At 53.7% G+C, this 69,718-nt stretch overlaps 2 protein-coding genes across 4 annotated transcripts; both read right to left on the reverse strand.

Annotated features, from left to right (window-relative positions):
• Nucleotides 1-15,475: 15,475 nt before the first annotated feature.
• LOC132833871 (ICOS ligand-like) lies at nt 15,476-47,885 on the reverse strand. Of its 3 annotated transcripts, none has more exons than XM_060852514.1 (8): nt 47,727-47,885; nt 35,149-35,204; nt 29,952-30,302; nt 28,338-28,637; nt 27,176-27,307; nt 23,975-24,031; nt 19,552-19,608; nt 15,476-16,181 (listed from the first exon to the last, which is right to left on the reverse strand). In XM_060852514.1, exons 2-8 carry the CDS (start codon nt 35,201-35,203, stop codon nt 16,144-16,146), a joined length of 990 nt encoding a protein of 329 aa, XP_060708497.1. In that variant the 5' UTR covers nt 35,204; nt 47,727-47,885; the 3' UTR covers nt 15,476-16,143. The 3 variants fall into 3 exon arrangements, with proteins under 3 accessions (XP_060708497.1, XP_060708498.1, XP_060708499.1); XM_060852515.1 differs by lacking the exon at nt 47,727-47,885 and adding an exon at nt 47,546-47,717; XM_060852516.1 differs by lacking the exon at nt 35,149-35,204.
• Nucleotides 47,886-50,158: 2,273 nt separating this feature from the next.
• LOC132833920 (uncharacterized) lies at nt 50,159-62,126 on the reverse strand. Its single transcript, XM_060852581.1, has 5 exons — nt 62,092-62,126; nt 54,752-55,000; nt 53,741-54,241; nt 52,090-52,628; nt 50,159-50,724 (listed from the first exon to the last, which is right to left on the reverse strand). Exons 1-5 carry the CDS (start codon nt 62,124-62,126, stop codon nt 50,159-50,161), a joined length of 1,890 nt encoding a protein of 629 aa, XP_060708564.1.
• Nucleotides 62,127-69,718: the final 7,592 nt, after the last annotated feature.

Below are 69,718 nucleotides of genomic sequence, written 5' to 3' on the forward strand. Positions count from 1 at the left end.
ACCAAATCTGCGGTATAAAGTAGAAAATGACAAAATAAGTTAAAAGTTCAACGTTACAATCCTTAAGTGCTTGACTATGGGCCTGGATTTAGACCCTTCTACCCTGATGCAGAGACCAACACCAGCAAGAAGCAGTTGGCCAACCTTGAGTCGTTTTGCCACACTCTCCATCGCCACCTTGCCTCTACTGACCACGCCACCGCCATGATCGTTGGCTGGACTGGCCTTGGCAATACAGCCGCCACTGAGGCTGCAGAGTTATGCATGGGCCTCCAACTCGCTTTTATTCTCCTCTACCAGCAGGAACATACTCTCGCTTCCCTCCACCAGCCTCCGCTACCGGGGCACTAACGTTCCACTCGCTCCTCCACTACCACCAGGAAAAAGCCTGCATCTGATAGACCAGGCACCTTGAAACCGTGCGAGCTTCAGACAGACCGGGACACCTTGAAACAGTCCGGGCGTCAGACAGACCGGACACCTCGAAACAGTCCGAGCGTCAGACAGAGCGGACACCTTGAAACCGTGCGAGCGTCAGACAGACCGGACACATTGAAACTGTCCGGGTGTCAGACAGACCGGACACCTTGAAACTGTCCGGGTGTCAGACAGACCGGACACCTTGAAACAGTCCGAGCGTCAGACAGACCGGACACCTTGAAACCGTCCGAGCGTCAGACAGAGCGGGACACCTTGAAACCGTCCGAGCGTCAGACAGAGCGGGACACCTTGAAACCGTCCGAGCGTCAGACAGACCGGACACCTTGAAACAGTCCGAGCGTCAGACAGAGCGGGACACCTTGAAACAGTCCGAGCGTCAGACAGAGCGGGACACCTTGAAACAGTCCGAGCGTCAGACAGAGCGGGACACCTTGAAACCGTCCGGGCGTCAGACAGAGCGGGACACCTTGAAACAGTCCGGGCGTCAGACAGAGCGGGACACCTTGAAACTGTCCGGGCCTCAGACAGAGCGGGACACCTTGAAACCGTCTGAGCGTCAGACAGAGCGGGACACCTTGAAACAGTGTGAACATCAGAAAGACCGGACACCTTGAAACAGTCCGGGCGTCAGACAGAGCGGGACGCCTTGAAACTGTCCGAGATTCAGACAGACCGGGACACCTTGAAACAGTGTGAACGTCAGAAAGACCGGACACCTTGAAACAGTCCGGGCGTCAGACAGAGCGGGACGCCTTGAAACCGTCCGAGCGTCAGACAGACCGGGACGCCTTGAAACCGTCCGAACGTCAGACAGACTGGGACACCCTTGAAACCGTCTGAGCGTCAGACAGACCGGGACACCCTTGAAACCGTCCGAGCGTCAGACAGCGCGTCAGACAGATCGGGACACCTTGAAACCGTCCGGGCGTCAGACAGACCGGGACACCTTGAAACCGTCCGGGCGTCAGACAGACCGGGACGCCTTGAAACCGTCCGAACGTCAGACAGACTGGGACACCCTTGAAACCGTCTGAGCGTCAGACAGACCGGGACACCCTTGAAACCGTCCGAGCGTCAGACAGAGCGTCAGACAGATCGGGACACCTTGAAACCGTCCGGGCGTCAGACAGACCGGGACACCTTGAAACCGTCCGGGCGTCAGACAGACCGGGACACCTTGAAACCGTCCGGGCGTCAGACAGACCGGGACACCTTGAAACCGTCCGAGCGTCAGACAGACCGGGACACCCTTGAAACCGTCTGAGCTTCAGACAGACCGGGACACCTTGAAACCGTCCGGGCGTCAGACAGACCGGGACACCTTGAAACCGTCCGAGCGTCAGACAGACCGGGACACCCTTGAAACCGTCTGAGCTTCAGACAGACCGGGACACTCTTGAAACCGTCTGAGCTTCAGACAGACCGGGACACCTTGAAACCGTCCGGGCGTCAGACAGACCGGGACACCTTTAAACCCTCCGAGCGTCAGACAGACCGGGACACCCTTGAAACCGTCTGAGCTTCAGACAGACCGGGACACTCTTGAAACCGTGCGAGCGTCAGACACAGCGGGACACCTTGAAACAGTGTGAACGTCAGACAGACCGGACACCTCGAAACCGTCCGGGCGTCAGACAGACCGGGACACCTCGAAACAGTCCGAGCGTCAGACAGACTGGGACACCCTTGAAACCGTCTGAGCGTCAGACAGACTGGGACACCCTTGAAACAGTCCGAGCGTCAGACAGACCGGGACACCCTTGAAACCGTCCGAGCGTCAGACAGACCGGGACACCCTTGAAACCGTCCGGGCGTCAGACAGACTGGGACACCCTTGAAACCGTCTGAGCTTCAGACAGACCGGGACACTCTTGAAACCGTCTGAGCTTCAGACAGACCGGGACACTCTTGAAACCGTGCGAGCGTCAGACACAGCGGGACACCTTGAAACAGTGTGAACGTCAGACAGACTGGACACCTCGAAACCGTCCGGGCGTCAGACAGACTGGGACACCTCGAAACAGTCCGAGCGTCAGACAGAGCGTCAGACAGACCGGGACACCCTTGAAACCGTCCGAGCGTCAGACAGACCGGGACACCCTTGAAACCGTCCGGGCGTCAGACAGACCGGGACACCCTTGAAACCGTCCGAGCGTCTGACAGACCGGACACCTTGAAACCGTCCAGGCGTCAGACAGACCGGGACAGCCTTGAAACCGTCCAGGCGTCAGACAGACCGGGACAGCCTTGAAACCGTCCAGGCGTCAGACAGACCGGGACACGTCGAAACCGTCCAGGCGTCAGACAGAGCGGGACACCCTTGAAACCGTCCAGGCGTCAGACAGAGCGGGACACCTTGAAACCGTCCGAGCTTCAGACAGACCGGGACACTCTTGAAACCGTCTGAGCTTCAGACAGACCGGGACACTCTTGAAACCGTGCGAGCGTCAGACACAGCGGGACACCTTGAAACAGTGTGAACGTCAGACAGACCGGACACCTCGAAACCGTCCGGGCGTCAGACAGACTGGGACACCTCGAAACCGTCCGGGCGTCAGACAGACCGGGACACCCTTGAAACCGTCCGGGCGTCAGACAGACCGGGACACCCTTGAAACCGTCCGGGCGTCAGACAGACCGGGACACCCTTGAAACCGTCCGGGCGTCAGACAGACCGGGACACCTTGAGACAGTCCGAGCGTCAGACAGACCGGGACACCTTGAAACCGTCTGAGCGTCAGACAGACCGGGACACCTTGAGACAGTCCGAGCGTCAGACAGACCGGGACACCTTGAAACCGTCTGAGCGTCAGACAGACCGGGACACCTTGAAACCGTCTGAGCGTCAGACAGACCGGGACACCCTTGAAACCGTGCGAGCGTCAGACAGAGCGGGACACCTTGAAACCGTGCGAGCGTCAGACAGACCGGGACACCTTGAAACTGTCCGGGCTTCCACAGAAGGTGGAAGGGTAGAAGAGTGAAAGCCGCTGGAGCAGACGGGTTCCGGGCACGTGTTGCCTTTGAACTGAGTGGCTGGCCTTGGCCATATCAGCGCGCGGTTAAGAGTCAGCCACATTGACTGACTGTGGATCTGGATTCGTCGACAGACCCGATCGGGGAACGGTGGCAGATGTCCAGTTTGTCAACGCCATTTAGGAAGGGCCAAGTTTTCCGAACAATCAGTGGGTAGTTTTAGTGGTCACTGTGACTGTGAGACGATTGTGAAATTGCTGATTTGTTCGTCCCAGCAGCCGGAATGGGAGCCTGTCTTCAGTACATGGAGTACTCGTCCAATAACATAATGACGAAGCCACTCTCTTCCCCTTATCGACCTCATCCCATCATCCTCATGAATTCTATTATCCCTCCTCTCATCGCTCTCTCCATGAGCCATTTAAGGCCTCTTCTCTCTGGAATTGAGAGGAATGAGGAGAGATCGAATTGAGGTGTTCAAGATGATAAAAGGTGTGGGTCAAATAGATGTGGAGCGGATGCTTCCTGTTGTGAGGCATCCTGGGACGAGAGGTCATATCTCAGGAGGGGTGGGGGAGCAAATTTAGAACAGAATTGAGGAGACACTACTTCTCCCCAAGGGTTGTCAGTCTGTGGAATTGGCTCCTCCACAGTGCAGTGAATGCTGGGACGGTGAGTACATTTGAGGGGGGAGTTAGGCAGATGTTTAATTGGTAATGGGTTGGAGGGATATGGAGGGAAGGCAGGAAAATGGGGGGAGAGGAGCATATCAGCCATGATCGAATGGCGGAGCAGACTCGATGGGCCGAATGGCCTAATTCTGCTCCTTTATCTGATTAACTTCACACTCCAGCTGTAATAGAATAGAATCCTATATGTGTGGAAACTGGCCATTCAGCCCAACAAGTCCACTCCAACCCTCTGAAGAGTAACCCACCCAGACCCATTCCCTATTACTTCTACATTTACCCCCCTGACTAACGCACCTAACCAACACATACCTGAACACTCTGGACAATTTAGCACAGCCAATTCACCCTAACCTGTGGGAGGGAATCCACGCAGACACGGGGAGAATGTGTGAACGCCACACAGACAGTCGCCCGAGGCTGGAATTGAACCCTAGCACTGTGAGGCGACAGTGCTAACCACTGTTCCGCCTGACTGCCTCTGAATGTCGGCCACACTGTTAAAGCTCCTCAGATATAGGGGTTTCGGTAGCGCAGGGACTGAGCTATGTTGCTCTCAATGATCACGCTAGCTCTCCACCAGAGATCTCCGCTTCTGCTGTCTGACTGAGCTAAACTCCAGCCCACTTTAGTGTCTTCATTGGCACAGTGATGAGTTTATGACCATGTACCCAGTTCACTATTAAAATCACCAGGGCATCATCTTGCTCTGATCTGCTCAGCTTGAACCCAACTGGAAACTTACCCAAGTCTTTTTTTTTAGATTAGATTACTTACAGTGTGGAAACAGGCCCTTCGGCCCAACAAGTCCACACCGACCCACCGAAGTGCAACCCACCCATACCCCTACATATTCCCCATACCTAACACTACGGGCAATTTAGCATGGCCAATTCACCTGACCCGCACATCTTTGGTCTGTGGGAGGAAACCGGAGCACCCGGAGGAAACCCACGCAGACACGCGGAGAACGTGCAAACTCCACACAGTCAGTCGCCTGAGGCGGGAATTGAACCCAGGTCCCTGGCGCTGTGAGGCAGCAGTGCTAACCACTGTGCCACCGTGCCGCCCTCTGCCACCGTGCCGCCCTCAAATGTGTTCCCTCCTCTCTCAGCTTGACACACTGTTGCCCAACCTCCTGTAAACATAAACCCATTCAGTACTCCGCTAGCTATCTCCTAGCATTCACCAAGCCTCGGTTCACTTCTGAGCTCACTAGCCCCACTCAAACTCACCTGAGCAAAGCCTCTGCATAAAAGTTTCATTAGTTTTAAACATCTCCATAACAACCCCCACAACCTGTGTAACCTCCTCCACTCCAACCTCTTGCCTCTGATAACTTGTCGGACGCTCCGTTTCTGGGCTGTCCATTAGCATTCCTGATTCCCAGCCACTGACAGCCCCAGCCTTATCTCTGGAATTTCCACTTGCATCTCCCTGCTCCTCCCCACAGTCGCACCCTCTGCCTTCCAGAGACTTGAATGAGCTTTTGTTTGTTTGTTTGTCCCATTACCCTGGCTGTCAAGTTTTGTTTGATAATTGCTCCCATTGGAGTGCTGCTGTGTTTTATTACATTCACAAGTGTTATATTCACACTCGGTTCATTGTTGTTGTTGTTAGCTCTCTTCCCCGCCCCCCCGGACTGTTTCAGATTCTCCCTCCGCAGAGATTTCTCAACTTCTCTTCAATATATTCTGGGTTCAAGTTTCCACATTGTTTGAGGGTGAAGATTCCTGGCATTCAATGCAATTTGAGCCCCACCCAACCTCTGAATTCTGGCCAGGGGGTCAGCTTGAAAGGAAAAGTTATAAATCACACAGCACCAGGTTATAAGCCAACAGGCTCATTTGGAAGTACTAGCTTTTGGAATGCTGTTCCTTCATCGCGTGAAATCACCTGATGTGTGCTTCCAATTAAACCTGTTGGACTATAACCTGGTGTTGTGTGATTTGTAACTCTGTACACCCCAGTCCAACACCGGCATCTCCAACTCATGAAAGGACAAGGGCAGCAGATATATAGGAACACCACCACCCCCTCGTTCCCCTCTGAGCCCTTTCCCATCCTAACTTGGAAATACATTGCCGTTCCTTCAGTGTGGCTGGGTCAGAATCCTGGAATTCCCTCCCTCAGGGGCATTGTGGGCCTACCCACAGCACATGGACTGCAGCGGGTCAAGGAGGCAGCTCACCCCCACCTTCTCAAGGGGGGGGCAACTAGGGACAGAGGGCGGCAAATATTGGCCCAGCCTTGTCGCATAACTGAATAAAAGAAAATTGGTGGAAGGGTTGATTTGTTCAGATGCTGGGTTCTGAGCACCATGCATGTTAGGTCTGGGCCTGAGGCTAACAATTTGAGTCAGATCTTTCAGAAGAGAAATTAGAATCGTTTCATAGGCTGGGAAAAGACAGAAGTCTCCCCTTCAACTGGCATCTGACGCTGAATCAATCATCACAATTGACGAGATTTGTAGAGTTTTGTTAGCTGAACACGTTAGGGATATGCAGCTCTTCACTGTATTGTTGACAATGGATCATTCAATTCAAAAAAGATCAACCCGAATCCTGAAGCAGACTTGAGGGGCTGAATGGCCTCCTGCTGTTCTTATATTCCTGTTCCCCATGTTTTGTAAATGCTAAGGCTACGTAGCAGGTTGTGGTAACAAGATTCAGCCAACACAGCACCGGGAAGCAGATACTTAATTAGTTCTGAGAGCAAGTTAAATGTTCAGTTTCCATTCCAATTGACTAAAGGAATGAAGGATACCTGGCAGACATGTTGTAACTTAACCAAACAGCAGCAGTGCCCCAGCTTTGATTCCAGCCTCGGGCAACTGGGCGGAGTTTGCACATTCTCCCCGTGTCTGTGTGGGTTTCTTCCAGGTGCTCCGGTTTCCTCCCACAGTCCAAAAATGTGCAGGTTAGGGTGGGTTGGCCATGCTAAATTGTCCCACAATGCCCAGGGATGTGCAGGTCAGGGTGGATTGGCCGTGCTAAATTGTCCCACAATGCCCAGGGATGTGCAGGTTAGGGTGGATTGGCCATGCTAAATTGTCCCACAATGCCCAGGGATGTGCAGGTCAGGGTGGATTGGCCATGCTAAATTGTCCCACAATGCCCAGGGATGTGCAGGTTAGGGTGGATTGGCCATGCTAAATTGTCCCATAGTGCCCAGGGATGTGCAGGTTAGGGTGGATTGGCCATGCTAAATTGTCCCATAGTGCCTAGGGGTGTGCAGGTTAGGGTGGATTGGCCATGCTAAATTGTCCCATAGTGTCCAGGGATGTGCAGGTCAGGGTGGATTGGCCATGCTAAATTGTCCCATAGTGCCCAGGGATGTGCAGGTTAGGGTGGATTGACCATGCTAAGTTGTCCCACAATGCCCAGGGATGTGCAGGTTAGGGTGGATTGACCATGCTAAATTGCCTATAGTGTTAGGTGCATTGCTTAGAGTGAAATGGGTCTGGGTGGGTTACTCTTCGGAGGGTTGGTGTGGACTGATTGGGCTGAAGGGACTATTTCCACTCTGTAGGCAATCTTAAAAAAAAATCTAAACAAAACAGAGAGCTGGAAAATTCAAGAGCTTGCAACTGTTACTGAATGGAAATCTGACAGACATAAATGAAACTTGAGGCTTTAGAAACTGAAAAGGCAGAACTACCGAAACTGAACAGACACTTTCGATGACGGTGAAGCCATGTAGAATCTAAATCAACATTAGTCAGATTACACATGGAGCAATGTGCTGTCTTTTCATCACCCTGAACATAAGGAAGATTATATTTGTAGATGGTCCCACTGCAGAATTTCAGACTGCCTCATCACCCGGTAGTCCAGAACTAGAGGGGCATAGGTTTAGGGTGAGAGGGGAAAGATATAAGAGAGACCTAAGGGGCAACATTTTCACGCAGAGGGTGGTACGTGTATGGAATGAGCTGCCAGTGGTGGAGGCTGGTACAATTACAACATTTAAAAGGCATTTGGATGGGTATATGAATAGGAAGGGTTTGGAGGGATATGGGCCTGGTGCTGGCAGGTGGGACTAGGTTGGGTTGGGATATCTGGTTGGCATGGACGGGTTGGACTGAAGGGTCTGTTTCCATGCTGTACATCTCTATGACTCTGTGACCTGACTACACTAATCCCATATTCCAGAGCACTGGAAGCTAGTGCAATACAAGTGGAATATCTAAGTGCTGCTTTACTATATAGGACAAACAGGCAGACAAGTAGCAACCCTAACCCGCACATCCACGAACACCAACTAGCCACTAAACGCCGTCCATAGTGGCCATACATCCAGATGACAAAGACTACAAATTCGACTGGCAATGATCATAGGACAGGCTAAACAGAAGACAGCCAGAGAATTTCCAGCAACATGGCACTCATCCATGGGCTTCATCAATAAACACACTGACCTAGATTCAATATACCCCACCACTACAACGAACTACCAGAACCGGCAACTGGAAGATACGGCATTGGAACCAAATAAATTCCAGAGGATGCAGCACAGCCTTGCTTCACATGAAGCGCTGAAGGTGCCACCTCGACGGATTGAAACATCTGCAAATCAACTTCCTAGCTAGGCGACTGTACTCACAACTACGGCATGCTGCCTTAACGTTAAGAGGTTATGACACATCTTTTGAGACTCACCACCCTCTGACTGGGGGGGGGTGGGGGGGATAAAAACAATCTCCTCAGCACTCCACTCTGATCTCTTTCATCTCTTTCCTTGAGTGGATGCCCCCACCCCGGTTATAGATCTGTCTGCTCATGGAGAAAGTGCCTCTCACAATCTTATACACATCTGTCAGGTTCCCCTCTCAACCAACACTGCTTGAAGGAGTGCTTTCAGCGGACCGTCCAGCCCAGGCAGCGTCCTGGTAAATCTCTGCATCTCCTTTCCCTAAAAAGATGGTGAGCACGCTGTGTGCAGTACTCCAGACATAACCTCGCCAGTGTTTTATGCAGAATCTCCCTGCTGTTGTATTCTCTGTCTCAACTAATAAAGGCAGGTAACCCATAAGCCTGGTTAACCACTTTATTCACCTGCCCTTCCACCTTCAATAATCCACAGAAAGTTCCCTGTGATTTCCAGTACTTTCCAGGGTTTTGCCATTCATTGCGTCATCTCTTGCCTTGTTAAACTCAAATGCATTCGCTCCCACTTTTCTGGCTTGAATTCCACTTGCCTCTGCCCTGCCCTGCCCAGCAGGTGTATTGAAATCCTCCTACACTTTGAAGTTGACCTTCTTGATATTTGCCACCCACCAGTTTGTGTGTCATCCACGTGCCTCTTAATCATATCCCCCCCCCTACATTTATAGAGTCACAGAGATGCACAGCACGGTATCAGACCCTTCAGCCCAACCCGTCCATGCTGACCAGATCTCCAAACCTAATCTCTTCCCATTTGCCAGCACCCGGCCCATATCCCTCCAAACCCTTCCTATTCATATACCCATCCAGATGCCTTTTAAATGCTGTGATTGTACCAGCCTCCACCACTTCCTCTGGCAGCTCATTCCATACACGCACCACCCTCTGCGTGTCCCTTATGTCCCTTTTATATCTTTCCCCTCTCACCCTAAACCTATGCCCCTCTAGTTCTAGACTCCCCCACTCCAGAGAAAAGGCTTTCTCTATTGACCCTATCCGTGCCCCTCATGATTTTATAAACCTCAACCTCCGACGCTCCAGGGAAAACAGCCCCAGCCTGTTCAGCCTCTCCCTGTAGCTCCAAACCCTCCAACCCTGGCGACATCCTTGTAAATTTTTTCTGAACCTTTTCAAGTTTCACAACATCCATTTGATTCCAGCTCATTAACATACTCCAGAAACAGCGAGGGGCCCCAGAACCAAGCCCTGCAATACCCTTGGAAACAATCTTCCAGTTCCCCAGAAACACCTCTCCGCCGTTACTCTCTGCTTCCTCGGCCAGTTTTGGATTGTATATCGCTGTTTCCCCTTGAATTCTCTGGATTCTTACTTTCCTGAAAATGTGTTGCTGGAAAAGCGCAGCAGGTCAGGCAGCATCCAAGGAGCAGGAGGTTCGATGTTTCGGGCATAAGCCCTTCATCAGGAGGAAAAGGGCTTATGCCCGAAACGTCAAATCTCCTGTTCCTTGGATGCTGCCTGACCTGCTGTGCTTTTCCAGCAACACATTTTCAGCATCTGATCTCCAGCATCTGTAGTCCTCACTTTCTCTTTCTTACTGTCCTGTCCAGTCTGCCATGGATTCCTCACCAAAAGCCCTGTTAACGTCCTGAAGAACTGCATCATACGCATTACCCTCAACAACATCTTGATAGCCTTCTCAAGGAACTCAATAAAATTTGTCAAACATGTCTGTCCCTCAACAAATCAATGAACACTTTGTACGGTATTCACAACGAAAGGACGATGTGGGTATACATATCAGGATGGAGGACTGTGAAATATTAACATGGACAGAGAGAGAGAGAGAGAGAAGGTACCAGAGTATCTTTCAATCCTTCAGTAGCCTGGATGAGAGGCCTCATTAATTTGGGGTGGCACGGTGGCTCAGTGGCTAGCACTGTGGCCTCACGGCGTCAGGGACCCAGGTTCGATTCCAACCTCGGGCGACTGTCTGTGTGGAGCTTACACATTCTCCCCGTCTCTGCGTGGGTTTCCTCCGACGGTCTGAAGATGTGCAGGTTAGGGTGGATTGGCCATGCTACATTGTCCCATAGTGCCCAGGGATGTGCAGGTTAGGGTGAATTGGCCATGGGAAATTGTCCCATAGTGCCCAGGGTTGTGCAGGTTAGGGTGGATTGGCCATGCTAAATTGTCCCATAGTGCCCAGGGATGTGCAGGTTAGGGTGGATTTGCAATGGGAAATTGTCCATAGTGCCCAGGGATGTGCAGGTCAGGGTGGATTGGCCATGGGAAATTGTCCCATAGTGTCCAGGGATGTGCAGGTTAGGGTGGATTGGCCATGCTAAATTGCCCCATAGTGCCCAGGGATGTGTAGGTTAGAGTGGATTGGCCATGCTAAATTGCCCCATAGTGCCCAGGGATGTGCAGGTTAGGGTGGATTGGCCATGCTAAATTGTCTCATAGTGCCCAGGGATGTGCAGGTTAGGGTGGATTGGCCATGCTAAATTGTCCCATAGTGCCCAGGGATGTGTAGGTTAGGGTGGATTGGCCATGCTAAATTGTCCCACAGTGCCCAGGGATGTGCAGGTTAGGGTGGATTGGCCATGCTAAATTGTCCCATAGTGCCCAGGGATGTGCAGGTTAGGGTGGATTGGCCATGCTAAATTGTCCCATAGTGTTAGTCTTACAATCTTACACTCCACAACCACCTGATGAAGGAGCGTCGCTCCGCAAGCTAGTGCTTCCAAATAAACCTGTTGGACTATAACCTGGTGTTGTGTGAGTTTTAACTAAGCTAATGGTGGGTATAGATAGGGTTAATGGTAGTTGTCCTTTCCCTAGTGTGGGTGATTTCAAGACTAGGGGAGGAATATTTTTAAGGGCAGAGGAGTGAGATTTTAAAAAGACATGAGGCCAATATTTTACCCAGAGGGTGGGTCGTGTGTGGGGAATGACCTTCCTGAAGAAGTGAGGGGGGGTGGGGTGTGGGGACAGTTACAGCGTTTAAAAGACTTTTGGATAAGAACATGAACAGAGCTGAAAATGTATTGCTGGAAAAGCGCAGCAGGTCAGGCAGCATCCAAGGAACAGGAGACTCGACGTTTTGGGCATAAGCCCTTCATCCTGATTTTCCTGTTCCTTGGATGCTGCCTGACCTGCTGCGCTTTTCCAGCAACACATTTTCAGCTCTGATACTCCAGCATCTGCAGACCTCACTTTCTCCTCTCAGAACATGAACAGGAAAGCGTTGGAGGGAGATGGGCCAGGGGCAGGCAAGTGTGGGACTAGTTTAGTTCAGGGTTATGGACTGGTTGGGCCGAAGGGTCTGTTTCTGTGCTGTAGGACTGTGTGTCCAATGGGGAGAGAAAGAGGGGTCAACAAAGAGGCATCTCATCGAAACATAAGACCCTTTGAGGGTTTGAAAGGAGTGATAAGGTGAGGATTCTCCCCGAGTTGCCCCAACGAGGCAATCACGAATTTCAGAAGAGAGTGGGATGGGGATGGGGGGGGGGGGGGGGGGAGCTGACCCTTTTGTGCATGTGGGATCTTGCTATGCACCCTCGGGGCTGACTTGCATTTCCGACACACCGACTGTGTGTGTGAGAGAGAGAGGCCAGATGCGGTTCATCGGTTGCAAAGACCACTGAGTCATGTCACAAACAGTCCCGAGCACATTGCTGGTGTGAAGGCTCGCAGAGCTGGGCTCGGACTCAGAAAAGGGGGAGGGGAGGAAATTTTGGATAACTTCCCAAAGAGGAAGAAAGGATCGGGGACAAAGGTCAAGGCTGTCAGAGGGCGAGGAAGGGGCAGGACTGATGGGGAAATCCCCACAAACACTCGTCCCTGTACAATGAACACTCCACAAAATGGAGGGGAGAGTGTCGAGGAAGCTTTACTCTGTATCTAACCCCGTGCTGTCCCTGTCCTGGGTGTGTTTGATGGGGGACAGTGTAGAGAGAGCTTTACTCTGTATCTAACCCCGTGCTGTCCCTGTCCTGGGAGTGTTTGATGAGGGACAGTGTAGAGAGAGCTTTACTCTGTATCTAACCCCGTGCTGTCCCTGTCCTGGGAGTGTTTGATGAGGGACAGTGTAGAGGGAGCTTTACTCTGTATCTAACCCCGTGCTGTCCCTGTCCTGGGTGTGTTTGATGGGGGACAGTGTAGAGAGAGCTTTACTCTGTATCTAACCCCGTGCTGTCCCTGTCCTGGGTGTGTTTGATGGGGGACAGTGTAGAGAGAGCTTTACTCTGTATCTAACCCCGTGCTGTCCCTGTCCTGGGAGTGTTTGATGGGGGATAGTGTAGAGGGAGCTTTACTCTGTATCTAACCCCGTGCTGTCCCTGTCCTGGGAGTGTTTGATGCGGGACAGTGTAGAGGGAGCTTTACTCTGTATCTAACCCTGTGCTGTCCCTGTCCTGGGAGTGTTTGATGGGGGGACAGTGTAGAGGGAGCTTTACTCTGTATCTAACCCTGTGCTGTCCCTGTCCTGGGAGTGTTTGATGGGGGGACAGTGTAGAGGGAGCTTTACTCTGTATCTAACCCCGTGCTGTCCCTGTCCTGGGAGTGTTTGGACACAGTTAGTTCCCTGTTGGAGAGTCAAGGGAACAACTGGCAATGCAGGTGGCCTTGATGATGTAGCTTCCTTGTTCAGAGGAGCAGTGTTGCGAATAAAAACGAAATTTTCAAACTTCCTCTTTTTGTTGAATCTCAGGAGTTTGGCGGAATTACCATGGAGTCACTGGTGAGACATTCTCTGAATAACCAAACATCCCCCACCTCCTCAGCGCTGTGTTTATTACCCACTGGTCTCGAGTCACCTCCACCCAAAGGCCCTGGAGCCTGTTCCATTGTTGCTGTTTTCGCAAAACCCACAAATGGCCAGAAATCACGCAAGAACTGTCCCCCATCAAACCCTGCCAGGACAGTGACAGCACGGGGTTAGATACAGTGTAAAGCTCCCTCTACACTGTCCCCCATCAAACACTCCCAGGACAGGGACAGCACGGGGTTAGATACAGAGTAAAGCTCCCTCTACACTGTCCCCCATCAAACACACCCAGGACAGGGACAGCACGGGGTTAGATACAGAGTAAAGCTTCCTCTACATTCTACACTGTCCCCCATCAAACCCTCCCAGGACAGGGACATCACGGGGTTAAATACACAGTAAAGCTCTCTCTACACTGTCCCCCATTGATTAGAATCAATCTAAACATCTGGTCATAGACAGAGAACACAGGGGGCTAACACCTTCAACATATTGTCTAGCTATCACCATTGTTAACAGCTAACCCGAGAATGCAACTTTAAACAAAAAGGGTTTTGTGATTTACACATGAAAGAAGTGAAACTATCACTGTACTCTAACAGATGAAAGGCTCAACAGACAATCAATTTTTCAGTGTATAATTTCAGTTACATCACACTGTAAATTTTTGCTATAAATTCTGTGTTACGATCGAGCCCTCCACAATCACCTGATGAAGGAGCGTCGCTCCGAAAGCTAGTGTGCTTCCAATTAAACCTGTTGGACTATAACCTGGTGTTGTGTGATTTTGTAACTCTGTACACCCCAGTCCAACACCGGCCTCTCCAAGTCATCCCAGGCCAGGGACAGCACAGGGTTAGATACAGCGTAAAGCTCCCTCTACCTACTCATATTTACCCCTGACTAATGCACCTTACACTAAGAGGGATTTTCCCATGGCCAATCCACCCTAACCTACACATCCCTGGGCACTATGGGACAATTTAGCATGGCCAATCCACCCTAACCTACACATCCCTGGACACTATGGGACAATTTCCCATGGCCAATCCACCCTAACCTACACATCCCTGGACACTATGGGACAATTTAGCATGGCCAATCCACCCTAACCTACACATCCCTGGACACTATGGGACAATTTCCCATGGCCAATCCACCCTAACCTGCACATCCCTGGGCACTATGGGACAATTTAGCATGGCCAATCCACCCCTAACCTGCACATCTTTGGAGTGTGGGAGGAAGCATGGGGACTCCACACAGACCGTTGCCCGAGGCTGGAATCGAACCCGGGTCCCTGGCGCTGTGAGGCAGCCGTGCTAACCACTGAGCTGCTGTGCTGCGCCTCTGGAGAGGAAAGGAATGATTTAGTCAGAGCCCTGGACCTCCTCAGGATCTGTGAGAAATCATCAGACACCAGGTGAAAAATAATCATTTATTATCCACAATACGGAGTATATATTTGGGCTGTACATCACGGTAAGCTACATCCTGTAGCAAGTTTTCACCATTCACAGAATTTTACAACACAAGGTGCAGGCTCTTCAGCCCATTTCCCCGTACCCACTCTTTTAAAGAGCTAATTCTGACTTGCTTTCCAGCTGCCTCTCGCCTCCTCACGGTTCCTGCCAGTTTACCCCCTTTCCCACCCTCTCTCCTCCCCCCCCAGGTCTGTTTGAAAATCCCTATTGGACCTCCTCCCTTCCAGGCAGCACCGCGTCCCAGACCGACAGCGCAACGCTGCCTCAGAACACCAGCTCGGCCCCCCCCACCTTCCCGCCCTTCCTCTGGATGTGGTCTCGATTCTCTCTGATCTGTGTCGTGCCCCTCCCCCCACTGGTGAGTGACCCCCCCCCCCTCCTCCCGCGCCTGGGAGCGGCGTCTCCCTGGCCGAAACCCACTCCCCCCATCCCCAGGGATTCCGAACACTAGCCCCCCCCCCCCCGCCTCCCCCACCTTCAATCTCCCCCTTATCCTCACCTGCTCGGAGGGAGCATGACTGAATGACTGACCCCTTTCCAATCCTCCTCTACCTCCCTCTCTAAAGGCTTGTTGACCTCCTCCCAATGGTTCATTGGCGGGAGGTGAGGGGGCTTCAGAATTGGATGCTGGGATAGGGAAAATATCTCCATCGTCACCTCACTTCCAGCCCTCTTGCTCTCTCCCCGCCTCCTCTCCATCCCCCAATCGTCTATTCCATTCTAGGGGAACCAGGTGGCAAGTGCTATTCAACTGCAGCAGCATCACACTCCGAGTGTTTCTGGTTGGATTAACAGACTGCAAGGCCAGCCCCCCACTCCCCGACTGGAATTACCCCTTGCTCGGGGTTGGGGGGGTGAGTAGGTCAGAGGGCGAGGGGCGCCTGCACGGGTTCACTTGCAGTCACCCCCACCCTCCTTCCTCCACCCCGCCCAGCCACCCCCACCGACGCACCTTCCCAACCCAGCGCTGGCCGACCCTCCAGGGATGGGGGCTGTGGGATCCTCCTGTGCTCTAGGCTAACGGAGGAGGAGGTGGGGGCATTGTGGGATGGTGGAGGACTGGGTCACTGTCTGTTCTCTGTGTTCCTGTCTGGCTTCCCCTGTTCTGACCCCAAACTCTCCATCCTACAGACAGCAGGTCACCACAACCACCAACGTCACACAGAATCGTGTTGGATGTCGATCTTCTCTGTGTCTGTAACGAAGGGAGACCGAGGTTACGATGGACGACATGAATGCGACAGTTCCAGCAGTCACAACAACTCCTCTCCTTCCCCAGGCCTGTCCATAAGGACCCTCACCAACTGCTACAGATGTCCCACTGAGAGGATACTGTCTGGGGAGGGGGCATTACGGCCTGATGTGGACACTCCTCTGCCCAGGGACTGTGAGACACTGTCTGTGTGGAGTTTGCACGTTCTCCCCGTCTCTGCGCGGGTTTGCTCTGGTTTCCTCCCACAGTCCAAAGATGTGCGGGTCAGGTGAATTGGCCATGCTAACTTGCCCGTAGTGTTAGGTAAGGGGTAAATATAGGTGGGCTGCGCTTCGGCGGGTCGGTGTGGACTTGTTGGGCCGAAGGGCCTGTTTCCACACTGTAATCTAATCTAATCTAAACTACACAAGGTGGTGTGCGCAGCCCAGACCATCACGGACACCAGGCTCCCATCCGTGGACTCTGTTCACTGCCGCGGGAATCCCGCCCACATCATCAGGGACCTCTCCCACCGCAGTAATCTCTCCCGTCAGGCAGAAGATACAGAAACCTGAACACACGCAGCCACCGGGTTCAGGGACAGCAACTTCCTGGCCGTTATTAGACTGGCCAACGGAGCTCTCGAACTTTAAAATCGTGCTGATCTCACTGTGTACATGCCCCTGGGCAATGTTACCTGTGCGGCCCCTGTCTAAGTCTCTCTAATACTCGTTGTCATTCACTTCAGACCATTCGGCCCACAATGCTGATTCCTGACCACCCTCCCAGCCCTTCCCCTACAGACCCGGAGACGATGCAAGTGAAATGTTCAGAGAGTTTCTGATTCAAGTACATTTTCAGACTGTGACCACCCAAAACATTTCCAGAGTGGCATGGAAAAGCGCAGCAGGTCAGGCAGCATCCGAGGAGCAGGAGAATCGACGTTTTGGGCAAAAGCCCTTCATCAGGGCTTGAAATGCCGATTTTCCTGCTCCTCGGAAGCTGCCTGACCTGCCGCGCTTTTCCAGCACCGCATTTTTTCGACTCTAACGCTTGATTCCGGTCTGGTTTCCTCCGAGACAGCTCTCAGAGTGAGCAGAACCTCTGACAAATGTTTTCCTTGTCAGGCAGATTAACTCCTGAAGGAATGTGCATTGGGAGAGGGAAGCGTGCAGAGGGACCTGGGTGTACCAGTCGCTGTAGGTAGGCTTGTAGGGGCAGCGGGCGCTACAGCATGGAAATGGTTTGTTGGCCTTCACTGTGAGAGGTTTCGAGTCCAGGAGCAGGGATGTGTTGTTGCAGTTATACAGGGCCTTGGAGAGGCCCCACCGAGAGTATTGTGGGCAGCTCTGGACTCCTTTTCTGAGGAAGGATACCCTTGCTCCTGAGGGAGTGCAGCGAGGGTTTACCCAGGATGGTTCCAGCGATGGGGGACTGACGCACGGGGAGAGACTGACCAGGTTAGGATTGTTTTCACTGGGGTTCAGACGGGTGAGGGGGAGGAGGGGGTCTCATAGAGGCTTCTAAAATGTTAACAGGATGGGACAGGGTCGATGCAGGGAGGAGGTTCCCGATGGTGGGACAGGGTAGATGCTGGGAGGAGGTTCCCGATGGTGGGACAGGGTCGATGCAGGGAGGAGGGTCCCGATGGTGGGACAGGGTCGATGCAGGGAGGAGGTCCCCGATGGTGGGACAGGGTCGATGCAGGGAGGAGGTTCCCGATGGTGGGACAGGGTCGATGCTGGGAGGAGGTTCCCGATGGTGGGACAGGGTCGATGCAGGGAGGAGGGTCCCAATGGTGGGACAGGGTCGATGCAGGGAGGAGGGTCCCGATGGTGGGACAGGGTCGATGCAGGGAGGAGGTCCCCGATGGTGGGACAGGGTCGATGCAGGGCGGAGGTTCCCGATGGTGGGACAGGGTCGATGCAGGGAGGAGGTTCCCGATGGTGGGACAGGGTAGATGCAGGGAGGAGGTTCCCGATGGTGGGACAGGGTAGATGCAGGGAGGAGGGTCCCGATGGTGGGACAGGGTCGATGCAGGGAGGAGGGTCCCGATGGTGGGACAGGGTAGATGCAGGGAGGAGGGTCCCGATGGTGGGACAGGGTCGATGCAGGGAGGAGGTTCCCGATGGTGGGACAGGGTCGATGCAGGGAGGAGGTTCAGGATGGTGGGACAGGGCCGATGCAGGGAGGAGGTTCCCGATGGTGGGACAGGGTCGATGCAGGGAGGAGGGTCCCGATGGTGGGACAGGGTCGATGCAGGGAGGAGGGTCCCGATGGTGGGACAGGGTCGATGCAGGGAGGAGGGTCCCGATGGTGGGACAGGGTCGATGCAGGGAGGAGGTTCCCGATGGTGGGACAGGGTCGATGCAGGGAGGAGGTTCCCGATGGTGGGACAGGGTCGATGCAGGGAGGAGGGTCCCGATGCTGGGATAGGGTCGATGCAGGGAGGAGGTTCCCGATGGTGGGACAGGGTCGATGCAGGGAGAAGATTCCCGATGGTGGGACAGGGTCGATGCAGGGAGGAGGGTCCCGCTGGTGGGACAGGGTCAATGCAGGGAGGAGGTTCCCGATGGTGGGACAGGGTCGATGCAGGGAGGAGGTTCCCGATGGTGGGACAGGGCAGATGCAGGGGGGAGGTTCCCGCTGGTGGGACAGGGTCAATGCAGGGAGGAGGTTCCCGATGGTGGGACAGGGTCGATGCAGGGAGGAGGTTCCCGATGGTGGGACAGGGTCGATGCAGGGAGGAGGGTCCCGATGGTGGGACAGGGTCAATGCAGGGAGGAGGTTCCCGATGGTGGGACAGGGTCGATGCAGGGAGGAGGTTCCCGATGGTGGGACAGGGTCGATGCAGGGAGGAGGGTCCCGATGGTGGGACAGGGTCGATGCAGGGAGGAGGTTCCCGATGGTGGGTGGGTACAGATCCGGGGTGGGGGAGGGGGTCACACTCTGAGGATTCAGGTTGGGCTGTTTAGGACAGAGATGAGGAGACATTTCCTCACCCAGAGAGTGGGGAGCCTGTGGGATTCATTCCCACGGGAAGGAGCTGATCAAAACAGTGAATATGTTCAAGAGGCGACTAGATACAGCACGTGGGAGCGAATGGGGTCAAAGGTTACAGGGAGAAAGCAGGATGTTGGGTTGGATGGTCAGCCATGATGGTGATGGATGGGGCCGAATGGCCTCCTCTTGCTCTGATTTTCAATGTTTCCCTGTTTCTACATCGGTAGCTCTTCCTGATTTGACAATTCCATCCATACAGTTTGCAACATTCCCAATCCGTGTGACAGTGCGCTAGAAATCTAATCCAGGATTTCCCGCCACATTCCCCAGACACAAGGCAAACCCGAAACCATCTCCATGTGTGACCTACCGTGGGACAAGGCCTTTGGGAGACTGGGGTCGGGAGCGACTTCGGAATTCACAGCCACTGCAAACAACAACAAACACACATTCACTTTAGACTTCAAATCAAATCCACATCCGAAAGTCACCTCGGAACAAGGGCAGGGCTAAAGGCTGGGAATCCTGCAGCAAGTAACTCCCCTCCTGACTCCCCCCAAAGCCTGTCCCACCATCGACAAGGCCCAAGGCAGGAGGGGGAGGGAATACTCACCACTTGCCCCTGGAAGGGGGCAGCTCCAACAACACTCAAGAAGCTCAACATCATCCAGGGACAAAGCAGCCCCCGCTGGATTGGCCCCACACCCACAAACATCCCCTCCCTCCCCCCACCGACACTCAGTAACAGCAGTGTGTACCATTCCCTCCCTCCCCCCACCCCCCTCAGTAACAGCAGTGTGTACCATCCCCTCCCTCCCCCTACCCCCCCTCAGTAACAGCAGTGTGTACCATCCCCTCCCTCCCCCCACCCCCCTCAGTAACAGCAGTGTGTACCATCCCCTCCCTCCCCCCACCCCCCTCAGTAACAGCAGTGTGTACCATTCCCTCCCTCCCCCCACCCCCCCCTCAGTAACAGCAGTGTGTACCAGCTACAAGATGGACACTGTAAGATACAAAGATAGTGCCTTCCAGACCCACGATGCTTTGAGGGAAGGAATGTCAGGATTTTGTCCCAGTGACACTGAAAGTGTTCCCATCCAGACGGACAAGGGGAGCAGATGACCCTTCCCGGTGGCCACTGATGGACCTTAACACCAGTCCGATACCGTTCCTGGGGTGGGAGCTCTCAGTTACCCTGCTCCTAAACAATGGTGTATTGTCTGTGACCAACCCTCCCAGCGGTCCGTGTATTGCAAAAATGCACGCTGTTTTCCCGTCAAAATCCCAAATGAACTCTCGGCATGTCCAGCCACTTTGAGTGGGCATCCACAATGACTACGAACTACAGAGTTTAATGCGGAAAAGTGTGAGGTGATTCACTTTGGAAGGAGTAACAGGAATGCAGAGTACTGGGCTAATGGTGAAATTCTTGGTAGTGTAGATGTGAGAGATCTAAGTGTCCATGTACATAGATCCCTGAATGTTCCCACCCAGGTTGACAGGGTTGTTAAGAAGGCGTACAGTGTGTTAGCTTTTATTAATAGAGGGATTGAGTTCCGGAACCATGGGGTCGTGCTGCAGCCGTACAAAACTCTGGTGCGGCCGTACCTGGAGTATTGTGTACAGTTCTGGTCACCGCATTACAGGAAGGATGTGGAAGCTTTGGAAAGGGTGCAGAGCAGATTTACAGGATGTTGCCTGGTATGGAGGGAAGGTCTTACGAGGAAAGGCTGAGGAACTCAAGACTATTTTCATTGGAGAGAAGAAGGTTGAGAGGTGACTTAATTGAGACATACAAGATAATCAGAGGGTTAGATAGGGTGGACAGGGAGAGCCTTTTTCCTCAGGATGGTGATAGCGAGCATGAGGGGACATAGCTTTAAATTGAGGGGGTGATAGATACGGGACAGATGTCAGAGGTAGTTTCTTTACTCAGAGTAGTAGAGACGTGGAACGCACTGCCTGCAACAGGAGTAGACTCGCCAACTTTAAGGACATTTAAATGGGCACTGGATAGGCACAGGGATGAGAATGGAATAGTGTAGGTTAGATGGGTTTCAGATTGGCTCCACAGGGCAGCACCCGGCCCATATCCCTCCAAACCCTTCCTATTCATATACCCATCCAACTACCTCTTAAATGTTGCAATTGTACCAGCCTCCACCACTCCCTCTGGCAGCTCATTCCCCACACGCACCACCCTCTGCGTGGAAAAGTTGCCCCTTAAGCCACCCTGTCTACCTGTAACGCAAATCTCTCTAGTCCCAGCATCTCATTGCTCACAAATAGAGTGGTTAAGAACTGAAAATGTGTTGCTGGAAAAGCGCAGCAGGTCAGGCAGCATCCAAGGAGCAGGAGATTCGACGTTTCGGGCATGAGCCCTTCTTCAGGAATGAGGAGGGTGTGTCCAGCAGGCTAAGATACAAGGTAGGGAGGAGGGACTTGGGGGAGGGGCGATGGAGATGGTTAAGGCGGCATTCACTTCCCTTCATCGCTCAGCCCTTTGAGTGTAGGAGTTGGGGATGTCACGTTGAGGTTGTACAGGACATTGGCGAGGCCTCCTCTGGAATACTGTGTCGCTCCGTTATGGGAAGGATGTTATTAAACGGGAGAGGGTTCCGAAGGGATTTACCGGGCCAGGATGACCGGGTTGGAGTTACAAGGAGAAGTCGGATGGGCTGGGGCTGTTTTCATGAGGCTGATGGGTGACGGCATGGATATTTATAAAATCACGAGGGGGAGCGATAAGGTGAATGGCTCCCTAGGCTGGAAAAGTTCAAAACTAGGAGGCCTAGTTTTAAGGTGAGGGGGGGGGGAAGAATTTAAAAGGGATCTGAGGGGCAACCTTTTTACGCAGAGGGTGGTTCGTGAGTGAAACGACCTTCCTGAGGGCGGGGGGGGCAATTTAAAAGACATTTGGATCAGGACATGAATAGAAAAGGGATATGGACCAAATGCAGGTAGACGGGCCTAGTTTAGTTTGGGGGTTATGGTCGGTATGAACTGGGACAAAGGGTCAGCCATAGGACTCTATCTAACCAGGGATCCGTACAACTGGGGCACAGTGTCCGAGGAGAGACAATGTATTACCTCTGGACTCTGTTATTCCAGAGACCCCAGCGATGTTCCCGGGATCCAGGTTCAACTCTTGCCACGGCAAATGGTGGAATTGGAATTCAATTTTTTAAAAAAAAATCTAGATTGAAGAGCCTATTGTTGACCGTGAATCCATTGCCGATTGTCGGAAAACTCCATCCGTTTCGGCACAGTGGTTAGCACTGCTGCCTCACAGCGCCAGAGCCCCGGGTTCAATTCCCGCCTCAGGCGACTGTCTGCGTGGAGTTTGCACACTCTCCCTGTGTCTGTGTGGGTTTCCTCTGGGTGCTCCGGTTTCCTCCCACAGTCCAAAGATGTGCGGGTCAGGTGAATTGGCCATGTTAAATTACCCATGGTGCCCAGGGATGTGCAGGTTAGGGTGGATTGGCCATGCTAAATTGTCCCATAGTGCCCAGGGATGTGTAGGTTAGGGTGGATTGGCCATGCTAAATTGTCCCATAGTGCCTAGGGATGTGTAGGTTAGGGTGGATTGGCCATGCTAAATTGTCCCATAGTGCCCAGGGATGTGCAGGTTAGGGTGGATTGGCCATGCTAAATTGTCCCATAGTGCCCAGGGATGTGTAGGTTAGGGTGGATTGGCCATGCTAAATTGTCCCATAGTGTCCAGGAATATGCAGGTTAGGGTGGATTGGCCATGCTAAATTGTCCCATAGTGTCCAGGGATGTGTAGGTTAGGGTGGATTGGCCATGCTAAATTGTCCCATAGTGCCCAGGGATGTGTAGGTTAGGGTGGATTGGCCATGCTAAATTGTCCCATAGTGTCCAGGGATGTGTAGGTTAGGGTGGATTGGCCATGCTAAATTGTCCCATAGTGCCCAGGGATGTGCAGGTTAGGGTGGATTGGCCATGCTATATTGTCCCATAGTGCCCAGGGATGTGTAGGTTCGGGTGGATTGGCCATGCTAAATTGTCCCATAGTGTTTTTTTTTAGATTAGATTACTTACAGTGTGGAAACAGGCCCTTTGGCCCAACAAGTCCACACCGACCCGCCAAAGCGCAACCCACCAATACCCCTACATATACCCCTTACCTAACACTACGGGCAATTTAGCATGGCCAATTCACCTGACCCGCACATCTTTGGACTGTGGGAGGAAACCGGAGCACCCGGAGTAAACCCACGCAGACACGGGGAGAACGTGCAAACTCCACACAGTCAGTCGCCTGAGGGGGGAATTGAACCCAGGTCCCTGGCGCTGTGAGGCAGCAGTGCTAACCACTGTGCCACCATGCCACCCACTAATGGGTGCATTAGTCAGAGGGAAATGGGTCTGGGTGGGTTGCGCTTTGGCGGGTCAGCGTGGCCTTGTTGGGCCGAAGGGCCTGTTTTCACACTGTAAGTAATCTAATCTAATCACTAATGTCCTTTAGGGAAGGAAACTGCCATCTTTACCTGGTCTGGGCCTGCACATGACTCCAGACCCACAGCCATGGGGTTGACTCGTAACTGCCCTCTGGGTAAAAAATACTGGGCCTAGCCAGAGACTCCCATGAACGAATAAATAAAACTCCCTGGTGTTCTGATCTCCGAAGAATGAACACCGGAACAGTAGGAGCCTCACAGATAATTGTCCATCCGCTGGTGGTGACAGCAATCTGATCGGAGTTCCTGGATAAATCTCCGTGGATCTCAAAACACAACAAACACGACTCAAACCCAAAAGTTGTGGCTTACCGTTGGACATGACGACTGGCAAGCTGGGATCGCAGAAGTCATCAGAGATTCTGGCTACTGCAAACGACAAGAAACACACACACACCCATTTCAGACGAGAAAGTGCAAAACCCGACAACAAACACGTCCGAAAGTCACCTCAGGACGAGAGCAGGTCAGAGGCTGGGAATCCTGCAGCGAGTAACTCCCCTCCTGACTCCCCCCAAAGCCTGTCCCACCATCGACAAGGCCCAAGGCAGGAGGGTGAGGGAATACTCCCCACTTGCTCCTGGATGGGGGCAGCTCCAACAACACTCGAGAAGCTCGACACCATCCAGGGACAAAGCAGCCCCCGCTGGATTGGCACCACACCCACAAACATCCCCTCCCTCCCCCCACCGACGCTCAGTAACAGCAGTGTGTACCATCCCCTCCCTCCCCCCCCACCCCCCTCAGTAACAGCAGTGTGTACCATCCCCTCCCTCCCCCCACTGACGCTCAGTAACAGCAGTGTGTACCATCCCCTCCCTCCCCCCACCCCCCCCTCAGTAACAGCAGTGTGTACCATCCCCTCCCTCCCCCCACCCCCCCTCAGTAACAGCAGTGTGTACCATCCCCTCCCTCCCCACCCCCCCTCAGTAACAGCAGTGTGTACCATCCCCTCCCTCCCCCCACCGGCGCTCAGTAACAGCAGTGTGTACCATCCCCTCCCTCCCCACCCCCCCCAGTAACAGCAGTGTGTACCATCCCCTCCCTCCCCCCACCCCCCCTCAGTAACAGCAGTGTGTACCATCCCCTCCCTCCCCCACCGACGCTCAGTAACAGCAGTGTGTGCCATCCCCTCCCTCCCTCGCACCCTCCCCCCCCCCTCAGTAACAGCAGTGTGTACCAGCTACAAGATACACTGCAGGAACTCACCCTCAGGCAGCACCTTCCAAACCCATGAAGCTGTTAGAGAAAAATTGCCAGGATTTTGACCCAGTGACACTGAGAGTTTTCCATCTGGAAGGAGAAAGGGAGCAGATCGCTTTCCCCAAAGGCCATCGATGAGGGCCAGTCAGATACTGTTTCTCAGTTAAAAATCACACAACACCAGGTTATAGTCCAACAGGTTTATTTGGAAGCATTAGCTTTCGGAGTGACGCTCCTTCATCAGGATATTGCGGAGTTAGGGTTAGAAGGAGCAGCGCTCCGAAAGCTAGTGCTTCCAAATAAACCTGTTGGACTATAACCTGGTGTTGTGTGATTTTTAACTTTGTCCACCCCAGTCCAACACCGGCTCCTCCAAATCATGACCGTTTCTGAGGTGGGCAGTCAATCCCAAACATGGCCCCGGGACCCAGACAGGAAGTGTCCTCTTATCCCCGTGCACGAGACTGGAAACAGGGGACGATGAGCACTGCCATGATGCTGCCCCTTTAAGAAGGTTATTCTCTCTTAGATTTTCTTTCACCAGGGGCCGTAGAGGCAGGAGTTGTGAGGGGCCTAGTTTAACGAAGAGGCCAGATCTCCCCAGCTCAGCTGGTTCGAGCTGAAGCAGTCACAAGACGTGAGAGCCCATCAGGCTTTCAAACATTCTGGATTCCTCTCACTCTCTCCGAAGTCCCTCTCCGGATGTTTTTCCCTCCTGCTCGTCAGAATCTGTGTTTCAATTGATCTTTTTGTCAAGGGCTGTGTTGACAGGAGGTTACTGGACTGGAGCAGTTAATTCGTTATAGTTACTGCGTCGGGTCAGTTCAGTTTTCCAACAGTTATTCTGAATTCCGTTTTCTGTTGTTCGCGTTTCGAAAGTAAATTGTTTTAGTTTGACGCTGAGTGGTTTGACCAGCTGCATCCCACCCGGAATATCCACCTCACAGCTGCCTTCACAGTAAGAAGATATTTTGAGGCCCAGTGATAGGGCCCGGTCCCGAACACGGGGAGGAGCAGGAAGCAGACTGAGGAGCAATACTCGCTTCAGGCAGCTCAGGGAGAAAAGGGGTGGTTGCTGGAAAAGCGCAGCAGGTCAGGCAGCAGCCAAGGAACAGAGAGTCGACGTTTCGGGCATAAGCCCTTCATCAGGAATGTGGGGGAGGAGTGGGCTAGGAAGAGAGCGACTTCAAGGTGGGCATTGTAGAGGGAGGAGGAAAACCTCTCCAAGTGGGCAGAGACGTGGCAGATGGAGTTTAATTCAGATAAATGCGAGGTACTGCATTTTGGGAAAGCAAATCTTAGCAGGACTTATACACTTAATGGTAAGGTCCTAGGGAGTGTTGCTGAACAAAGAGACCTTGGAGTGCAGGTTCATAGCTCCTTGAAAGTGGAGTCGCAGGTAGATAGGATAGTGAAGAAGGCGTTTGGTATGCTTTCCTTTATCGGTCAGAGTATTGAGTACAGGAGTTGGGAGGTCATGTTGCGGCTGTACAGGACATTGGTTAGGCCACTGTTGGAATATTGCGTGCATTTCTGGTCTCCTTCCTATCGGAAAGATGTTGTGAAACTTGAAAGGGTTCAGAAAAGATTTACAAGGATGTTGCCAGGGTTGGAGGATCTGAGCTACAGGGAGAGGCTGAACAGGCTGGGGCTGTTTTCCCTGGAGCGTCGGAGGCTGAGGGGTGACCTTATAGAGGTTTACAGAATCATGAGGGGCATGGATAGGGTAAATAGACAAAGTCTTTTCCCTGGGGTGGGGGAGTCCAGAACTAGAGGGGCATAGGTTTAGGGAGAGAGGGGAAAGGTATAAAAGAGACCTAAGGGGCAACTTTTTCACACAGAGGGTGGTACGTGTATGGAATGAGCTGCCAGAGGAAGTGGTGGAGGCTGGTACAATTACAGCATTTAAGAGGCATTTGGATGGGTATATGAATAGGAAGGGTTTGGAGGGATATGGGCCGGGTGCTGGCAGGTGGGACTAGATGGTGTTGGGATATCTGGTCGGCACGGAGCCGAGGGGGTGGTGGAAGCGTTCCGAAAGCCGGAGTTTCCCAACACACAGCTCAGAGACGGGGAAGGAAGAGGTGCCGAGTGATGAGCAACACCCAAGGAGGACGGGGATAATACAGCGTGGGGTGGGTGGGGGGTAGGGGAAGGCCGATCAGCTGGGGTCTCGGTGAAGCAGATCTGATGGGCTGAATGGCCGACTGCTACCCCAATTCCCCCAGGGCCCAAATGGAAGCGAGATGATGCTGGAGAGATCAGGGACTCCCTTCGCCCCCCCCGAGCAGTGCTGAGTGGGGTACGTACCTCTGTAATTATGGTGTGACCTGTTCCTCAGATAGATTACACACCCCAACGTCACGACACCCAGTAGTCCAATTATTACTGCCGCGATTGTTACCGGGGAAATACCACGAGGTGAGACGGACTTCATCAGAACTGCATTAAAATAAATCCCAGACACGCGCTCAGGCACATGCAACAAGCACTGTTTTTTATTTCTCTAGCGCCTTCGGCAAAACCGAAACCTTCCCAGACTCCTCACGCGAGCCCTCTTCCGATCGAGATCCGGCAGGGAGCGTCTCCAGGGGGACAGGAAGAACGGGACGGTTCCCAGAGGGAGCTTCCGCACCCAGCCGCCCTCCGAGGGAGCAGAGAGGGAGGGGCTCGGAGAGGGAATTCCGGACCTCAGGAATAGCCCCTGGCATCTGAAGGCATGGACACACACCCCTGCCCCTCCCACTGGAAGAGCGATGGGAATTGGGGGGATACTCAAAAGGCCAGGAGGGGAGGGGGGGTCACAGAGATAGGGAGAGGGGTAGGGGCTGGAGGGGGTTACAGAGATAGGGAGAGGGGTAGGGGCTGGAGGGGGTTACAGAGATAGGGAGGGGGTGTAGGGGCTGGAGGGGGTTACAGAGATAGGGAGGGGTGTAGGGGCTGGAGGGGGTTACAGAGATAGGGAGGGGCTGTAGGGGCTGGAGGGGGTTACAGAGATAGGGAGGGGATTGATAGAACCATATGATACAGAAGAGGCCATTTGGCCCATGCTGTCCATACCAGCCACGCGACCTGAAATCTCCACTGGCCCATCTTTTTGACCATGTGGAGCCTACAGTGATGGTACACAGCCTTTTGGAAGGTTCCCCTCCCCCATCTCCCCTCCTGGTGCAGCGTCAGCCTCCCCGGGGATGGGTGCGGGGAGGGGTTGACAGTTCAGGGGGGCACACTGAGCTCCTGGGTAGAGGTTTGTTGGGGGGAAGGGGAGGGAGGAATTTGAAAGTGTTGATCTGGGGTGGGGGAGGTGTGAATGTACTGGCAGTGGGGGGAGGCCAGGGTAGGAGAGGAATGGGGGGGGGGGTGTGGGTGCAGGGGGAGAGGGTCCAGGGTGGGGGTTAATGGGAGGCAAGATGGCATTGGAAACGGGAGCCGCGCCAGCGACGACCCGAGCAAGCGCCCGCTGCGGAATTACATTTCCACGGCGCCGAGATCTTCCTGTCGCCCGTGCTCCTGTTGAAGACCACACAGCGGAGGCTGACGTTCCCACTGGCTGTGACCCGCAAGAGGCTGGAGACTTGGCAGAGCCCAGTGCCCAGGTCGGATGAGACTGTCTGCACGTGCCGATGCTCAGGAAGGGGATGCCCATCCCGGCCAATCCAAGACACATCCGGCTCAGGATAACCACCCGAGGATCTGCAGGTGAGGTTCACCTCCTCTCCCACTCGAAAATCCCCCGGCCCCGCCTCAGATATCACCGGCACGCTGTAATTGGCTAAAGGAAGGCAGGAGACAGGGTTAACGCAAGGGAATAACAGCACACTCACAGGGGCAGTGCTGAGGGAGTGCCGCACTGTCGGAGGGTCAGTGCTGAGGGAGGGCCGCACTGTCGGAGGGTCAGTGCTGAGGGAGCGCCGCACTGTCGGAGGGTCAGTGCTGAGGGAGCGCCGCACTGTCGGAGGGTCAGTGCTGAGGGAGTGGGCACGGTCGGAGGGTCAGTGCTGAGGGAGTGGGCACTGTCGGAGGGGCAGTGCTGAGGGAGTGGGCACTGTCGGAGGGGCAGTGCTGAGGGAGTGGGCACTGTCGGAGGGTCAGTGCTGAGGGAGCGCCGCACTGTCAGAGGGGCAGTGCTGAGGGAGCGCCGCACTGTCGGAGGGGCAGTGCTGAGGGAGTGGGCACTATCGGAGGGTCAGTGCTGAGGGAGTGGGCACTGTCGGAGGGTCAGTGCTGAGGGAGCGCCGCACGGTCGGAGGGTCAGTGCTGAGGGAGCGCCGCACTGTCAGAGGGGCAGTGCTGAGGGAGCGCCGCACTGTCGGAGGGGCAGTGCTGAGGGAGTGCCGCACTGTCGGAGGGTCAGTGTTGAGGGAGCGCCGCACTGTCGGAGGGTCAGTGTTGAGGGAGCGCCGCACTGTCGGAGGGTCAGTGCTGAGGGAGCGCCGCACTGTCGGAGGGTCAGTGATGAGGGAGCGCCGCACTGTCGGAGGGGCAGTGCTGAGGGAGCGCCGCACTGTCGGAGGGGCAGTGCTGAGGGAGTGCCGCACTGTCGGAGGGTCAGTGCTGAGGGAGTGCCGCACTGTCAGAGGGTCAGTGCTGAGGGAGCGCCGCACTGTCGGAGGGTCAGTGCTGAGGGAGCGCCGCACTGTCGGAGGGTCAGTGCTGAGGGAGCACCGCACTGTCGGAGGGTCAGTGCTGATGGAGTGGGCACTGTCGGAGGGTCAGTGCTGAGGGTGTGGGCACTGTCGGAGGGTCAGTGCTGAGGGAGTGCCGCACTGTCGGAGGGTCAGTGCTGAGGGTGTGGGCACTGTCGGAGGGTCAGTGCTGAGGGAGTGCCGCACTGTCGGAGGGTCAGTGCTGAGGGAGCGCCGCACTGTCGGAGGGTCAGTGCTGAGGGAGCGCCGCACTGTCGGAAGGTCAGTGCTGAGGAAGTGGGCACTGTCGGAGGGTCAGGAGTGGAATGGAGTTAGTCAGAGTTGCCGGTGTCGAGTTTCGAGGTGGGTTCTGAGTTTGAACGCGTTGCGGAGGAGGGAGCAGTATCGGAAGGCGGCCGTGCGGTGAAACGTGGAAGCGGCAGTCTCAGCGTGCTGCTTACCTGCTGTGGTGAGGTAGACGCGAGTAGATTTGACCTTGCGGAAGCCTTGGGGACCCTGTTTCAGGACGATACACTGGTACCCTCCTCCGTCGGTGGGCATGACAGGCTGCAGCTGGAGCGAGAGGTCCCCGTGTCGGAACTGTGTCACCGCCAGGCTGGTCCGGTTCCTGTACCTGCTGTCCTGGGCCTCATTCGCCTCTGTCTGCCCGTACTGTGCGTGGACCACCTGATTGCTCTCTGTTTGCCACAGGAGCCGCAGATCAGACACGCCCCATGACCCGTCCATTTCGTAGTGACACGGCAGGGTCACCCGCTCACCCACCATCCCCAAGACAGAGGGCGTCACTGTGCCTACAGGAGTGGGGGGCAGAGAGCAGTTAGAAAATACCTGAGTCAGGTGGGACCACAGGCCCCCCCTCCCCCTTCGAAAAGCAGAGAAGGCCATTTGGCCCCTCCAACCTGCTACGCCATTCACTATGACCCAGTCCAACTCCGACCCCTGGTCCCACTCTCTCTCCCCTTTAGCCTCGAAATGACAATCCAACTCCTTCTCGAAATCAGTGTTTTAACCTCGACCGTTCCCTGTGTCAAGAGAATCCCACAGCCTCCCCACTCTCTGGGTGAAGACATTTCTCGGTCCCAACCCCATACCCTCTGTCTGTGACCCCTCCCCCCACCCCTCCCCCTTCCCCTGGTCACTGGGAATATCCCTCCTGTGTTAACCCCGTCTAACCCGGTTAGAGGTTGACAGGTTTCTGTCAGAGTCCGCGCTTGTTCCTCTAAACTCCCAGTGGATATAATCCGAATTAGATCCAGTCCCTCTCTCTCTCTCTGTACGTCAGTGCTGCCATCCCGGGAATCAGTTTGGGAATGCCTCACTGCACTCCCTCCATCTCCAGAACGATCCTGCCTCAGATACAGAGACCTCATCCAACCTGCACACACAATATCCCCCAAGGGGGGGGGGGTCTCACCCTGTCCAACGGTTCCCGTCCTCCCATCCTCTCTTCCTCCTATCGGAAAGATGTTGTGAAACTTGAAAGGGTTCAGAAAAGATTTACAAGGATGTTGCCAGGGTTGGAGGGTCTGAGCTACAGGGAGAGGCTGAACAGGCTGGGGCTGTTTTCCCTGGAGCGTCGGAGGCTGAGGGGTGACCTTATAGAGGTTTATAAAATCATGAGGGGCATGGATAGGATAAATAGACAAAGTCTTTTCCCTGGGGTGGGGGGAGTCCAGAACTAGAGGGGCATAGGTTTAGGGTGAGAGGGGAAAGACATAAAAGAGACCTAAGGGGCAACTTTTTCACACAGAGGGTGGTGCGTGTATGGAATGAGCTGCCAGAGGAAGTGGTGGAGGCTGGTACAATTACAGCATTTAAGAGGCATCTGGATGGGTATATGAATAGGAAGGGTTTGGAGGGATATGGCCCGGGTGCTGGCAGGTGGGACTAGATTGGGTTGGGATATCTGGGTCAGCACGGACGGGTTGGGCCGAAGGGTCTGTTTTTTTAAAGATTCCCTACAGTGTTGAAACAGGCCCTTTGGCCCAACAAATCCATACCGACCCTCCGAAGAGTAACCCACCCAGACCCATTTCCCACTGACTATTGGCAATTTCCCATGGCCAATCCACCCTAACCTGCACACCCCTGGGCACTATGGGACAATTTAGCATGGCCAATCCACCCTAACCTGCACATCCCTGGGCACTATGGGACAATTTAGCATGGCCAATCCATCCTGACCTACACACCTGTGGATTGTGGGAGGAAACCGGAGCACCCGGGGAAAACCCACACAGACACGGGGAGAATGTGCAAACTCCACACAGACAGTCACCCGAGGCTGGGATCGAACCCAGGTCCCTGGTGCTGGGAGGCAGCCGTGCTAACCACTGAGCCACTGTACCCTCCCCTCCCCCTGAAATCTCCTTCCCCACCTCTGAGCAACTGGGTGGATGAGGCCAGCCTGCCTTCCTTGGACATCTCCCTCTTTCCTAATCTGTCTCCGTCTGGATTCTAATCCAAGTGGAAGATGTCTGCCTTAGCCCACAGTAAACTGCCTCTCCCAAACTCACTCAAACCCGACGGCAAGACAGTGACAGCTTTCTCTGGAATCCTCCTCACAACTCCATCCTCCCAGCCAGGCCCGACCCAACATTGTGGTGCAGCAGGAATTAACATCAAAGGATGGATCACAGAACGAGAATGAGAAAGCCAGCACAGGTCTGACTGAGAGAGAGAGAGAGAGAGAGGGAGAGAGAGAGAGAGAGAGGTGGGGGTGGGGGGAGGGATGGGGAGAGAGAGGGGGAGGGATGAGGAGGGAGAGAGAGGGAGGGGGAGAGAGAGAGAGAGGGAGGATGGGGAGGGAGAGAGAGGGAGGGGGAGAGAGAGGGGGGTGAGAGAGAGAGTGAGGGATGGAGAGAGAGAGAGTGAGGGATGGAGAGAGAGAGGGGAGGGATGGAGAGAGAGAGAGAGCGAGGGAGGGATGGGGAGGGAGAGAGAGATATGGAGAGGGAGAGAGAGGGATGGGGGGACAGAGAGGGAGGGATGGGGAGAGAGAGAGGGAGGGATGGGTAGAGAGAGAGAGATAGGGTGAGGGAGAGAGAGAGAGGGATGGGGAGACAGAGAGGGAGGGATGAAGAGAGAGATGTGGAGAGAGAGAGAGGGAGGGATGGAGAGGGAGAGAGATATGGAGAGGGAGAGAGAGGGATGGGGAGACAGAGAGGGAGGGATGAAGAGAGAGAGGGAGGGATGGGGAGGGGGGGAGGGAGAGAGGGAGGGGGGTGTGAGAGAAAGAGAGAGAGAGGAAAGAGAGAGGGAGGGAGAGGGATGGGGAGACAAAGAGGGAGGGATGGAGAGAGAGAGAGGGAGGGATGGGGAGACAGAGAGAGATAGGGAGAGGGAGAGGGAGAGAGAGGGATGGGGAGACAGAGAGGGAGGGATGAAGAGAGAGATGGGGAGAGAGAGAGAGAGGGATGTGGAGAGAGAGAGGGAGGGATGGAGAGAGAGAGAGAGGGAGGGATGGGGAGGGAGAGAGATATGGAGAGGGAGAGAGAGGGATGGGGAGACAGAGAGGGAGGGATGAAGAGAGAGAGAGGGAGGGATGGGGAGGGGGGAGGGAGAGAGGGGGGTGTGAGAGAAAGAGAGAGAGGAAAGAGAGAGGGAGGGAGAGGGAGAAAGGGAGGATAGAAAGAGGGGAAAGGGGGAGAAAGAGAGGAAGGGAGGGGGGGGGAACAGTTACAACATTTAAAATACATTTGGATGAGGACATGGGCAGGAAAGGGTTGGGGGGAGATGGGCCAGGAGCAGACAGGTGTGGGACTGGTTGGTCAGCATGGACTGGTTGGGCCGAAGGGTCTCTTTCCGTGCTGTCGGACTCAAAGCTCTGCAGATCAACCCCAGCCCCTCACTCCCCCTGCCCCACCCCATCCCAGAGACCCGTGCCAACCTCACAGTCTTAAACTGGGAAGGCCCTGTTTGGGAAGCACTGGGATGGGAGAGGGGCCTCATGGATCCAGTTAGCAAAGTCTGTTCGGAAAAACGCCGGATCTTGTTCAGACTTGCCAACTGCGTTCCCTCTCCCAGTGTGAACTCCTCATGTGTTGATAATTCCATGATTCCTTCACACGTCCCTCGAATGACATGCCTCTTGCATGTCCCCATACCCTTCCCACAATTCCCAGCATTGGTATCCAGTGGCTCCACACTTTAGAATTCCCTCCCTCCACCCCCTTTTCCAACTGGTGCCCAATTCTGCAACTCAGTGTCAAATTTACACTTACAAATGGAAAGGACTCTTTGTTTGTTAAGTTCAGGATGCTACGGAAATGTAGTTGTGATTCAGGTCCGAGGAGTTGCCGTGGGAACAGAGAACAGTACAGCACAGGAACAGGCCCTTCGGCCCCACCGTGTCTATGCTGATCATGATGTCAATCTAAACTAGGATGGCACGGTGGCTCAGTGGTTAGCACTTCTGTCTCCCAGCGCCAAGGACCCCAGTTCAATTCCAGCCTCAGGTGTTTGTCTGTGTGGGGTTTGCATATTCTCCCCGTGTCTGCGTGGGTTTCCTCCGGGTGCTCCAGTTTCCTCCCACTGTCCAAACATATGCAAGTTAGGGTGGATTGGCCATGCTAAATTGTCCCATAGTGTCCAGGGATGTGTAGGTTAGGGGGGATTGGCCATGGGAAATTGTCCCATAGTGTCCAGGGATGTGCAGGTTAGGGTGGATTGGCCATGCTAAATTGTCCCATAGTGCCCAGGGATGTGCAGGTTAGGGTGGGTTGGCCATGCTAAATTGTCCCACAGTGCCCAGGGATGTGCAGGTTAGATGCATTAGTTGGGATCAACATAGAGGAATAGGGAATGTGTCTGGGTTACTCCTGGGAGGGTCGTTGTGGACTTGTTGGGCCAAAGGGCCTGTCTTCACAGTGTAGTGATTCTCTGATTCTAATTCCATCTGCTGCATAAAGTCTGCAGCTCTCTATTCCCTGCCTGCTCATGTGCCTGTCCAAATGTCTTTTAAATATTGTGATCGTATCTGCTCTAGCACCTTCTCCTGGCAACGTGTTCCAGGCACCTACCACCCTCTGTAAAAAACACTTGTCTGATCATCTCCTTTAAACTTAGCACAGCCCCCTCCTTAAAACTATGGCCCCCGAGTAGTTTGGCACCTCAACTCTGGGAAAAAGATTCGGACTATTTAACAGAGCCAAGCCTTGCTGTTATTTTATACACTTCTGACAGGTCACTCCCACGGCGCTTTAAGAAAATAATCCAAGTTTTGGCCAACTTCCCTCTCATAGCTGATCCTCTCCAAATCCAGGCCCCTATCCTGATAAACCTCTTCTACACCCCTCTTCTCCAAAGCCTCCACATCCCTTCAGTAATCTGGTCAGAATGCTCTGAATGTGGCCTGTCTAAAGTTGGATACAGCTGCGACGTGTCTTGCCAACTTTTACAATCAATGCCCCAACTAATGCCCTAAGTCTTTTTGCCCTCTTTATCCACTTGCGGTGCCACTTTTTAGGAGCTGTGGACTCACATCCCAAGATCCCACTGTGCTCCCGAGGGTCCTGAATCCTGAAGATGTTCCCAACGTCCCTTTTTTTAAATCCCCCCAAATGCCAGATTGCCTCTTGCGCTGGTAGGCCTCAACTTGAGGCTTCAGCGTCTGAGCTGAGGTAAAGGCTAACTCACCAGCCACCGTTATGGAGCTCACTAGAAAATGCAGTTTGAAAAGCCAGTTCTTCATCCTAGAGAGAAAGGATAAGGGAGTGTTAATGAAAGTCTTGGGCCATTTTGGCTTTCGGCCTACCAAAACAGGCTCCGTGCCCATGGGGTCAAAATGGCTGCTTCTCGAAACACATCCAGCACCTTCCCCCACAAGGGTCTCAAGTTCCAAGGAACGTCAAACTGATATCTAGGACATTGCCGGGAGCTTCCTTGGAAACGTGACAAAGATAATATTCGAACTGTGTCGAATTTCTTTCTGCCAAGGCCTTATCTTTGGGTGGTCAGGAGAGGAAACCTAACACAGAGTCGTTTTATCGAATGTTTTCAGCCCCGACAGCGGCTGTTCGACATGTTTAACTTTGTCCAACCCAGTCCAACATTGCTCCTCCATGTCAAAGCAACAGCACGGTGGCTCAGTGGTTAGCACTGCTGCCTCACAGCACCAGGGACCCGGGTTCGATTCCCGTCTCGGGCGACTGTCTGTGTGGAGTTTGCACATTCTCCCCGTGTCTGCGTGGGTTTACTCCGGTTTCCTCCCACAGTCCAAAGGGTGAAATGGCCAGGCTAAATTGCCTGCAGTGTTAGGTGCGTTCGTCAGGATAAATGTAGGGGAATGGGTCTGGGTGGGTTCCTCTCCGGAGGGTCGGTGTTGGGCCGAAGGGCCTGTTTCCACACGATAGGGAATCTAATCTAAAAGACACCTTGGAGGTAGCTCACTGATGAAGGAGCAGCACACTGAAAGCTAGTGTTTCCAAATAATCCTGTTGGACGATAAACTTCATCCTTAGCTCCATTTTCCCCCATAACCCCATAACAGGAAAGACGGATTGTACCTAAATTGGAAGGGGACTAATATACTGGCAGGGAAATTTGCTAGAACTGCTTGGGAGGATTTAAACTAGTAAGGTCGGGGGGTGGGACCCAGGGAGATAGTGAGGAAAGAGATCGATCTGAGACGGGTACAGCTGAGAACAGAAGTGAGTCAAACAGTCAGGGCAGGCAGGGACAAGGTAGGACTAATAAATTACACTGCATTTATTTCAATGCAAGGGGCCTAACAGGGAAGGCAGATGAACTCAGGGCATGGTTAGGAACATGGGACTGGGATATCATAGCAATTACAGAAACATGGCTCAGGGATGGGCAGGACTGGCAGCTTAATGTTCCAGGATACAAATGCTACAGGAAGGATAGAAAGGGAGGCAAGAGAGGAGGGGGAGTGACATTTTGATAAGGGATAGCATTACAACTGTCCTGAGGGAGGATATTCCTGGAAATACATCCTGGGAAGTTATTTGGGTGGAACTGAGAAATAAGAAAGGGATGGTCACCTTATTGGGATTGTATTATAGACCCCCTAATAGTCAGAGGGAAATTGAGAAACAAACTTGTAAGGAGATCTCGGCTATCTGTAAGAATAATAGTGTGGTTATGGTCGGGGATTTTAACTTTCCAAACCTCGACTGGGACTGCCATTGTGTTAAAGGTTTAGATGGAGAGGAATTTGTTAAGTGTGTACAAGACAATTTTCTGATTCAGTGTGTGGATGTACCCACTAGAGAAGGTGCAAAACCTGACCTACTCTTGGGAAATAAGGCAGGGCAGGTGACTGAGGTGTCAGTGGGGGAGCACTTTGGGGCCAGTGCCATAATTCTGTTAGTTTTAAAATAGTGATGGAAAAGGATAGACCAGATCTAAAAGTTGAAGTTCTAAATTGGATAAAGGCTAATTTTAACGTATTAGGCAAGAACTTTCAAAAGCTGATTGGGGGCAGATGTTCGCAGGTAAAGGGACGGCTGGAAAATGGGAAGCCTTCAGAAATAAGATAATGAGAATCCAGAGAAAGTATATTCCTGTCAGGGTGAAAGGGAAGGCTGGTAGATATAGGGAATGCTGGATGACTAAAGAAATTGAGGGTTTCGTTAAGAAAAAGAAGGAAGCATATGTCACGTACAGACAGAATAGATCGCGTGAATCCCTAGAAGAGTATAAAGGCAGTAGGAGTATACATACGAGGGAAATCAGGAGGGCAAAACGGGGACATGAGATAGCTTTGGCAAATAGAATTTAGGAGAATCCAAAGGGTTTTTACAAATATATTAAGAACAAAAGGGTAACTAGGGAGAGAATAGGGCCCCTCAAAGGTCAGCAAGGCGGCCTTTGTGTGGAGCCGCAGAAAATGAAGGAGATTCTAAACATATATTTTGCATCAGTATTTATTGTGGAAAAGGACATGGAAGATATAGAAGGTGACACATTGTAAAATGTCCATATTACAGAGGAGGAAGTGCTGGATGTCATGAAACACAAAGGTGGATAAATCTCCAGGACCTGATCAGGTATACCCGAGAACTCTGTAGGAAGCTAGGGAAGTGATTGCTGGGCCTCTTGCTGAGATATTTGTATCATCGATAGTCACAGGTGAGATGCCGGAAGACTGGAGGTTGGCAAACGTGGTGCCACTGTTTAAGAAGGGCGGTAAGGACAAGCCAGGGAACTATAGACCAGTGAGCCTGACCTCAGTGGTGGGCAAGTTGTTGGAGGAAATCCTGAGGGACAGGATGTACATGTATTTGGAAAGGCAAGGACTGATTCGGGATAGTCAACATGGCTTTATGCGTGGGAAATCATGTCTCACAAACTTGATTGAGGTTTTTTGAAGAAGTAACAAAGAGGATTGATGAGGGCAGAGCAGTAGATGTGATCTATATGGACTTCAGTAAGGCGTTCGACAAGGTTCCCCATGGGAGACTGGTTAGCAAGGTTAGATCTCATGGAATACAGGGGGAACTAGCCATTTGGATACAGAACTGGCTCAAAGGTAGAAGACAGAGGGTGGAGGTGGAGGGTTATTTTTCAGACTGGAGGCCTGTGACCAGTGGAGTGCCACAAGGATCGGTGCTGGGCCATCTACTTTGTCATTTACATAAATGATTTGGATGTGAGCATAAGAGGTACAGTTAGTAAGTTTGCAGATGAGACCAAAATTGGAGGTGTAGTGGACAGCGAAGAGGGTTACCTCAGATTACAACAGGATCTGGACCAGATGGGCCAATGGGCTGAGAAGTGGCAGATGGAGTTTAATTCAGATAAATGCGAGGTGCTGCATTTTGGGAAAGCATATCTTAGCAGGACTTATACACTTAATGGTAAGGTCCTAGGGAGTGTTGCTGAACAAAGAGACCTTGGAGTGCAGGTTCATAGCTCCTTGAAAGTGGAGTCGCAGGTAGATAGGATAGTGAAGAAGGCGTTTGGTATGCTTTCCTTTATTGGTCAGAGTATTGAGTGCAGGAGTTGGGAGGTCATGTTGTGGCTGTACAGGATATTGGTTAGGCCACTGTTGGAATATGCGTGCAATTCTGGTCTCCTTCCTATTGGAAAGATGTTGTGAAACTTGGAAGGGTTCAGAAAAGATTTACAAGGATGTTGCCAGGGTTGGAGGATTTGAGCTACAGGGAGAGGCTGAACAGGCTGGGGCTGTTTTCCCTGGAGCGTCGGAGGCTGAGGGGTGACCTTATAGAGGTTTACAAAATCATGAGGGGCATGGATAGGGTAAACAAACAGACTTTTCCCTGGGGTGGGGGAGTCCAGAACTAGAGGGGCATAGGTTTAGGGCAGGAGGGGAAAGATATATAAGGAAACTAAAGGGCAGCTTTTTCACACAGAGGGTGGTATGTGTATGGAATGAGCTGCCAGAGGATGTGGTGAGGCTGGTACAATTACAGCATTTAAGAGGCATTTGGATGGGTATATGAATAGGAAGGGTTTGGAGGGATATGGGCCGGGTGCTGGCAGGTGGGACTAGGTTGGGTTGGGATATCTGGGTCAGCATGGAGGGGTTGGACCGAAGGGTCTGTTTCTGCGCTGTACATCTCTGTGACTCTCTGACTATAAACACCAAACTCCACCCATTCGCTGTTTAAAACCCTGTCCGTCTCACCTTTGGATCGGTTCGATGACCCAGCCCACTCCAGCTCTCGGTGATTAGGAGTCAACAGGTTCACTCCCCTCTGGGAGAACAGATTCCACCCCAACTCTGTCTTCAATGAGCGACCCTTATTCTGAGATTCTCACCCCCTGCTCCTCAACTCTTCCCCCCAAGGGGAAACAACAGTTCCTGTGAAATCTTCGAAGAATTTCAGGCACTACATTCCAAGCCATTCAGCTCCAATATCTTTCTCACGTTACCATAGTGAGCAAGGTTAAAACCTGTATCGGTGGATGTACCAACTGTAGGTAAGTGGTTTTCCCACTGTTTACAGGGAGCGTTGTTTTTTCCAAAGGGAAACGTGTGTGGCCGGAACAAAAAGACGTGCGAGCGATTATGGTGACAACAATTGGTGTGATGACTCAGATCGGCTTTATTGCCCAAGGGAGGGAGACCAAGGTGGAGGGCAAAGGTCAGGTCTCCGGTTCAGGAATGATCAATGAAACTGGGAAAGGCCTTGGGGTTGTTTCATAGAATCCCTACAGTGTGGAAACAGGCCCTTCAGCCCAACAACCCCTCTGAAGAGTATCCCACCCAGACCCATTCCCCTACATTTACCCCTGACTAATTCAGCTAACCTGCACATCCCTGGGCACCATGGGACAATTTAGCATGGCCAATCCACCCTAACATGCACATCCCTGGGCACTGTGGGACAATTTAGCATGGCCAATCCACCCTAACCTGCACATCCCTGGGCACTGTGGGACAATTTAGCATGGCCAATCCACCCTAACCTGCACATCCCTGGGCACTATGGGACAATTTAGCATGGCCAATTCACCCTAACCTACACATCCTTGGGCACTATGGGACAATTTAGCATGGCCAATCCACCCTAACCTGCACATCCCTGGGCACTATGGGACAATTTAGTATGGCCAATCCACCCTAACCTGCACATCCCTGGGCACTATGGGACAATTTAGCATGGCTAATCCACCCTGACCTACACATCCCTGGGCACTATGGGACAATTTAGCATGGCCAATCCACCCTAACCTGCACATCTTTCAACTATGGGAGTAAACCCACACAGACAGTTGGAAAACGTGCAAACTCCACACAGACAGTCACCTGAGGCTGGAATCGAACCCGGGTCCCTGGCGCTGGGAGGCAGCAGTGCTAACCACTGAGCCACCTTTGTTTTCCTTCCCTCCCAACGAGTCAAGTCAGGTTATTCCAGTGAAAGGTGGCGACTGGAGACTTAATGAATACTTTGCCTATTGTGGAGGACCTTGACGTTGATGAGGACAGTGTGAAACAGACTGACATGTTTGATCAGGTTGATGTTAAGGAGGATGTGCTGAAAAGTTTGAAAAACATTAGGGTAGATGCTAGGCACGTGGAAGATGCTAAAATGGAGGTTGTGTAGGTTAGTCAGACCTTAGAGTAGGATAAAAGGCCAGCACAATATGGAAGGCCGAAAGGCCTGTACTGTGCTGTGCTGTTCTAAGTGTTCAAAAGCCAGCCTTACCATTCGTCAGAAACAAAGAAAATAGGTACAGGAGGAGGCCATTCAGCCCTTCGGGCCTGCACTGCCATTCAACACAACCATGGCTGATACCAGTATCCCATTCCCGCCCTCTCTCCATGACCCTTGATCCCTTTAGCCCCCTGGTTCATGTCCACTCTTGAGTCTATCTAATGGACTGGCCCCCAATAGCTTTCTGTGCTGCGGGGAGTTCCATAGGTTTGTAACTCTCCAGGTGAGGAATTTACTTCCTCAGAGAGTCATAGAGTGATAGAGACGTACAGCACAGAAACAGACCCTTTGGTCCAACCCGTCCATGTGGACCCGGGTATCCCAACCCAATCTAGTCCCACTTGCCAGCACTTGGCCCATATCCCTCCAAACCTTCCCAATCTTGATGAAGGGCTTTTGCCCAAAACGTTGGTTTTCCCGCTCCTCGGATGCTGCCTGACCTGCTATGCTCTTCCAGCACCACTCTAATCTTGACCCTAATCTCCAGCATCATAGAGTCAGAGAGTCTTAGAGATGGACAGCACGGAAACAGACCCTTCGGCCCAACCCGTCCATGCCGACCCAGATATCCCAACCCAACCTAGTCCCACCTGCCAGCACCCGGCCCATATCCCTCCAAACCCTTCCTATTCATATACCCATCCAAATGCCTCTTAAATGCTGTAATTGTACCAGCCTCCACCACATCCTCTGGCAGCTCATTCCATACACATATCACCCTCTGTGTGAAAAAGTTGCCCTTTAGTTTCCTTATATATCTTTCCCCTCCCGCCCTAAACCTATGCCCTAGTTCTGGACTCCCCCACCCCAGGGAAAAGTCTGTTTGTTTATCCTATCCATGCCCCTCATGATTTTGTAAACCTCTATAAGGTCACCCCTCAGCCTCTGACGCTCCAGGGAAACAGCCCCAGCCTGTTCAGCCTCTCCCTGTAGCTCAAACCCTCCGACCCTGGCAACATCCTTGTAAATCTTTTCTGAACCCTTTCAAGTTTCACAACATCTTTCCGATAGGAAGGAGACCAGAATTACACACAACGTTCCAACAGTGGCCTAACCAATGTCCTGTACAGCTGCAACATGACCTCCCAACCCCTGTACTCAATACAATAAATGAAAGCAGTCTGAAAGGGAACACACTTGATTGGAGGTATGAAACTTTGCAAAATAAAAGCAGTCAGTCTGGTATTTAAGAAATATTTTGATCCTTTTTTTCTGAGCATCTCCCTGTCTGTCCCTCCAATGATGGGACTGCCCCGTGCGAACAAGGGGGAATTCCCTGTTTTCGGATTGAATTCTCAGATAAAACTTTTCTCTGTTGTCGGGGTCAGTCTCCTTCTCCCCAGATCTTCACCCGCCTGGCAATCGCTTTCAGGATGACTAACGGAACCTCACGACAAGAGAAAAAGCTGCCCCCTTGGAGTGATCGAGCCAATTTGCCCCACTCTCCCCTCCTCGCCCCCCCCGGCCAAACCCCAACAACCCTCCCTCCCCCACACCTCACCTCCCCAGAACTCCCCTGTTTATCCCCTCGCTTTTGGAATGTTCCTGGTGGAACTGCGCCCTTTCAGACAACGCGTCCCAGACCACAACAACTCATCGAGAGAAACACATTCTCTGTGCCTTTTCTCTCTCCGTTCGCTTCAACCCACGTCCCTCCTGGTCACCAACCCTCTAACCGTGGGCTCAGGGTTCTACGCCCATCCCACCTGCACTACCCCATCCCCCTGGCAATTCGACCGCGCATGGAGCGCCGTCCGGGACGAGGGGACGTTTTGACTTCATTTATGACCTTGCTTTGGGTGTTAATCCCCCTCCCCCCTAGGTCAGTCCTCCCGACCCCCTTTCCTCCTTTATGAGCTGAGGCGGGGGGGTTCTTGAGGACGTGTATTGGAGAGTGGGACTGGGGCCCACATAAGCTGGGGGCTCCTGGCCTTCCTGCTCTGGGATACCCCACCGCGGCTGATTTTGAACAGGGTGACGAGGCGAGTGGCCCTTGGGTTTGGCAGTGGGGGCATCCTGACCCGGGCCACAGGACCTTGGGGGCCATCAATGGCGTTGACTAACGATACAACGGTTTTGGGAGGATTCGAGAGCGACCACAACAACGGGGAGGCAGCCTTGGAAACCGTCCGCCCCAAGGCCACGGAGCTCCGGGCCTACCTGAGGCCTGGATAATTCAGGCCTTGTCCTACAGACCTCAGCCCCTGGACTAGCTGCTGCACAGATCTACCACCCCCCCCCCCCCCCCTCAACTCCCTACGCACCCCTGTCCTGGTTGGGCCCTTCTATTTCTGGATCGTTACCCAGAACAGCTAGGCCGCTGATTGTCTCATGCTTTCTGGTTTTTGTTTTATGTCTCTGTTCACTCTTTTGCCTACCCACCCCACAGACACCCTACACTCAGGACCAGAATGCCCCTTCATTTACTCCCCCAGAGACCACCTCTGACCAAACAGCCATTTCTCCCATGGATCCCCTCACAAACCCGGCCTACCACAGGCTTCTGACATTTCACCACTCCACAGGACTTCAGGCCTACACAGACCTCAGGCCTACAACAGGGCATATGCCCTACACCAGGGGATTTGACCTACAACAGCATATCAGGCCCTATCAGGGTATGTGTCCACTACCAGGGTATCTGGCCTACAGTAGGGGATGGACGCCATTTAGATCGATGCATGAACAGGAAGGGTTTGGAGGGATATGGGCCAGGAGCAGGAAGGTGGGACTAGTTTAATTTAGGATTATGGTTAGCGTGGGCCAAAGGGTCTGTTTAATGGTGACCATAATCCCAAACTGAAATGGTCCCACCTGCCTGCTCCTGGTCCATATGCCTCCAAACCTTTCCTACTCACGTATTTATCCAAATGTCTTTTAAACTTTGTAACTATTCAGCCGGATCAGCTACACGCGATTGAAGAATTTCGACCATTATTTGTAGAACGTGAACTTTCCTTAGGGACTATAAAGCAACTCCTACCCCACTAATTTAAATAACGTGGCTATTAAGAGATTTTCCTATCACACGAGGTCACACAAGATCACAACGATCACGTTATATCAGGACTGACTGTACCCGCATCTCCTACTTCCTCTGAAGTTCATTCCACACAGGAACTTTTAGATTAGATTAGATTACTTACAGTGTGGAAACAGGCCCTTCGGCCCAACAAGTCCACAGCGACCCTCCTAAGCGCAAATCACCCAGGCCCATTCCCCTACATTTACCCCTTCACCTAACACTAAGGGCAATTTAGCATGGCCAATCCATCCTAACCTGCACATCTCTGGGCACTATGGGCCAATTTAGCATGGCCAATCCACCCTAACCTGCACATCCCTGGCACTATGGGACAATTTAGCATGGCCAATCCACTCTAACCTGCACATCCCTGGGCACTATGGGACAATTTAGCGTGGCCAATCCACCCTAACCTGCACATCCCTGGGCACTATGGGACAATTTAGCGTGGCCAATCCACCCTAACCTGCACATCTTTGGACTGTGGGAGGAAACTGGAGCACCCGGAGGAAACCCACACAGACACGGGGAGAATGTGCAAACAGTCAGTCGTGATCTGAGCAAATTGCTCCTGTGTCTTTTTTAAATCTCTCTCCCCTCACCTTAAAAACATACTCTATAATCTTGAAATGGGGGAAAGGCACCAGCCACTCGCCTTATCTATACCCCACAGGATTTTATAAAACCTCCATCAGGTCAGCTCTCAACCTCCTACACTCCAATGAAACAGGTCCCAGCCTCTCCGTATAACTCAAACCCTCCGACCCGGCATCATCCTGGGAAATCTCTTCCGAACCCTCTCCTGCTTCATAATAAGGGAGACCAGAACTCAACACAGTACTCAGTTAGGGTCAGGGTGAGAGTTAGGGTTACGGCTGGGGTTTGGGTTGGGATTAGAGTTAGATTAAGGTTAGGATATTGGGTTTAGGATTGGACTGGGGTTAGGATGTTGGGTTTAGGATTGGAGTGAGATTAAGGTGTTGGGATTAGTGTTGGGTTTAGGGTTGGGATTAGGGTTAGGGTTGGGATTGGATTAGTGTTGGGTTTAGGGTTGGGATTAGGGTTAGGGTTGGGATTGGATTTAGGGTTAGCGTTGGGATTGTGATTGAGATTAGGGTTAGGGTTGGGTTAGAGTTGAGGTTAGAGCTGGTTTTAGGATTAGTTTTGGGAATGGGATTAGGGTTAGCATTGGGATTAGGATTGGGATTATGGTTAGGGTTGGGATTGCGTTTACGGTTAGCGTTGGGGTTGGGAATGGGATTAGGGTTAGGTTTGGGATTGGGATTGAGATTAGGTTTGGAATTAGGGTTGGGGTTAGGAGTTGAGGGTTGGGTTTATGGGGTTGAGGTTAGACGCTGGGGGTTGAGGTTAGGGTTAGACTTTGGATGAGGGTGGTTGGGTAGGCAATGAACTGTCATCACCAGGTATCCATTCAAACTGTCACCATCCCGTCTCCATCTGATGGAAAAGAGCATCAGAAATGTGATATACTACTGAGGCAGTGTTTGGTTATAATTGCATGCTAATATATGCTGATGTGTGCATGCATATTAATGAATGGCAACACATGCTAATCCATGGTAATATATGCTAAAATGCATTAATGAATGCTAATGTATGCTCATGCATGCTAATACGTGCTCATTTATACAGAGAATACTCTCACTGCTCACGAATAGCATCCTGTCTTGCTGGTGACCAATCGGTTAGAGACTGAGACTTCTTGCTCTTTATCAATGGATGACCTCGCTTAGTTTTCACCTTAAATTCTAGCGTCACTCCATCTCTGGGAAAATCACAGCGTGAGTCACAGCACTGACTCTCTTTCAGACTGTAGCCCTGACGTTTGCTCCCCTCGGACCCACTCTCTGGGTGTTGCGAAGTGGCCGTGATCTCGATCCCTCTTGTCCGTAATGTTAATTATTTACACTCCCTCCCTGCTCGCTCTCTCTCTCTCTCTCTCTCTCGTTCCCTCAATCGCCTGCGGTGTTTGAGAGCTGATTTTCACCAGCTTCGTGGGTGTTTCTGAGCAGGGTAACTCCTGACATCTCAGTAACGTCCATCAGGGGGTACAACCAGACCCTGATACCCCACTCTCCCCCCCCCCCCCCCCCCCCCCCCCCCCCCCCCCCCCCCCTCCAGGGATCCCTCAAGAAAGACCGCTGCTCCTGAAAGGGTTCAGGCCGGACGGAGGGCCTTGTAAATTTGGCGTGTGCGCCCCCACCCACTCCAGTCTAGGGGATGAACGGGATAGGGGTGTCTCATCGAGTGACAGGTTGATGGGAGAGAAACTATTTCTGGGTGGGGAGGGTTGGGGGGAAGATTCAGAGTCTATCAAATCCAAACCCGTTCTCTTTCTGAGGAGGGGGAGACGGGCAGGAATGTGTCAGGAAACATCTGCCCCCTCACAGGGGTTGGCGGTGGGGGGAGCAATGCAGAAGGTCTCAGGGCTGGCAGGGGGTGTCAGTAGAAAATGTCAAGAGGTGGGTGTGGGGGTTCAAGGGTTAGACAAGGTCAGACGTCATGCAACACTAGGTCATTGTCCAAGGGTTCATGTGAAATCACAAGCGCTGCCAGGGGAAGGGGCTAAGCTCTCAAAGCTTGTGATTTTCAATAAACCTATCGGGCGATGACCTGGTGTCATGTGACGGTCTGACCTTGTCTACCCCTAGTCCCAACACAGGCACCTCCACATCACAGAAGGAAGGGTCTGTTATAGGTCAGGAGGGTGAGAGATGGGGGCAGCTCCAACAACACTCAAGAGACTCGACACCATCCAGGGACAAAGCAGCCCCCGGCTGGATTGGCCCCGCACCCACAAACATCCCCTCCCTTCCCCCACCGACGCTCAGTAACAGCAGTGTGTACCATCCCCTCCCTCCCCCCACCCCCCCTCAGTAACAGCAGTGTGTACCATCCCCTCCCCCCACCCCCCCTCAGTAACAGCAGTGTGTACCATCCCCTCCCTCCCCCCATCCCCTCTCAGTAACAGCAGTGTGTACCATCCCCTCCCTCCCCCCATCCCCTCTCAGTAACAGCAGTGTGTACCATCCCCTCCCTCCCCCCACCCCCCCCTCAGTAACAGCAGTGTGTACCATCCCCTCCCTCCCCCCACCCCCCCCTCAGTAACAGCAGTGTGTACCATCCCCTCCCTCCCCCCACCCCCCCTCAGTAACAGCAGTGTGTACCATCCCCTCCCTCCCCCCACCCCCCCTCAGTAACAGCAGTGTGTACCATCCCCTCCCTCCACCCCCCCTCAGTAACAGCAGTGTGTACCAGCTACAAGACCCACTGCAGAAACTCACCAAAGACCCTCAGGCAGCACCTTCCAAACCCACGGCCACTTCCATCTGGAAGGACAAGGGGCAGCAGGTACAGGGGAACACCACCCTCCTGCAAGTTCCCCTCCACTCACCCTCCTGACTTGGAAATTGTTCCTTCCTGGGTCAGAATCCTGGAATTCCCTCCCTCAGGGACATTGTGGGTCTACCCACAGCACATGGCTCACGAAGGCAGCTCACCCCCACCTTCTCAAGGGTGGGGGGGGGGCAACTAGGGACGAGGAGATAAATACTGGGCCCCCCCACAAATGAATGAATAAAACTATGTATGTTTCATATTCATTAAATAAACCCGTGCTTCAAAATGATTGATCCATTTACTGGCAGTTTTAAGATGACTCCAGTTTCACTGTGCCAGTTCTTAAGCTTAAAACTGAATCTGAATTTATTCCCTGAAGATTAACTTCAACATGCAAATGTAAACACACCAATCAATTTAAAGTAGGTGGAGATAACCACCTTCAGATTTAAGACAGTCCTAAAAATCTTATCTAAATTCTGAACGATACTGAAAAGATTACCTGCCGTTTGAAATGATTCTAAAATACTTGATCTTCAAATGTTCACCCTAAAGTCACTCTCGAAGGTTTGACACTTCTCACAACTTCTTCTATTTCACTTTAAGTGATGTTGCAAAGTTGCCTCAGTTTACCAAATTTTCCCGGCCGGTGAGAAGCTGCTAAACCTGCTCACCAAACCTACCTGAACACGGCCCAGGGGGAGTGCAGGCTGGAGTCACTCAGGTCCCGTCGCTGGGATTTGAACCCTGTGTTGTGACACTGCTTCGGGCGTGGAAGTTTACGTCTGAAACCAAAAAAAATGCCGTGCTCTGGACTTTCCCCTCAGAAGGCACCTCCTTCCAATGAGATCAGTGTGTGCACCACATGTGCGAGAGAACCTAATGGTTTCTGCTCTGATGCCAAGTGGAGAGGAGAGAGAGCGAGACTGATTCACAATATTGAGCTGAGTCTATACAATTGTTTTTTGAAAAAGCCTTTTTCTTTCAAGCCATGCCCTCTGCTGTAGTTTTGTCAAATTGCCTGTAGTCATATAAATTTGTTCTGAAATAAAATGAGAAGTTACTTTATTTTGTGTGTATTTTTTCTCTCACTGAACTGTATTACCGGTGATAATATCAACCGAAACAGCATGATCACAGCCAGTCAGACAGCATGCATGGACAGAGAGTTGAAACTCACACAACACCAGGTTATAGTCCAACAGGTTTAATTGGAAGCACTAGCTTTCGGAGCGACGCTCCTTCGTCAGGTGGTTGGAGGAGTTAACATCATGCTCCCTGACACACTGGACTCCCTTTTATTATCAAGTCTGTGAGCACAAATTTAACCACCACCTCCTGATGAAGGAGCGTCGCTCCGAAAGCTAGTGTGCTTCCAAATAAACCTGTTGGACTCTAACCTAGCATTGTGTGATTTATAGCTGAAAATGTGTTGCTGGAAAAGCGCAGCAGGTCAGGCAGCATCCGAGGAGCAGGAGATTCGACGTTTCGGGCATGAGCCCTTCTTCAGGATTCCCGAAACGTCGACTCTCCTGCTCCTCGGATGCTGCCTGACCTGCTGCGCTTTTCCAGCAACACATTTTCAGCTCTGATCTCCAGCATCTGCAGTCCTCACTTTCTCCCTTGTGTGATTTATAACTTTGTATACCCCAGTCCAACACCGTCATCTCCACATCACGGGGAGAGAGAGAGAGACAGAGCAAGCAACTGTCTCAAGTCTGAATGTTTCAGAGCTGGGGTGGGGTGGAGGGGACAGCATTTGTGTCACAGGGTGTAGGGGGTGGGGAAGATGTTCACTTTAAGAGATTGGGATTGGCTAGAACAATGGTGTTTCTAAATGCCAGGCTAGGAAGGACAGACGCTGCGCTGGTGGGAGAGAGAGGGTGACGGAGAATGTAACAAACAGGAAAGTAAGGAACAGGAGGTGGTTCACAACCTGAAAGGTGTCAAGTTCTGCAGGAAGTCTGGAAGGTTGGTCAAGTGCCAAGCCTGCAGGTGTGATGCTGCTCTTCCAGTTTGGGCAGAGTTTCACTGGATCAGTGATTCACCCCGACCCCCAGCCGGGCGGTTAGACAGAGCATTGACTCATGTTCCCACTTCACCCACCAATAGTCTTTCTCCCCCAGAGTTCTGACCCCCCAACCACCCACCCACAGTGTAAATGCTGCCCCCCACCCTCCCACACTTCACATCAGCTCTGATAGTCATCCAGACTCTAAAACATTAGCTCTCTCTCTCTCTCTCCCTCTCTCTCTCTCTCTCCCCCTTCTCTCTGTCTCTCTCTCTCTCTCTCTCTCTCCCCCCCTCTCTCTCTCCCCTCTCTCTTTCTCATTCCCCCTTCTCTCTGTCTCTCTCTCTTCCCCCCACTCTCTCTCTCCCCCTCTCTCTGTCCCCACTCTCTCTCTCGGCCCCCTCTCTGTCTCTCCCCACCTCTCTCTCCCTCTCTCTCTCCCTCTCTCTCTCTCTCTTTCTCTCTCTCTCTCTCCCCTGCCTCTCTCTCGCCCGCCTCTCTCTCTCTCGCCCGCCTCTCTCTCTCTCTCTCTCCCTGCCTCTCTCTCCCTCTCTCTCTCTCTCCCCCGACCTCTCTCTCTCTCTCCCCCCCAACTCTCTCTCTCTCTCCCCTCTCTCTCTCCACCCCTCTCTCTCTCTCCCCATCTCTGTCTCTCCCCACCTCTCTCTCCCTCTCTCTCCCTTTCTCTTCCCCTCTCTCTCTCTCTCTCTTTCTCTCTCTCTCTCCCCACCTCTCTCTCCCTCTCTCTCTCTCCCCCCTACTCTCTCTCCCTCTCTCTCTCTCCCCCCACCTCTCTCTCCCTCCTCTCTCTCTCTCCCTCTCTCTCTCTCTCCCACCACCCCCACCTCTCTCTCCCTCTCTCTCCCTGGATGCAGTCTGACTCCGCGATGATCTCCAGCTATTCTTGTGTTGAGTACAGATTCCAGCTGTTGCAGTTATGTGCTCTGAGAGAGCGGTAATGCCAATATGCTTTGGCCTTCCTCTCGTGTGGATTTTAAACTGGGAATCCCCTTCTCCGACAACACACGCCAATGCACACTCATCATCCTTCTGATTAGTTCACTCCCTGGAACTGAGGGGTGCTGGAGGTCAGGGCTCTCTGGCTCAGAGATCTCCTGGCATAATCCCAGGCAGGAGGAGATCCCAGTTCAGGGGGAGAGAGCCTGGGAGAATCCGGGAACCATCTCCTTCGACCGGAGAAGGGGGACAAAAGCCAAAAATCGCTGGAGAAACACAGCAGGTCCGGCAGCACTGAGCGGAGAGCAAAACAGAGTCATGTTTCCCATCAGATGACACTCCCTCAGAAACTGTTCGATGCAGAGAAGGCCGACTGAAAAACATGACCATTTCATTCATGTCACAACTCACCCTAAAACCTCCGATCAACATGCTGTAGTAGGGGGGCCCTGTGTCTGATGGAGGGCTGTAGTAGGGGGGCCCTGTGTCTGATGGAGGGCTGTAGTAGGGTGGCCCTGTATCTGATGGAGGGCTGTAGTAGGGGGGCCCTGTGTCGGATGGAGGGCTGTAGTAGGGGGGCCCTGTGTCTGATGGAGGGCTGTAGTAGGGGGGCCCTGTGTCGGATGGAGGGCTGTAGTAGGGGGGCCCTGTATCTGATGGAGGGCTGTAGTAGGGGGGCCCTGTGTCGGATGGAGGGCTGTAGTAGGTGGGCCCTGTATCTGATGGAGGGCTGTAGTAGGAGGGCCCTGTATCTGATGGAGGGCTGTAGTAGGTGGGCCCTGTATCTGATGGAGGGCTGTAGTAGGGGGGTCCTGTATCTGATGGAGGGCTGCAGTAGGGGGGCCCTGTGTCTGATGGAGGGCTGTAGTAGGGGGGCCCTGTATCTGATGGAGGGCTGTAGTAGGTGGGCCCTGTATCTGATGGAGGGCTGTAGTAGGGGGGCCCTGCGTCTGATGGAGGGCTGTTGTAGGGGGGCCCTGTATCTGATGGAGGGCTGTAGTAGGGGGGTCCCTGTGTCTGATGGAGGGCTGTAGTAGGGGGGGCCCTGTGTCTGATGGAGGGCTGTAGTAGGGGGGTCCTGTATCTGATGGAGGGCTGTAGTAGGGGGGGCCCTGTGTCTGATGGAGGGCTGTAGTAGGGGGGCCCTGTATCTGATGGAGGGCTGTAGTAGGGGGGCCCTGTGTCTGATGGAGGGCTGTAGTAGGGGGGCCCTGTATCTGATGGAGGGCTGTAGTAGGGGGGCCCTGTGTCTGATGGAGGGCTGTAGTAGGTGGGCCCTGTACCTGATGGAGGGCTGTAGGAGGGGGGTCCTGTATCTGATGGAGGGCTGTAGTAGGGGGACCCTGTGTCTGATGGAGAGTTGTACTGGTAGGGCCCTGTACCTGATGGAGGGCTGTAGTAGGGGGGCCCTGTATCTGATGGAGGGCTGTAGTAGGGGGGCCCTGTGTCTGATGGAGGGCTGTAGTAGGGGGGCCCTGTGTCTGATGGAGGGCTGTAGTAGGGGGGTCCTGTATCTGATGGAGGGCTGCAGTAGGGGGGCCCTGTGTCTGATGGAGGGCTGTAGTAGGGGGGCCCTGTATCTGATGGAGGGCTGTAGTAGGGGGGTCCTGTATCTGATGGAGGGCTGTAGTAGGGGGGCCCTGTATCTGATGGAGGGCTGTAGTAGGGGGGCCCTGTGTCTGATGGAGGGCTGTAGTAGGGGGGCCCTGTATCTGATGGAGGGCTGTAGTAGGGGGGCCCTGCGTCTGATGGAGGGCTGTTGTAGGGGGGCCCTGTATCTGATGGAGGGCTGTAGTAGGGGGGTCCCTGTGTCTGATGGAGGGCTGTAGTAGGGGGGGCCCTGTGTCTGATGGAGGGCTGTAGTAGGGGGGTCCTGTATCTGATGGAGGGCTGTAGTAGGGGGGGCCCTGTGTCTGATGGAGGGCTGTAGTAGGGGGGCCCTGTATCTGATGGAGGGCTGTAGTAGGGGGGCCCTGTGTCTGATGGAGGGCTGTAGTAGGGGGGCCCTGTATCTGATGGAGGGCTGTAGTAGGGGGGCCCTGTGTCTGATGGAGGGCTGTAGTAGGTGGGCCCTGTACCTGATGGAGGGCTGTAGGAGGGGGGTCCTGTATCTGATGGAGGGCTGTAGTAGGGGGACCCTGTGTCTGATGGAGAGTTGTACTGGTAGGGCCCTGTACCTGATGGAGGGCTGTAGTAGGAGGGCCCTGTGTTTGATGGAGGGCTGTAGTAGGGGGGCCCTGTATCTGATGGAGGGCTGTAGTAGGAGGGCCCTGTGTCTGATGGAGGGCTGTAGTAGGTGGGCCCTGTACCTGATGGAGGGCTGTAGGAGGGGGGTCCTGTATCTGATGGAGGGCTGTAGTAGGAGGGCCCTGTGCCTGATGGAGGGCTGTAGTAGGGGGGCCCTGTGTCTGATGGAGGGCTATAGTAGGAGGGCCTTGTATCTGATGGAGGGCTGTAGTAGGAGGGCCCTGTGTCTGATGGAGGGCTGTAGTAGGGGGGCCCTGTGTCTGATGGAGGGCTGTAGTAGGAGGGCCCTGTGTCTGATGGAGGGCAGTAGTAGGTGGGCCCTGTACCTGATGGAGGGCTGTAGGAGGGGGGTCCTGTATCTGATGGAGGGCTGTAGTAGGGGGGCCCTGTATCTGATGGAGGGCTGTAGTAGGAGGGCCCTGTGTCTGATGGAGGGCTGTAGTAGGGGGGCCCTGTATCTGATGGAGGGCTGTTGTAGGGGGGCCCTGTGTCTGATGGAGGGCTGTAGTAGGAGGGCCCTGTATCTGATGGAGGGCTGTAGTAGGGGTGCCCTGTATATGATGGAGGGCTGTAGTAGGAGGGCCCTGTATCTGATGGAGGGCTGTAGTAGGGGGGCCCTGTGTCTGATGGAGGGCTGTAGTAGGAAGGCCATGTATCTGATGGAGGGCTGGAGTAGGTGGGCCCTGTATCTGATGGAGGGCTGTAGTAGGTGGGCCCTGTATCTGATGGAGGGCTGTAGCAGGAGGGCCCTGTGTCTGATGGAGGGCTGTAGTCGGAACGCCCTGTGTCTGATGGAGGGCTCTAGTAGGGGGGCCCTGTGCCAGATGGAGGGCTGTAGTAGGAGGGCCCTGTATCTGATGGAGGGCTGTAGTAGGAGGGCCCTGTGTCTGTTGGAGGGCTGTAGCAAGAGGGCCCTGTGTCTGATGGAGGGCTGTAGTAGGAACGCCCTGTATCTGATGGAGGGCTGGAGTAGGAGGGCCCTATATCGGATGGAGTGCTGTAGTAGGAGGGCCCTGTGTCTGATGGAGGGCTAGAGTAGGTGGGCCCTGTATCTTATGGAGGGCTGTAGTTGGGGTGCCCTGTATTTGATGGAGGTCTGTAGTAGGGTGCCCTGTATCTGATGGAATGTTGTAGTAGATGGCCCTGTATCTGATGGAGGGCTGTAGTAGGAGGCCCTGTATCTGATGGAGGTCTGTAGTAGGTGGGCCCTGTGTCCGATGCAGGGCTGTAGTAGGAGGGCCCTGTACCTGATGGAGGGCTGTAGTAGGGGGGCCCTGTGCCTGATGGAGGGCTGTTGTAGGAAGGCCCTGTATCTGATGGAGGGCTGCAGTAGGGGTGCCCTGTATCTGATGGAGTGTTGTAGTAGGTGGGCCCTGTATCTGATGGAGGACTGTAGTAGGGGGGCGCTGTATCCGATGGAGTGCTGCAGTAGGAGGGCCCTGTGTCTGTTGGAGGTCTGTAGTAGATGGCCCTGTGTCTGACGGAGGGCTGTAGAAGGGGGGCCCTGTATATGATGGAGGGCTGTAGTAGGAGGGCCCTGTATCGGATGGAGTGCTGTAGTAGGTGGGCCCTGTATCTGCTGGAGGGCTGTAGTAGGAGGGCCCTGTGTCTGTTGGAGGGCTGTAGTAGGTGGGCCCTGTGTCTGATGGAGGGCTGTAGTAGGAGGGCCCTGTGTCTGTTGGAGGGCTGTAGTAGGTGGGCCCTGTGTCTGATGGAGTGCTGCAGTAGGGGGGCCCTGTATCTGATGCAGGGCTGTAGTTGGGGGGCCCTGTGTCTGATGGAGGGCTGTAGTAGGGGGGCCCTGTATGTGATGGAGGGCTGGAGTAGGAAGGCCCTGTATCTGATGGAGGGCTGTAGTAGGTGGGCCCTGTGCCTGATGGAGGGCTGGAGTAGGTTGGCCCTGTGTCTGATGGAGGGCTGGAGTAGGGGGGCCCTGTGTCTGATGGAGGGCTGGAGTAGGGGGACCCTGTATCTGATGGAGGGCTGTAGTAGGGGGGCCCTGTATCTGATGGAGGGCTGCAGTAGGAACGCCCTGTATCTGATGGAGGGCTCCAGAAGGGGGGCCCTGTGCCTGATGGAGGGCTGTAGTAGGAAGGCCATGTATCTGATGGAGGGCTGTAGTAGGGTGGCCCTGTGTCTGATGGAGGGCTGTAGTAGGAGGGCCCTGTGTCTGATGGAGGGCTGTAGTAGGAAGGCCATGTATCTGATGGAGGGCTGTAGCAGGAGGGCCCTGTGTCTGATGGAGGGCTGTAGTAGGGGGGCCCTGTGTCTGATGGAGGGCTGTAGTAGGAGGGCCCTGTGTCTGATGGAGGGCTGGAGTAGGTGGGCCGTGTATCTGATGGAGGGCTGGAGTAGTTGGGCCCTGTGTCTGATGGAGGGCTGGATTAGGGGGGCCCTGTGTCTGATGCAGGGCTGTAGTAGAGGGGCCCTGTATCTGTTGGAGGGCTGTAGTGGGGGTGCCCTGTGTCTGATGGAGGGCTGTATTAGGGGGGCCCTGTGTCTGATGGAGGGCTGTAGTAGGGGGGCCCTGTGTCTGATGCAGGGCTGTAGTAGGTGGGCCCTGTGTCTGATGCAGGGCTGTAGTAGGGGGGCCCTGTATCTGATGCAGGGCTGTAGTAGGAGGGCCCTGTGTTTGATGGAGGGCTGTAGTAGGGGGGCCCTGTATCTGATGGAGGGCTGTAGTAGGGGGGCCCTGTTTCTGATGGAGGGCTGTAGTAGGCAGGCCCTGTATCTGATGGAGGGCTGTAGTAGGGGGGCCCTGTGTCTGATGGAGGGCTGTAGTAGGGGGCCCTGTATCTGATGGAGGACTGTAGTAGGGGGGCCCTGTGTCTGATGGAGGGCTGTAGTAGGGCTCTGTGGTGGTCCCACAAGCTGGTGATTTTCTGCAGATTCTGAATCTCCATGCCTGGCCCTCCCTGGATACTGGTTATGTCTCTGGGCTAGTAGCGTCCCGAAAGGCTCTGTGAGGCAATTTCAAATCCTGGCCCAGGAACTGATGGAAATACAAGTCATAAAACCTGGAATCAAAACCTCCTCTGAGTAAATGGCCACCTGAAAACCATTGTTAGTGATCACTGCAATCCCACCTCAGTGATTCATGCTGTTTTCGAATGGAGATCTGCCATCCCAATCTGGTCTGGGCCTATACATGACTCCTGGGTGCCTGGACTAATCCAATGAAGCTAATACCACTCGGTCTCAGATTAAACTGGAGCGCTGAGGTGACACTGTCTCCATGTTTGTGGGGTCTCTGATGGATGTGGGTATTGGCTGTCACTGTCACTGGTTGGGGGTGGGGAGGAGACTGTTTGGTGGGGGAGAGAGGCCTGGTGTTTGGGGAGAGAGAGAGAGAGAGAGACGGGCCTGGTGTTTGGGAGGGTAGAGAGAGAGAGAGGGGGTGGGAAGAGAGAAAGAGGGGGCCTAGTGTTTGGGCGGGGGGACGGAGACAGAGAGAGAGGGGCCTGGTGTTTGGGGGGGGGTGGGGAGAGAGAGCAGCCTGGTGTTTGGTGGGGGTGGGGAGAGAGAGGAGCCTGGTGTTTGGTGGGGTGGGAGAGAGAGAGAGAGAGAGAGAGGGGGGGGTGCCTGGTGTTTGGCGGGGGGAGAGAGAGAGAGGCCTGATATTTGTAGGGGAGGGAGAGAAAGAGAGAGAGAGTGAGAGAGAGGCCTGGTGTTTGGGGAGAGGGAGAGGCCTGGTTTTTTGGGGGGGAGAGAGAGAGAGAGAGAGAGATGCCTGGTGTTTGGGGGGAGAGAGAGAGAGAGAGAGAGAGAAAGAGAAAGAGAGAGAGAGAGAGGGGCCTGATGTTTGGGGAGAGAGAGAGGCCTGGTGTTTGGGGGGAGAGAGAGAGGGGCCTGATGTTTGGGGAGAGAGAGGGGCCTGATGTTTGGGGAGAGAGAGAGGCCTGGTGTTTGGGGGGAGAGAGAGAGGGGCCTGATGTTTGGAGGTTGCCACATGATTATCCCTGTTGCGCAGATTTCGTGTCTCTTCCCTAGAGCCCTGGGGCTTGGGGAGTCAGGCAGCTGGCAGCAATGGCAGGGCTGAGGTAGTTACTGAGCTGTGGGCAGTGATTCGGAGTGACATCGCCAGGGGAAACCCGGCCGGGCCTTGGGGTCGATGATGGGGTGGAGTGAATCTGCTCTGTGCTCTACCCACTTTGGATCTGGTGTGTGGACACCGACCTCCGCCCCCTGCAGCGGGTGGGTGTCCAGAGCCCTGAGGGTGCCCCGTAAAGGGACATCACCCCCTCCCCCCCCCTCCCCTCCCCCATCGGCTGAAGGAGCAGAGACATCCTGGGTGACACTCTGAGGGCCTGGGTCTGTAGATCCCACCAAGGAGGTGGTTCCAAGGTATGTCTGACTCTCCCCCACCCTCCCCACTCCCGCTCTGTTGGCAGTGAGACAGTTAGACCGAGTGGTGCTTGTGTGAAGCTCAGGAACCATTCAACGGACATGGGGGTCCCTGGCTGGGCCCAGTATTTATTGCCCCCTGTCCCTAGTTGCCCCCTTGAGAAGGTGGGGGTGAGCTGCCTCCCTGACCCGCTGCAGTCCATGTGCTGTGGGTAGACCCACAATGCCCCTAAGGGAGGGAATTCCAGGATTCTGACCCAGGAAGGAACGGCCGATATATTTCCAAGTCGGGATGGTGAGGGGAGGGGAACCTGCAGGGGGGTGGGGTTCCCATGTACCTGCTGCCCCTTGTCCTTCCAGATGGAAGTGGCCGTGGGTTTGGAAGGTGCTGCCTGAGGGTCTTTGGTGAGTTTCTGCAGTGGGTCTTGTAGCTGGTACACACTGCTGTTACTGAGGGGGGGGGGGGGGGGGGGGGGGGGGGGGAGGGGATGGTACACACTGCTGTTACTGAGGGGGGTGGGGGAGGGAGGGGATGGTACACACTGCTGTTACTGAGCGTCAGTGGGGGGAGGGAGGGGATGGTACACACTGCTGTTACTGAGGGGGGGGGGGGGAGGGAGGGGATGGTACACACTGCTGTTACTGAGGGGGGTGGGGGAGGGAGGGGATGGTACACACTGCTGTTACTGAGCGTCAGTGGGGGGAGGGAGGGGATGGTACACACTGCTGTTACTGGGGGGGGTGGGGGGAGGGAGGGGATGGTACACACTGCTGTTACTGAGGGGGGGTGGGGGAGGGAGGGGATGGTACACACTGCTGTTACTGAGGGGGGGTGGGGGGAGGGAGGGGATGGTACACACTGCTGTTACTGAGGGAGGGTGGGGGGAGGGAGGGGATGGTACACACTGCTGTTACTGAGGGGGGGTGGGGGGAGGGAGGGGATGGTACACACTGCTGTTACTGAGGGAGGGTGGGGGGAGGGAGGGGATGGTACACACTGCTGTTACTGAGGGGGGGTGGGGGAGGGAGGGGATGGTACACACTGCTGTTACTGAGGGGGGTGGGGGAGGGAGGGGATGGTGCACACTGCTGTTACTGAGGGGATGGTACACACTGCTGTTACTGAGGGGGGTAGGGGAGGGAGGGGATGGTACACACTGCTGTTACTGAGGGGGTGGGGGGAGGGAGGGGATGGTACACACTGCTGTTACTGAGCGTCGGTGGGAGGAGGGAGGGGATGTTTGTGGGTGTGGGGTCAATCCAGTGGGGGCTGCTTTGTCCCTGGACGGTGTCGAGCTTCTCGAGTGTTGTTGGAGCTGCCCCCATCCAGGGGCAAGTGGGGAGTATTCCCTCCCCCTCCTGCCTTGGGCCTTGTCGATGGTGGGACAGGCTTTGGGGGGAGTCAGGAGGGGAGTTACTCGCTGCAGGATTCCCAGCCTCTGACCTGCTCTTGGAGCCGCTGGGTTTATGTGGTGGGTCCAGTTGGGTTTCTGGTCCATGGTAATCCCTGGGCTGTGGATAGCGAGGGATTCAGTGACGGTAACAGCATTGAATGTCAGGGGGCAGTGATTAGATTGTCTTGCAGAGTCCTACAGCACGGAAACAGGCCCTTCGGCCCAACCAGTCCATTCTGACCCTAATCCCAAACTAAACTACTCCCTGCTGCCTGCTCCTGGTGCGTCTCCCTCCAACCCTTTCCTGTTCAGGTCCTTATGCAAATATCGGTTAAACGTTGTAACTGTCCCCACATCCCCCACTCCCTCAGGAAGGTCATTCTCCACACGGACCACCCTCTGGGGAAAAATATTGCCCGTCATGTCCTTTATAAGTCTCTCTGCTCTCACCTTAAAAATATGCCTTTAAGTGTTGAAATCCCCTATCCTGGGGAAAACACACCGGCCACTCACCATATCTATACTGTCGGGAGGGTGGTGCTGGAAAAGCACAGCAGGTCAGGCAGCATCCAAAGAGCAGGAGAATCGACGTTTCGGGCAAAAGGCCTTCATCAGGAATGAGGCTGGTGGGCCGGGGGCGCTGGGAGATAAATGGATTGGCCAAACTGGTCAACAAATTCTCCTTTGAATCCTCCCACTTCCTCCAGACCAAAGGGGTAGCCATGAGCACCCGTACGGGCCCCAGCTATGCCTGTCTCTTTGTTGGCTACGTAGAACAGTCCATCTTCCGTAGTTACACCGGCACCACTCCCCACCTCTTCCTCCGCTACATTGATGACTGCATTGGCGCCACCTCGTGCTCCCGTGAAGAGGTTGAACAATTCATCAACTTCACCAACACATTCCACCCTGTCCTTAAATTTACCTGGACCATCTCTGACACCTCCCTCCCCTTCCTGGACCTCTCCATCTCATTAATGACGACCGACATTTTTTACAAACCCACCGACTCCCACAGCTACCTGGATTACACCTCTTCCCACCCTGCCTCTTGCAAAAATGCCATCCCGTATTCCCAATTCCTCCGCTACCGCCGTATCTGCTCCCAGGAGGACCAGTTCCACCACAGAACACACCAGATGGCTTCCCTCTTTAGAGAACGCAATTTCCCTTCCCACGTGGTTAAAGATGCCCTCCAACGTATCTTGCCCACATCCCGCACCTCCGCCCTCAGACCCCACCCAACCGTAACAAGGACAGAACGTCCCTGGTGTTCACCTTCCACCCTACCAACCTTCGCATAAACCAAATCATGCGCCGACATTTCCGCCACCTCCAAACGGACCCCACCACCAGGGATATATTTCCCTCCCCACCCCTTTCCGCAAAGACCGTTCCCTCCATGACTACCTGGTCAGGTCCACGCTCCCCCTACGACCCACCCTCCCATCCTGCACCTTCCCCTGCCACCGCAGGAACTGTAAAACCTGTGCCCACACCTCATCCCTCACTTCTATCCAAGGCCCTAAAGGAGCCTTCCACATCCATCAAAGTTTTACCTGAACATCCACCAATGTCATTTATTGTATCCGTTGCTCCCGATGCGGTCTCCTCTACATTGGGGAGACTGGGCGCCTCCTAGCAGAGCGCTTTAGGGAACATCTCCGAGACACCCGCACCAATCAACCACACTGCCCCATGGCCCAACATTTCAACTCCCCCTCCCACTCTGCCGAGGACATGGAGGTCCTGGGCCTCCTTCACCGCCGCTCCCTCACCACCAGACGCCTGGAGGAAGAACGCCTCATCTTCCGCCTCGGAACACTTCAACCCCAGGGCATCAATGTGGACTTCAACAGTTTCCTCATTTCCCCTCCCCTCACCTCACCCTAGTTCCAAACTTCCAGCTCAGCACTGTCCCCATGACTTGTCCCACCTGCCTATCCTCTCTTCCACCTATCCACTCCACCCTCCCCTCTGACCTATCACCTTTACCCCCACCCCCATTCTCCTAGTGCACTCTCAGCTACCTTCTCCCCAGCCCGAACCCCCTCCCATTTATCTCTCCACCCCTGAGCCTCCCAGCCTCATTTCTGATGACCTGCCGAAATGTCGATTCTTTTGTGTCTGTCCGACCTGCTGTGCTTTTCCAGTGCCACGCTCTCGACTCTGATCTCCAGGTACCTGCCGTCCTCTCTACCTCCTTGGTTTTATAACCCTCAGTGAGGTCACCCCCTCAGCCTCACACGCCCCAGGGCTAAAGAAGGGCGCCAACATGTCTGCTCTCTTATTGGAGACACTCAGTGCCTGGCATTCGTGTGGCGCCAGTGTTACTTGCCAGGCGTCAAGACAAGCCTGGATATTGTCCAAGTCTTGGCGCATTTGGACACGGACTGCTTCAGTACCTGAGGAGTCAGGAATGGTGTTGAACGGTGTGCGATCATCAGCAAACATCCCCTTCTCCTGACCTTCGGGTGGGAGGTAAAGGTCACCGATGAAGCAGTTAAAGATGTTTTGGCCTGGAAAATCCCCTAATCTCTGAGGATTGCAGAGGTGATGAATCATTGCCACTGTTCTGGCTCTGCTTCCCTTTGTTTGGAGGGACACCCTCTGAGTAAGTCAGAAGGAAAAATAACAGCACCTGGGAATGGATTGCAGAGCCGTTGATGAGAGATTCCTGTTTCCCACCTCCCACCGAGGCTGAGGCAACAGGGCCGGAGTTGTGACACCGGGCAGTTCGGTTTGTTGACTTTGCCGAGTTGCCAGTGGCAACAATTACGGCGCCCAATACCGCAGCAAGGTGAGAGACAGAGAGATGAGGCCTAGACTCCAGGCTTCTCTCAATCCTGTCAACCACCCACCGCATCCCAGCGACTGTCCTGTGATTCGGAACCAAAATCTCCGAGACGGGATTTTAAAAATTCATTTGCGGGATGTAGGCATCACCGGCTAGGCCCAGCAATTATTTTCCATCCCTAAATGCCCCAGAAGGCAGTTAAGAGTCAACCCCCCCCCCCCCCCATGGCTGTGGGTTTGGAGTCAGGTGTAGGCCCAGACCAGGTGAGGATGGTAGTTTCCTCCTCTGAAGGACATTAGTGAACCAGATAGGGGGTGTTTTTTACAACAACAGTTTCATGGTCGTCATTAGACTTTTAATTCCATGTATTTTATTGACTTCAAGTTCCGCCATGGCAGGATTCAATCCCATTCCCCCATTATCTGGGATTAATAGTCCTCCATTATCCGGGTGAATAGTCCGGCAATTATAATAGTCGGCCATTGCGTTCCTCTAAGAAGTAGGTGCATATTTACAGCGTCCGGAGTCAACGTCACCGCACCATGGCACCATCACCCTCCCCATGTGTTCTCTGAAGATCCACCCCACCCTTTCGCTGACCCCCCCCCCCCCCCCCCCCCCCCCCCCCCCCCACTCCATTACTCGCTGGCTCACGGACTATCTTCCCGAGGGAAGAATTCTATCCCTTTCCTCACGACCGGCTACCCAACCCTGGCGGGGAATAGCTTCTCAGACTCCACCCCTCCCATTTCCAGACCATTCTCCCGCTCTCCAATGAGACAAGGCCCAATCAGCTCCGGCTTCCCTTGACACCTTGCTTCCAGAATGGGCCCCCTGTCAAACCCCAAACCCCCTGTACTACCCCCCCGCCTCATGTACCCGGCTGAGTGGCCTCCAATGTGACTCTCTCCAACCTGAAGGAGAGCGAGCGGACATGCACCTGTCAGAGGGAGGGTTAGGGGCTGGAGGGAGGGTCTTTGGGAGGAATAAGGGGTTAGAGGGAAGGTTAGGAGAGTTAGGAGTCTTGAGAGAGGGTCCACAATGGGAGGGCCTTCGTTGAGTGGGTTAGAGAGAGGGTCCTCATTGGGAGGGTTATGGGGTTGAGGGAGGGACTTTGTTTGGAGTGTGAGAGGGATAGAGAGAGAGAGAGGCTCTTTGGGAACATCGGAGGACAGAGTTGGAGTCTTTGATGAAAGAGATGGCTCTTCAATGGGAGATTTCCTCACACTGCCTCAGGGACCGTCCTTCCAAAGCTCTGGACGCAAAGCCCAGGGTGGGGGAGGCCATCCTGAGCTCACCAGGCGGAGCGACAGAAATGCGAGCTCGGAGCCATCGTGACCTTCCTGCCTCTGCTGTTAGGTGTGGGTCAGCCATGGTCCCTTTAAGGGGGGGTTAGGGGTTGGCGATGCGTGGGGTGACGCTGGCTTCTAGTGAAACGTGGGGTGGGTGAGGGGCATGGCTGGAGACAGTGCCCAGGTGGCATCTTGAGACAGAGAGTGTGAGCGTGAGCGTGAGAGTGTGTGTGGGAGTGAGTGTACTAATATGCGAGAGTGCGAGAGAGAGTGCAAGAGTGCACGCGAGTGAGTGCGCGAGGGTGAGAGTGTGCAAGAGTGAGAATGTGCGAGACAGTGTGTGTGAGAATGTGAGAGTGTGCGAGTGAGTGTGCGAGAGTACGTCTGCAAGAGTGTGTGTGAGTGTGCATGTGCGAGTGTGAGCGAGAGTGAGTGTGCGAGTGCGAGTGTGAGAGAGTGTGCACATGCGAGAGTGAATGTGTGTGCGAGTGTGCGAGAGTGTGTGTATCTGAGTGTGTGCGTGCTTGTGTGCGAGCGAGAGTGCGAGTGAGAGAGTGTGAGTGAGAGTGTGAGCGCAAGAGTGAATGTGTGTGAGTGTGCGAGAGTGAAAGTGTGTGTGTGCGAGAGTGAGGGCGTACGACAGTGAATGTGTGTGTGCGAGAGTGTGTATGTGAGTGTGAGTGCGAGTGAGTGTGTGTATGTGAGTGTGAGTGCGAGTGAGTGTGTGAGTGTGAGTGCGAGTGCAACTAAGTGTGTGAGTGTGAGTGTGTGTGCAAGCGCGAGTGTGAGCATGTGTGTAAGTGCCAGAGAGCGTGTGACAGTGAGAGTGTGTGAGCGAGAGTGTGTGTGAGAGTGTGTGTGAGCGACAGAGAGAGCGTGCAAGCGAGAGTGAGTGTGCGGGTGTGTGCGCGAGGGAGTGTGAGAGTGAGTATGCGAGCAAGTGTGTGAGTGTCTGAGTGTGAGTGTGAGTGTGTGCGAGCGTGAGTGCGAGTGTGTGTGAGTGCCAGAGAGCGTGCTTGAGTGTGAGTGAGTGGGCGACAGTGAGAGTGTGTGAGCGAGAGAGTTTGTGAAAGTGTGTGTGAGCGAGAATGAGAGCATGCGAGCAAGAGTGTGAGAGTGTGAGAGTGAGTGCGAGTGAGTGTGAGTGTGTGTGTGAACAAGGGAGTGTGAGAGCGAGTGTGTGAGTGTGCGTGTGAATGCAAATGTGTGTGTGAGAGAGTGAATGTGTGTGCAAGAGTGTGAGTGCGAGTGCAAGTAAGTGTGCGTGTGTGTGAGTGTGTGTGTGAGCGTGAGACAGTGAGAGTGTGTGAGTGAGAGTGTGTGTGTGTGTGTGAGCGAGTGTGTGAGAGTGCAAGAGTGTGTGTGAGTGTTTGCGCGTGAGGGAGTGTGAGAGTGAGTGTGCGAGCGAGTGTGTGAGTATGCAAGTGTGAGTGCAAGTGAGTGAGCGAGTGTGTGTGTGAACGAGTGTGCGAGTGTGAGTGAATGTGCGAGTGCGAGTCGATGTGTGCCAGAGTGAATGTGTGAGTGTGTGAGTGAGATTGGGTGTGCGTGCGCGAGTGTGTGTGCGAGTGCGAGACTGAGAGTGTGTGTGTGTGTGCGAGGGTGCGCGAGTGAGAGTGTGAGTGTCTGCGTGAGTGAGTGTGTGAGTGAGTGTGACTGTGTGTGAGAGTATGTGAGAGCGAGTAAGTGAGTGTGAGAGTATGTGTGAGAGTGCAAGTGTGCGAGTGTGAGTGTGTGTGGGAGTAGTATGAGAGTGTGAGAGTGTGTGGGTGCGAGTGTGAGTGTGCGAGAGTGAGTGAGTGTGAGATAAAGTGTGCAAGTGAGTGTGAGAGTGTGAGCGAATGTGCGAGAGAGTGAGAGTGAGTGAGTGTGCGCGAGTGAGTGTGCAAGTGTGAAAGTGTGTGTGTGAGAGAGTGAGAGTGCGAATGTGAGAGCGTGAGTGTGTGTAAGAGTGCGAGTGTGAAAGTGTGAGTGTGAGTGCCTGCGATTGTGAGAGAGAGTGAGTCTGAGGGTGTGAAAGTGTGAGCGTGAGAGCGAGAATGAGTGTGTGAGAGGGAGTGAGTGTGTGTGTGAGTGTGCAATAGTGTGCAAGTATGCGAGTATGAAAGTGTGTATGCGAGTGTGAGTGTTAGAGTGCGAGTGAGTGTGCAAGAGTGTGTGTGAGTTCATGTGTGAGCGCGGCTGTGTGAGAGTGAGTGAGGGCGAGAGTGTGTGCGAGTGAGTGTGTGTGTGTGAGTATGTGTGAGCGCGAGTGTGTGTGCGAGTGAGTATGCATGTGTGCGCACGAGTGAGTGTGCACGAGTGAGTGCGCGTGTGTGAGAGTGCATGAAAGTGAGTGTGAGCAAGTGTGAGATAGTGTGCACGAGTATGTGTGAGAGTGCGAGAGTGAGTGTGCAAGTGAGTGTGAGTGTGAGAATGAGCGTGAAAGTGAGCGCGAGTATGAGTGTGAGCATGTGATGGTGTGAGCGAGTGAGTGGGCAAGAGTGATTGGGTGAGCGAGTGTGTGTGTAAGTGTGTGAGAGAGTGTGTGAGAGAGAGTGTGAGTGAGTGTGAGCGCGTGTGGGATTGCGTGTGGGAGTAAGTGCAAGTGTGTGCGAGTGTGTGTGAGTGAGTGTGAGTGTGCGTGAGAGTGAGCGAGTCTGAGAGTGTGTGTGTGAGTGAGTGTGCAAGCAAGTGTGAGTGCAAGTGAGTGTGTGAATTAGTGTGAGAGTGTGAGAGTGAGCGTGAGTGTGAGTGTGTATGTGTGACGGTGTGAGAGAGTGAGTGTGCGAGAGCGAGAGTGTGCGCGTGCGAGCGAGTGTGAGTGCAAGAGTGAGTGTGTGTGAGTGAGAGTGCATGTGTGAGTGAGCGCGAGTGTGTGTGTGTGTGAGTGTGTGTGCGAGTGTGTGTGTGAGAGTGATTATGAGACTGTGAGTGTGTGAGTGATTATGAGAGTGTGAGTGTGTGAATGAGTATGAGTGTGTGAGTTTGAGCATGTGAGTGAGTGAATGTGCGAGTGCGAGAGTGTGTGAGTGTGCGCAAGAGTGAGTGCGTGTGAGCGAGAATATGCACGTGCGAGCGAGTGTGAGAGTGCAAGAATGAGTATGCAAGAGTGAGTGTGTGAGAGTGAGAGTGCATGTGTGAGTGAGCGCGAGTGTGTGTGTGTGAGAGTGTGTGTGCGAGTGTGTGTGTGAGAGTGATTATGAGTGTGAGTGTCTGAGTGATTATGAGAGTGTGAGTGTGCAAGTGAGTGTGAGTGTGTGAATGAGTATGAGAGTGTGAGTTTGAGCATGTGAGTGAGTGAATGTGCGAGTGCGAGAGTGTGTGAGTGTGCGCAAGAGTGAGTGCGTGCGAGCGAGAATGTGCGCGTGCGAGCGAGTGTGAGAGTGCAAGAATGAGTATGCAAGTGTGAGAGTGTGTGTGAGTGTGAGAGTGCATGTGCGAGTGAGCGCGAGTGTGAGTGTGCGAGTGTGTGCGAGTGTGAGTGTGTGAGTGATTATGAGAGTGTGAGTGTGAGTATGAGAATGTGTGAGTGTGTGTGAGTGTGCGAGTGAGTGTGACTGCGTGAGTGTGTGCGAGTGAGTGTGCGAGTGGGCACGTGCGCAAGTGAGAGCGTGAGTGTGCGCACGAGGGTGCGCGTTTGAGAGTGTGTAAATGTGAGTGTGTAATTACGCAAGAGAGCGAGTGTGCGAGCGAGTGACAGTATGTGCATGCGAGTGTGCGAGCGAATGTGACTGTGTGTGGGAGTGTGAGAGCGTGCGAGTGTGAGTGAGTGTGTGAGTGAGTGTGCGAGAGTGCGAGTGTGAGTGTGTGCGAGCGAGTGTGCAAGAGTGTGACAGTGAGAGAATGTGTGAGAGAGTGATTATGTGTGAGAGTGCGCGCGAGTGTGAGAGTCTGAGGGTGTGAGAGTGTGTGTGACAGTGAATGTGTGAGTGAGTGGAGAGTGTGCGAGTATGCGGGTGTGCGAGTCTGAATGTGTGAGAGAATGTGAGAGAATATGAGTGTGCGTGTAAGAATGAGTGAGTGTGCCAGTATGTGTGTAAGTGTGAGTTTGCATGTGCGAATGTGAGATTGCGAGTGAGTGTGCGAGTGTAAGTGTGCAAGTGAGAGAGCGAGTGAGTGTGCAAGTGAGTGACTGTGTGTGTGTGAGAGTGTGCGAGTGCATGAGTGTGTGTGTGTGAGAGTGAGTGCATGTGAGTGTGCAAGAGTGCATGTGTGCGAGTGAGCGTGAGAGCATGTGAGTGTAAGTGAGTGAGTGTGCAAGTGTGCGTGCGAGTGTGCATGCATGAGAGGTGGGGTGTGAGAGTGCATGCGAGTGCGTGTGCAAATGTGCGAGTGACCGTGAGAGCATGCGAGAGTTCGAGTGTGTGTGTGCATGCGAGTGTGTGTGTGAGTGAGTGAGAGTGGGTGTGCAAGTGTGTGCGTGTGTGAGAGTGAGTCTGTGAGTGAGTGTATGTGTGAGTGTGTGCGTGTGAGTGTGCGTGAGAGCGTGTGAGAGTGAGAGTGTGCAAGTGTGCGTGCATGATAGTTTGTGAGAGTGTGTGCAAGTGTGCGAGAGAGAGTTTGAGTGTGAGTGTGTGACAGTGTGAGTGTGCAAGTGTGCATGCGTGTGTGCTTGCGTGAGAGTGAGATTGAGTGCATGCGAGTGTGTGTGCACATGTGCGAGTGAGTGTGAGAGCGTGCGAGAGTTCGAGTGTGAGAGTGTGAGTATGCGAAAGTGTGTGTGAGTGAGTGTGTGCGAGTGTGCTTGCGTGAGAGTGAGACTGAGTGTGCGATGTGTGTGTGTGTGAGTGTATGTGTTTGAGAGTGTGTGAGTGCGTGCGAGTGAGTGTTAGAGTGCAAGAGTGAGTGCGAGTGCAGGTGAGTGTGTGAGTGAATGTGTGAGCATGAGAGTGCATGTGCGGGTGAGCGTGAGTTTGAGAGTGTGCGGGAATGTGTGTGTGTGTGTGAGTGCGAGTGTGCATGTGCGCAAGTATGAGTGTGCGAGTGTGCATGTACGCAAGTAAAGTGAGTGTTGCGCGAGTGAGTGTGCAAGAGTGCAAGTGTGTGAGTGTGAGTGTGCGAGTGAGTGTGCAAGAGTGCGTGCACATGTTCGAGTGAGCGTGAGAGCATGCGAGAGTCAGAGTGTGAGAGTGTGCGAATGAGGGTGAGAGCGTGAGTGTATGCGCATGAGAGTGTGTGTGAGCATCTGAGTGTGAGTGTGAAAGTGAGTGCGAGAGTGTAAGTGTGTGAGTGTGAGTGAGTGTGTGTGTGTGAGATAGTGAGAGTGAGACTGAGTGTGCAAGTGTGCGTGTATGTATGTGTGTGTGAGTGTATGTGTGTGAGAGTGTGAGTGTGCATGTGTGTGAGAGAGTGAATGTATGTGTGAGAGAGCATGTGAGAGTGTGCGAGTGAGAGTGTACAAGTGAGTGAGTGAGAGTGTGTGTGTGTGCGTGTGTGAGTGCATGACTGAGTGTGAGAGTGAGTGAGTGTGCGAGTGTGCGAAGGAGTGTGAGTGTGTGTGTGTGAGTGAGAGTGTGTATGCAATTGAGAGAGTGTGTGTGAATGAGTGTGCGAGTGAGAGAGTGAGAGTGAGTGTGTGTCTGCGAGTGTGCGCGAGTGAGAGTCAGTGTGTGTGCGCGAGTGAGTGTGTGAGTGAGTGTGACTGTGTGTGAGTATATGTGCGAGTGAATGTGTGAACATGAGTGTGAGAGTGAATGTGTGTGAGTGAGAGAGAGAGTGAGTGTGTGTTTGAGAGTGTGCGAGAGTGAGTGCGTGCGAGAGTGAGTGTGTGAGTATGTGTGTGCGGTGAGTGAGAGTGTGAGAGAGTGTGAAAGAGTGTGTGCGAGTGTATGTGCGCGTGAGTGCGAGTGCGTGAGTGTGTGCACGAGTGTGAGAGCGGGTGAGTATGTGCGCGGTGTGAGAGAGTGTGAGGGTGTGTGAGTGAGAGTGTGCGAGTGTGAGAGCGAGTGTGAGAAAATGAGAGTGAGAGTATGAGTGTGTGAGTGTGTGCAAGTGCGAGTATGCGAGTGAGTGTGTCTGTGAGGGAGTGAGTATGAGTGTGCGTGTGAGTGTGCGAATGTGAGAGAGTGAGTGTGCGAATGTGCGTGTGTGCGAGCGAGTGTGGGAGAGAGTGTGTTTGAAGGTGTGAATTTTAGAGTGTGAGTCTGCGAGTGAGTGTGAGAGAGTGAGAGTGTGTGTGCGAGTGTGTGTGCGAGAGTGAGAGTGCGCATGTGCGAGCGAGCATGAGTGAGTGTACAAGTGTATGTGCAAGTGTGCGAGTGAGCGTGAGAGCGTGCGAGAGTTCGAGTGTGTGAGTGTGAGTGTGCGAGTGCATGAGTGAGTGTTAAGGTGAATGTGAGAGTGAATGTGAGTGTGAGAGTGTGCATGTGAGTGTGCTTGCGTGAGAGTGTGAGAGTGCGTGCAAGTGTGCGAGTGAACGTGAGAGCGTGCAAGAGTTCAAGTGTGAGACAGTGTGTGAGTGAGTTTGAGTGTGAGTGTGCAAGTGAGTGTGCAAGTGAGTGTCAGTGTGCGTGTGAGAGCATGAGAGTGTGTGCGAGTGTGAGTGTATGAGAGCATGTGCAAGAGTGAGAGTGAGAGAGTGTGAGAGTGAGAGTGAGAGTGTATGTATGTGTGTGTGTGTGTGTGTGTGTGTGTGCGTGGGGTGGGGGAGTTGGGGGTCCTGTGCTCAGACCAGCAGCAGCCTCCCTTCCTGCTGATCACTGAGAGCAGTGTAGACTCCTGCTGTGTGTGTCTGTGTGTGTGTGTGTGTCTGTGTGTGTCTGTGTCTGTGTGTGTGTGTGTCTGTGTGTGTCTGTGTCTGTGTGTGTCTGTGTGTGTCTGTGTGTGTGGTGGGGGGTGCGGTTCTTGTGTAAACTCCTGCTGTGTGTCTGTGTGTGTGTCTGTGTGTGTCTGTGTCTGTGTGTGTCTGTGTGTGTGGTGGGGGGTGCGGTTCTTGTGTAAACTCCTGCTGTGTGTCTGTGTCTGTGTGTGTCTGTGTGTCTGTGTGTGTGTGTGTCTGTGTGTGTCTGTGAGTGTCTGTGTGTGTGTTGGGGGGTGCGGTTCTTGTGTAAACTCCTGCTGTGTGTGTGTGTCTGTGTGTGTGTGTCTGTGTGTGTGTGTGTGTGTGTCTGTGTGTGTGGGGGGGTGGGGGGTGCGGTTCCTGCTGTGGGGCGTTTCTGTTTCCAAACGTCACACCTTCTTGTGTTTTCATTTCGTTTCCCAGCCCCCGGGGGGATTCCAAACCTGAAAACACAGAGCCGTTCCTCAATGGGAACGCCAGACCGAAAGCGAATCCGAAAACAGTGAAGGGGCACCTGGTCGGTTTCCCTGAATGGGGAGGGGATAGAGGCACACCGAGCTAATCAGGACAGGAGGTCAACAGGGCGTGAGGATCAGCACAGTCATGGAGGGGCCAAACGGCCTGTTTCTGGGCTGTCTGTCTTTGGAGTCCTTTATGTTGAAAACAGAGGGAGGGAGGGAGCGAGGGGGAGAGAAATGACACTTGGTATAGAGGAGGCAAGTCATTCTCTGAAAAGCTCAGAACCAGAGGAAGACATACAGCCCTTCTAGTCTGTCCTATCCCATCATAATGGAGCTGGATTCTTATTCCAACCCTCTCTTCTGTGATCCTCCCCCTTCCTTTACCCCCCAGAACTGAAGTGTCTTCAATAAT

The sequence above is a fragment of the Hemiscyllium ocellatum genome, chromosome 38, assembly GCF_020745735.1.
Source record: "Hemiscyllium ocellatum isolate sHemOce1 chromosome 38, sHemOce1.pat.X.cur, whole genome shotgun sequence".
Taxonomy (NCBI): domain Eukaryota; kingdom Metazoa; phylum Chordata; class Chondrichthyes; order Orectolobiformes; family Hemiscylliidae; genus Hemiscyllium; species Hemiscyllium ocellatum.

What these genes read in the sequence shown, in the direction of transcription:
- LOC132833871 (XM_060852514.1), bottom strand. Translation starts at nt 35,203, where the DNA reads ATGAAGAACTGGCTTTTCAAACTGCATTTTCTAGTGAGCTCCATAACG. An exon ending in GAGCTCCATAACGGTGGCTG is followed by an intron (nt 30,303 to 35,148) that starts GTGAGTTAGCCT and finishes CCACTCCTGTAG; the next exon opens with GCACAGTGACGCCCTCTGTC. An exon ending in GCCAGTCGTCATGTCCAACG is followed by an intron (nt 19,609 to 23,974) that starts GTAAGCCACAAC and finishes TGTTGTTTGCAG; the next exon opens with TGGCTGTGAATTCCGAAGTC.
- LOC132833920 (XM_060852581.1), bottom strand. Translation starts at nt 62,126, where the DNA reads ATGGCTCCGAGCTCGCATTTCTGTCGCTCCGCCTG. An exon ending in CATTTCTGTCGCTCCGCCTG is followed by an intron (nt 55,001 to 62,091) that starts GTGAGCTCAGGA and finishes CCCCTACTACAG; the next exon opens with CCCTCCATCAGATACAGGGC. An exon ending in AGCCCTCCATCAGACACAGG is followed by an intron (nt 54,242 to 54,751) that starts GCCCCCCTAATA and finishes CCCCTACTACAG; the next exon opens with CCCTCCATCAGATACAGGGT.